The sequence below is a fragment of the Solanum verrucosum genome, unplaced genomic scaffold (genome assembly GCF_900185275.1).
Source record: "Solanum verrucosum unplaced genomic scaffold, falcon-dt-bn FXZP01000898.1, whole genome shotgun sequence".
In the NCBI taxonomy this organism is placed as follows: domain Eukaryota; kingdom Viridiplantae; phylum Streptophyta; class Magnoliopsida; order Solanales; family Solanaceae; genus Solanum; species Solanum verrucosum.
In genome coordinates this window covers 75,386-147,474 of record NW_026019852.1, presented here as the reverse complement: position 1 = coordinate 147,474, position 72,089 = coordinate 75,386, and the positions used below count along the sequence as shown (strand labels likewise).

The following is a 72,089-nucleotide window of genomic DNA, read 5'->3' as shown; positions in this document are numbered from 1 at the left end:
TTCATAATAGCTTTTATCATTTATGCCTTAGGAATTATCTTTATATTATGAGAATTTCCCTCGAGCAACATATCACATTGTAATCAAGTAAACCTAACTCTCAAGGTAAACTTAACTACTTGCTTCATTCTTACTCAATTATAGACATATAGCATCAAGTAAACTAAATCTCAATATCACTTCAACCATGATCCATCATATAAGAACTAATCGAATTAGTTCATGTCTATATCATTCATTCATAATCAATTCATGTCTAAGTGATCTAATATAAGGCAATTCACTAGGAAGTTCATCAATCTTAAAGGTTCACATCTAACCCTCAATTTGCCCTTCAAGGCTAAGAATCAAGATTCAACCCTAACTTCTAGAATTACCAAGTTAGATAGGGGAATTTCATTATTCAACAACTTAATAACATAAACACAATCAATTGACAATCTTACATGATCAATCAAGTCATACCCTAGTTCACAATTTAGGAAGAAGGGGAAATCATGGTTCCAAGGGGAGAATTTCATCAAACTCCATCAATACTCCATTAATAAAATCATAAATCTTCATAATCAATCAGAATAAACCTTAATTAAACAATTGAATTCGTTTTGGAAGAAGACCCATGACTAGATTTGAAAACCCTAGATTTGGGGAATTTGAAAACAGAGTGGAAGGAGCTTCTTGGTGATAACTAAACAAGAATGAAAAGCATCCATACCTTAGACTTAGAATCCCATCAAATTCATATGAAAAATCCCTCTTCTTGAAGCTCTAGCTTGATTCCTTCATTTGCATGGAGTCTAGACAGAAGATTTTGGGATGGAAAGTATTTGGGTTGTGATTTGGAGTCTTGGGTTATGATCTATTAAAATGTGTTTTAATGACTTAAAATAGTTTATATAGGTCTATTAAATCAGTATAAAACAACCCTAGACTAAAATAATTAAATTAGAAATTAATTGAAACCACTTACCTTTGGCTGAACCACTTTGACAGCATGGAGGTGTGACCTATGAAAACCCCACCTACAGACCGTAGGTGGGGTCACGCTCTGTGATGCTGAGTCGGGGTTGGAGTTTGGGGTATGGTTTTGAGGGCCATGACCTACGGAGGCCATCCACGGGGAGTGGATGGATCTACGGGTCGTGAACCCCATCCGTAGGTCACCCTCATTTTGGTAGCTTTTTGGTTTTCTTGGGGTCTTGGGGGTTAGGCTTTATAGTCCTCCTCAAAGACCCCTAGGGTGGTCCTAGGGGGGTCATACCTTGACGTTTAACCCCTAAACCCCTCAAACTAAGCTCGGGACAACATTCAACCACATGAAACCCCATAACAACTCAAAACGAAACTCGTTCGGCTCTAGTTTCACCTACTAGTTTCCATTAGGCCTTAGCTTGGTCTTACTAAATTTCCGGGTTGTTACATTATCCCCCTCCTTAGGAACATTCGTCCTCGAATGACACTTTAAACACATTAAGGGATAAAGACTCAAGACTAGCAGCCCATCATGCATGCAACATCATAAACAATGCACAAAACTAGGAGGAAACATCAACTCCATCTCAAACATACTCAATGCAACACAAGATGGTAGGAACTACATCTATCAACCCAATATGCATGAAACTCAACATATCTCATGTTCATAGGAGGAACTACCTTCTCCTAGTCATAACATGATCAACATACTCTCATGGAGCTCATAATCAATGACTTCTCAAAAAGCATTTCATTTAAGAAGGAATTCTCAACTCCTAACTAAAACATGCTCATATAACCTTCTCATGAAGTACCATAAGCAACTCTTACTCAAAGAACTACAACATGAGGGAGACAATTCACATAAACTCATTTTCTTTCAAACACAAGTTTACATGAACATGCATCATATAAAGAAGTCATGACAACACATAACACAATGTTAGCTAGGTACACCATCTCCTCCTTGGGAGTGAGCCTTCACAAACATCATTAATCACATAGTCATAGGAAGAATTACATTTTCCAACTATAAGCAAGCTCAACACAACATTATGGAGCCAATGTGACATTTCATCAAAAACTTAACAAACCATGTTCATCAGATCATCTCATGAAGTTAAATATGCCATCACCATACTAAGATGCACAACAACATGAGGAACATGTAATTCATGAAAAAATTCATTTTATACAAAATAAGAATCTTTCAAAAACATGCATATCATAAGGAGATCATGGAAATTTTCTAAAAATACTCATGACTCCTAGACATGGAGAAAGTCCAAAAAGGAACTCTTGGTTTCAAGCTAGAATAGGAATAGAAGAAATGGATGAGGATATCAAGACTCTCCATAAATTTTGCTATCTGAGCACATGATCCCCCTCATTGGGAGTAAGCCCCTTACTAAGACCTCAATTACTACTCCTTTCAAACAAACCTAAAGTTTTACCAAGACTCATTATGACCTTACTAGGTTCTAAAAACAATATAGGAATAATGATCATGCATCTAAACCCTACCAAGGTTAACAAGAGTAACTCTATAGGACAAGGGAATCATAGGACACACCTAACATCCAAGACTTCAAACTCATAAAATGAGTCAAGAAGGACTTATTATCTTGAGCTAGAGGAGGAATAAAAGGAAACATAAGGATATTGGGACATCTCTTTGGCCCTTGGCCTCCCAAATAAGCACCCTCAACTAAAACCCTTACAAAAATACCACCCTCAACATTCTCTAGGCATCACTTATACACCACTATTCATCAAATCTTCCAACTCATCACAAACTCATAATTACCAAGTTGGGTTCAAAATCAATAGAAGCCTATCAACAATGCATCCCAACCTTACTAACTTCACTCAAGATTTCATATGAGCCAACAAAACTAGGATTAAGCTTCCCACACTCAAAGCATTTCTCAAGGTGAGTATTCCAAGCCAATCTAAATCATGGACATCAAAGACACTCAATGACTTTACCCTCAAGAACATCATCTTCCTCAAGGAGTAAACTTATACGGACTTTTCTAAGCACCATTTCTTTCAACTCTAAGGTCGGGGCAAGCCATCTCTAAGTTTCCACATTCATCACACAAGGTTATTCTAGACCATGGTGAATTGCACTACCCTTTTTCACCAAACTTCACAACCTACCTAAACTCAAAATGGTCAAGTAAGGTTCTACCCTCAATATCATGAAACAACTATGAAGCCCATTCACACTAAGGACAACATCAAGGTCTAGCATATCAAGTCACAAAAGACAAGTTTCACCGGAATCTAATAAATCATACATGTACCTGAACCATTAGGAGGAACTTTCTTATCCTCTCTTCCTCTAGCCTTAAACATCGGGAAATCTCTCATTTTCCTGAGGGAAAAAGCTATCAAGAAACCCATATCATCACCTTTGGTGGAATCTACCAATCAATCAAACCTAGGTATTATCTAAACACCCTACTCAAAACGACCATACTTAAGATCAATCTTAAAAGATAACTAACTCTTTGAAGTTGGTCAACACTTACACTTCTTGTTCTTCACCTTAACTAGGTGGTACATGCAACCCTCAAGGTCAACTTTTAGACAAAACATAATCCAAACCTATGGCATAGATCTTTCCCCCTTCCACTCTCGGATAAACTCATTCGGGGACTAACAACTTGACTATACGGGTTCTAACATCACAGAGGAACATAACAATAAAACTACCATTCCATCATAAGGATGACATCTAAATCTAGCATATCAAGTACTATCTAGTCACATAGCCGTAATTGGCATTTCAACAACCATCTTCTCCCTTGCTCCTTGTAACAAGAGCCCTTCGAGTAGTCACATCTTTAAGACCACCAATTAGAGTTAAAGACTTTATAGAGTTAAACTCTATGGCACTACTAGAGAATGAAGAAGAGAAGTTTCCTAACGTCCTATAGCCTTTCGCTCATAAATGTGTCGTGACTCACACCGATGATCTCATACAAGCCCTTAGCATATCATGACATCAGAACATAGGGGAAAATGCATAAAATTTAAAACTTTTCTTTACAATTGAAGTCTTTACAAAATGAGAGAATCTATGAAACAGTACCTCAAACCATCTATAACATTAGAATTGAAACTCTTTAATATAATCTTAGGGACACGGCCCTTACATAGGTCTAAAACATAAAATATGACATAAAGGACATGTGGTCGAGCCCTTGAATACTATGAGGACTCACCAATCTTCTTCTCCTTGATCTACAAGAGTCCTAGCCACGAGGATAACATCCAATATCTCCAAAGCCTACACTTATAGAAAATGTAGAAATATGGGTTAGCACAAAATGTACTAAGTATGGAAGCCATGCAAGAAAATCCTTAAAACATGCATAAAAGGGACATTTTCCTTGAAACCATGCAATATACCATTTTTGAACATCATCTTTGAAATAGTTGGAGAATGCAACTCATAAAGCATCTCACATACAATTCATCATAGCACAAAGCATATCTTCATAATAGCAATCATAATCTCCAATATAAACATAATACATATCCCAATTTTCACAAGACATAGTTCATACACATAGGCAAATGCCAAGATCATCTCATCACAATAGAACTACCACATAAGCAACCCAAAGCCACACTAGTGCAATACAAAGGTAAGATCCCATAATCCTACCAAATGCTAAATACCACATTTAGGCCACCAACAACATACATATCTTACTTTACCATAGTCATAGACAACATACATAAGTAAGGAGTCATCCGTGTTCATAACTTGTAACAAGTGAAGTCAACTTTAACATTCATACATACCTTTCATACATAATCCATGTCAAGCATACATAATTCATATATCTTCATAGCATAAGGAACCCACCCCATAACCCCTTTATAAGTCTACTTGTGCAATGTATAAGTGAAGTCACATACCCCCACTCACACTAAGTAAAGCTCATTAAGAAGTCATAAGTATAGTTCATGTTCATAATTCATATAAAGCATACATTCAACTCATAATCATCATATCATAAAAGAGACATATCATGCCCACTCTCAAAGCCTACTTGTGCAATACACGAATGAAGTCACATGCCCCCATTCATGCTAAGTAGAACCTCTCTTGAAGAACCATAGAGCATGCCCATGTTCTTATCATAATTCATATTCTTATCATTTAGGGAGATTTAGCCTTAACCGACATAGACCATGTGAGTTAAATGGAATCCGGTATCTTACCCCCACACCGAAAAAGCTGTCCTACTTGCGTAAGGTAGAATATACAAAATAGTTTATAGGTGGATCCAGTAACTATATACCTATGTGGGCACAAAGTTATGGGGTAAGGAGATTACTAATAGAAGCCCAGACTTTCTAACGTAAAAGGTTTCCATCTCATGAGATAACATACAATGGGAAGTAGGACTTTCTAACGTAAAAGCTTCCATCTCACTTTCATACCCTCTCGGTGCTAAGAATAATTCCTTTTAAAAGTCATATTAAGTCTTTACTTTAAGTTCATGGTCATAAGAGAATGCACTAGGCACTCAAACCAACATATCATAATAGCTCATAGATTCATTAAGTGAGAATATCTTTCACTTTAGAATCATCAATATGTGAGTAAACCTTTCACATCGTATTCATAGTGTGTTCATGAAAATGGCCTTTCATACAACACAACAATACTATCATAGTCATAACATATCATACCTAATCATATCATATCGTACATAGTCATATCATATCATACATAGTCATGTATAAGGGTATAGGAAAGAAGGATCTTGCATCAATACCACAATATACACAATAATTAAACACCTACACCTTTCAAGTGGATCAACATTATCATGAGCATTACATGCATAAAAGTATGTAAAGGTGCATATGATAACTAACCTTTCAATCAACACCATAGATACATTATCATCATCGACACTTCGTTCTCAAGTGCTCATAAGAATGTACATAATACCACAAGCACACACAATACACATATATTGCATTCAAGGATCATATTGAGTCAACACATCTAGCATTCAACATATGTAACATGGATACAACTATGACTCAAATAATCCATTCACTTCATGCATAAACTCATGTGATCCAATTATAGATCATGTGGGTGAAGTCTTTGCACAATAATGCCATATACAACTTCAACCTCCATAATAGCATCCTCCTTTAAGCCTAAGCATCCTTAACTTATTCATATTAGCTTTTACCATATAAGCCTTAGGAATTATCTTCATATTATGAGCATTACCCTCAAGCAACACCTCACATTGTAATCAAGTAAACCTAACTCTCAAGGTAAACTTAACCACTTGTTTCATTCTTACTCAATTATAGACATATACCATCAAGTAAACTAAATCTCAATACTACTTCAACCATGATCCATCATATAAGAACTAATCGAATTAATTCATGTCTATATGATTCATTCATAAGAAATTCATGTCAAAGTGATTTAATCTAAGGCAATTCACTAGGAAGTTCATCAATCTTAAAGGTTCACATCTAACCCTCAATTTGCCCTTCAAGGCTAAGAATCAAGATTCAACCCTAACTTCTAGAATTACCAAGTTAGATAGGGGGATTTAATTATTCAAAAACATAATAACATAAAAATAATCAATTGACAAGCTTACATGATCAATCAAGTCATACCCTTGTTCACAATTTAGGAAGAATGGAAAATCATGGGTCCAAGGGGAGATTTTCATCAAATTCCATCAATAATCCATTAATCCAATCATAAATCATCATAATCAATCATAATAAACCTTAACTAAACAATAGAATTCGTTTTGGAAGAGGACCCATGACTAGATTTGAAAACCCTAGATTTGGGGAATTTGAAAACATAGTTGAAGGGCATCTTGGTGATAACTAACAAAGAATGAAAAGCATCCATACCTTAGACTTAGAATCCCATCAAATTCATATGAAAAACCCCTCTTCTTGAAGCTCTAGCTTGATTCCTTCATTTGTTCTTCAATGGAGTCTAGAGAGAAGATTTTGGGAGGGAAAGTATTTGGGTTTTGATTTGGGGTCTTGTGTTATGATCTATTAAAATGTGTTTTAATGACTTAAAATAGTTTATATAGGTCTATTAAATAAGTATAAAATGTCCCTAGAATAAAATAATTAAATTAGAAATTAAGTGAAACCACCTACCTTTGGCTAAACCACTTTGACAGCATGCAGGCGTGACCAACGAAACCCCCACCTACGGACCGTAGGTGGGGTCACGCTCTGTGCTGCTGAGTCGTGGTTGGAGGCTGGGTATGGTTTTGAGGTCCATGACCTATGAAGGCCATCCACAGGGCGTGGATGGGTCTACGGGTCGTCAACCCTATCCGTATGTCACCCTCATTTTGGCAGCTTTTTGGTTTTCTTAGGGTCTTGGGGGTTAGGCTTTAGGTTCCTCCTCAAATACCCCTAGGGTGTACGTTGGGGGGTCGTACCTTGACGTTTAAGCCCTTAACCTCTCAACCTAAGCTCGGGACAACATTCAACCATAACAACTCAAAATGAAACTCGTTCAGCTCTAGTTTCACCTACTAGTTTCCATTAGGCCTTAGTTTGGTCTTACTAAATTTTTGGGTTGTTACACTAGACAAGTTCATGATTGTGTTTATTGATTACATCTTGTTTTACTCAAGGTGTGAGGATGAACATGCCGATCATTTGAGGATTCTGTTGCAAGTCTTCAAGGACCAACAATTTTTTGCTAAGTTTAGTAAATGTGAGTTTTGGCTGAGATCTGTGGCTTCCTTGGTCACATTGTTTTCGGTAAGGGTATTGAGGTAAATCTTAAGAAGACGGATGTGGTTAAGAGTTGGCTTAGACCTCTATCCCCTTTGAATATTCGAAGTTTGGGGTTTTACCAGTTATTATTGGAGGTTCGTGGACGGGTCTTCCTCGATTGCCTCTCCATTGACAATATTGACCCAAAAGATAGCTAAGTTATTATGATCGGAAGAGTGTGAGAAGATTTTCCAAGAATTGAAAGATATACTTAGCTTCGCTCCGATGTTGACTTTACCGGAAGGGTCCGACGGGTTTGTGATTTATTTTGATGCTTCAAGAATTATATTAGGGTGTGTTCTTATGCTAAATGGAAATGCTTCATTGCAACTTAAGATTCATCAAAAGAACTCACTACACCAAAAGAGAATTTTAGCGGCAATTAATTTTCTTTTAGCGGTAATAAATATTGCCACAAAAACATTTATCGGCATTTAGTCTATTTCCATTGCATCCAATGTCGCTAAAGCCTTTAGCGGCATTTGTTTAGAGTGCCAATAAAGACCTTTATTATTGCCACTAAAAGTAAACACTTTTAGCAGCATTTATTTAATGACAATTATTATTGGCAGTAAAGTCACCTTAAAAATGTAATATCAAAAATATTTTGTGACATTTGTTATTGCCGGCAGAGATGCAATAAATGACATATTTAACCACGCTTTCATAGCATAAAAAATCATAAGAAAAATATATTCTATTTTTTGGTAACTATATTTTTTAATAATCACCCTAAAGAAAATATTAAAAAACCGTAGCTTGTAATAACTCTACCGGCTCGCCTGTGACAACAAAACTCAAATAAAACACAACTAACAGATTTCTAAACAAACATATAAAAGATTTAGTTTTGCACTATTCATCAAACACCTGGACATTCTGTCAAGTTGCATATACATACCACCACTTCTTTGGCCAACTTTTCTCACTTTTTAGGCTGCTTCTCAAGAATCCTTTGATTTCTCTCAAAAAATCAGCAAAGAATATTTTGAAAATCTGGGCAGTTTGTGGTCTATCCTTAGATGTGTTGATTATTCACAGGATGAATAGCCCCTATTCACTGCTGAACTTTGTCTCAAGAGCTGATTAGTTCAAAGACAGGAAATATTGTTTCAAAAGCCAACTTCATTGATCACCAAGACTTAGAGATCCCTCTTCCAACAAATTGTATCTATCAATAACAGAGAGCTCGCAATCACAAAAAGCATTTATTAAATGTAGACAATAGATATGTAACGACTCGGAAAAATGATAGGTTAAGCAAGAGCCTATGACTTTGTGTTGACTTTATAATGAGGTTCTATGAGGGGTTTTTATGTAATTTCGTTTTAATTGTTTATTATGTGGGGTTGATTTTAAATGGTTTTGGGTCTTAAAACATTCCTTTAACTCATTATTTTCCCAAATGAAATCCCAAGTTCTTTCTCTCTCTATCTCTCTCTAACTCAAGGAAGAAGAAGTTGGAGCTAGGGTTGAAGATTTCGAGTTCTTTCTTCTTCAATTTTCGTGGGTTTTTAACTTAGAGGTATGGTGACCTTTGATCCTTGATCAATTTTTCTTTCAAGGAGTCCAATCAAAAGAGTTTCAAAAAAAAAATGTTTCAAAGAACAAAAATCTCAAATTCTAATCTAAGCATGGGTTCATTGGCAAAACGTTTTCTAAGCCATTATATTGATGAATTAATGTTTGATTAATGTTTTTAAGATGATTTCATATGGAATTCCTTGAAGAACCCATGATTTCCCTAAACTCCTAAATTTGCTTATGAAGTGGGTCTATTTCTATAAATTCAAAGTTGATGGAATTATGTGTAAAGTGAATTGTATTGATATCTCTTGTGTTGTTTAATGTTTATTCATGATTAATTGTTGATAATGGGTGAATTAAGGGTGGTAAGCCTTATGGGTGAAGTATTGGTGATTGCTTGGATTTTTTGGTGATTTTGGCTATGGCTTTGAATTATGGTAAGAAAGCTTGAACTCTCTTTATTGAATTGATTGTTGTTGGTAGGTTGAATCCACCTTTGGTGGAAGTGTTATATATTGTTCTTGTGTGGTATTATTGTGAATTGTAGCCATGAAGGCATTGGGGAAGTTGTTGCATAATGTTGGAATATTGTATTATTGTGAATTGAGGCCATGAAGGGCATTATATGAGTGTTACTGTATTGTTATATTATTATATATTAATGAGGCTATATGTAAAGTCCTATATGAAGCTATATGTGTGAAGGTATGATGTGAATGAGTTTATGTGATCTTGTGATGATCCTATGTAAAGTGGATAGCATTGTGATATAAAGTATGATTTTTCTCATGATGTATATATGAAATGATGTTGGATTATGAAGCATCCTTAGATGATAATGTTGTGACTTGGTTGGTAGACTAAAGTGTCTCTCCTTGTTACTTAAAGTCTTGAAAGCATGAATGTGTGAAGTGGGCTAGAACTAAGAAATGGTGCCCTTTCTATAAATGCTAAAAGAGGAATTCTAGGCCAAGACTTGAATCGGCAAAACTAAGAAATGGTGCCCTTTCATAAGTCTAGCTTTCCTAAGTAAATGTATAACCTTGAAGGATGGGCCTTAGGGCGAAGTTCCCTTCTTGAGTGAGATGATAGACTTAGAGATGGATGGAGCCGGAACGGCATGATAATCCTTATCTAAGAAAGTCAAATGAGCTATCCTTATGAACCTTGATTGGCCATGACTAAGAAATGGGGCCTTTCTTGGGAAGAGGTACTATGAGTTGGTTGAACTAGAAAAGGAACCCTCTCTAAGTACATATGTGATTGAATACTCTATGGGAAACAAGGCTAGCACCGAGTGGATGTGGTTAGGAAGGTGGCCTAGTTGAGTATGAGATTAGGCACAATGAACTTCCTTGGACATCTCCTAAACCATGTGCCTACATGGGTTGCTTACTAGTTCTACCTTTGGCAAGTAGAACAACCTCCACGGAGTAGGATAGACTCTGGATTCCATACCTAGCTAGTATGGTCTATGTCGGTTATGCCAATTCCCATCATGTGGGATGTGCACTCTAGTTATTGGATGGGTTCTACAACGTGTAGGTAGTAGTATGGGATGCTATCTACACATGGCACGAGTAGGCTTTGAAGATACTAAAGTGAGTTCCCTAAGTCTAACGACTATTATATGAAAGTCCCCTTATGTGCTTGAATGTCTCCTAAATGGTTTCTTAAAGAATGTTGGCCTATTAATGTATATGTTGTAAAGGAAATGTCTTTATCTAAGGTAATCTTGAGGAACTCTAAGTGTGCTTGAAGAGGTTGTATGGGCGGTCACTTCTTGTCTTACTCAAGTGTGTCTTAAGGTTATATTAGGTAGAGGTCCTATGGTAATGAAATGGCATGTGTTTCTTTAAAGGTAAGCATGGGTTGTATATGGATATATGTTGAGTATGTGTATGGTTGGCTATGGTCTTATATGTGAATGTTGACTTGTTTTATGTCTCTTATACTTGTGAAGTGAAGGTTTTATCAAAATGATATGAAAGCATACATTTCTTGTAAGTGTCTGTTGTGCATATTTTCTTGCATGGTCTCCATACTTAGTACTTAATTGTGCTAACCCCCTTTCTTTCCCTTTTTGACTAAAGTGTAGGGATTTGGAGATGGTGACATGTCATGGCTACTTGATAGGTTTCTAAGTGTTGAAGATGAAGACTTGGTGAGTCCTCATAGATTCGAGGACAATACCCTACATGTCCTTTTTTTTTATGTCTTTCTAGTATTTGCTTAAGTTTTGTATGGGCTTAATCCCAATGTTGTATTCAAAGTATTAGATGGTTTGAAACATAAGTGTATAAAGTCTAGAAGTCTTCCGCTTACTATTTTTAATGAAATGTCTTCCTTGTAAAGAAAGTTTTTAATTCATTATGGTTTTTAGTTTTATGCGATGAATGAATACTAAGAGGCTTGTATTAGACCTCCGAGAGGTCGAGTACGCCGGTTACGACTAGGGGGTGCTCTCGGGTCGTGACAAGATAAAAGTAGAACTCCATTCCAACCTCCTGGTACATTGTAGGACAACACTTAAGCAATCATGAAAAGTTTTTATTAGATGCATAAGATGAGGACAAGGTCAGACATTGATTGTTGAGAAAATTCAATGACTTGGGCAAAAGTAAAAATAAATAAAATATCGGTAGTAATTAAGTTAGAAATTATTTCCACCACGGACTCTCATCATTCATCCCTTAATGAATTACTCAAGGATCTGGGATAATTTATACATCCTCTTCTTCTACTTGCTTTATGAGATAAAAAAGAAAAACAGAAGTGCATATGCAACTTAATCACCCACAAATTGCAATAGAAATAATTATATGCTCAGAGTAAGAATACAAAGAGAAAACTGATGTAGTATTGACACAGAGTCATACTATTGGTTAAACAAAAGAAATAACTAACTAAACAAAATTACCTTAAGTTGACCAGATCAAGTATACTCACTAAAAATATACAAATGGGGGGCTGATCAAAAACTCTACAAGAAAAGCAATTCAATTGTAGCAATAGTGCAAGTACATAGGAGAATCGAAAAACTAGAAAGCAACAACCAAAAGAAAGTGGAAAAGTATAACATACAAGATCAGCTTCAGTACTTGTGAGTCCAAAAAGAAGGCTACAACAGAATGAGATAATACCATCAAAATAGGTTGGTTCTGCATCTTACTTTAACATAATCAGTATGCCCTGGACAATCGACATGAGCATAGTGTCTTTTAGCCATCTCATACTTCACATGGTCCTATAATACATCAGTTCCAATGTCAAAATCAAAAAATAAATAAAAAGAGGGTGTCAACACAAATGGTGTAACATCCCTACCATAGAGATAGTAATTCCTCTCTTTTTCTCTATAGGAGCTATATCAATTTCATCTAAAGAAACAACCTTTGCCTTTAATTCTTTTGCTAGAATCTAGACATGGCACATGTTCTTCTCATGCCACAGATTTATTAGATAAGTGAACGAGGTCACAAATGGAGGATAGAAAAATAACAAATACCAAGACTAAAAAATATAAGAAAACTTAGGAAGGTCCCATCTCAAACATTTGATGTATCTTATAGAAGGTTTGTGAATGATATCACATGGAAGTAATGAGATGGTGCATGTGCAACAGCTTGGGGAGCTTGAATTGTTGAAAGATATGGTTAATCAAAAGAAAAAACTCGACGAAAAGGTGAAACAATATGAATCACCTAAATGGGAAAATTTGATTAAACAGAGTGATGACAATATTGGTGCAACTATATCTTAAAGAAAAAAGGTTGATCAGGAGAGCTATACACTTATGTTAAAGAAGGAAACAATTGGAGGGCAGCTGCAAATATTTACTTCTGCCTCTAAACCTGAAAAATCGACAACTAAGTCTAAATGCAGTTATTTTTGTGCCTAATGGGCAACAAAGCTTGTTCTTTGTATTAGGTTCTACAAATACAATCGTGAACAAATTTTGAAAACAACTAAAATTTGTTATGGTGAATCCTTAGATAGGCGGTTTTTATAAATGTTATATTTAAAATGATTCTAAAGAATGAAATATTAATCTTCGATTCAACTAAGAGTAGCCATGGATCTTCACCATGTGTTACAAAGTGTGAGCATCTAATTTGCATTTAGCTTTTCACTATGTGAGAATTGAATAGATCAACAAGTAAATTATTAAAATGAGTGCTCGCATACTCAAATCAATCAATCAACTACACCTCAATCGGAAGCTAGTCAACCAATCATCTATGTACATTATGTTCAAGCTTCATTTTTTTTCTAACACAACACTATTTTTCCTTTAAAAAGTTTTTTTTTATAAATGCATATCATTACAATCTCTAAACGACATAAAATCAATCTTATGTTCAAGTTAAAGTAGTTGTTGATCTCCACCATGTGTTAGGAAGTGTAAGAATTTAATTTGCATTTAGCTTTTTCATAAAGTGAGAATTGAATGGATCAACAAGAAAATTGCATATTATTAAAATAAATGCTTGCATATTCTAATCAATCAATCAAATACACCAATCAACTACACCTCAATCTGAAGCTAGCCAACAAATCTATATAAATTAACAACACAAATAAGTAGAGATGTAACACCCCGGAAATTAGTAGGCTTAACTAGAGCTTGTCGTAAGTCTTAGAGTCATAAAACTTGCTTCTTGAACATAGAATGAAGGGTGTGGGGGTTAAATGTCAAGGTACAACTCCCCAAGTACCAACCAAGGGTCCTTGAGAAGGACCCTAAAGTCCACTTAAACATTGCCCAAAACAGTGTACCCACGGAGGGACCTAACACCCCATAGGGTGGTCCACGCTCCGTGGTTGGAGCTTCGTGAGTCAAGGATGAGATGAGGGGCTGCAAACCCCAACCCACGTCCTACCAGTATGGGCCGTGGGTCAGTCCACGCCCCGTAGGTAGAGGTCGTGGATGGGGCTGGTAAGTTGGTCCTAGGTTGGCTTAATGTAGGGGTAGGGTAGGTAATTCCTATTCTATTTAGTATGATGTGAGTTTGTTTTATATTGTTCTAATAGACCTAAATAAGTCTTTTTAAGTCATTATCCAACTCATACACTTCATAAAATCCCAAACCCAAATCCATAACCAACTTTCCCCCAAAATCCTCTCTCTAGAATTCCAAGGAAGAAGAAGAAGAAGAAGAAAGGTGAACCTAGGGTTGAAGAATCAAGATTTTCTCCTCAAATTCATGGTTAATATTCAATAAGGTATGGTAGTTTTTCATCTATGGGTAGCCTTCACCCATAGAGCCCCTTCAAAACCCTCAATTTCAAATCTAGAAATTCCAAAAGTTGGGGTTTGACTTCAATCTCATGGATTCCTTTCAAATTCATTTAATGATTGAATTGTGTTTGTTTATGGATATATTGATGATTTTATATGATTTTAAGTTGAATTCTTCAAGAATCCATGAATTCCCCTAATTTCTCAAATTGGATCTTAAAGTGTGGGTATTGATTGATGTTAGTAGAATGTTATAGAATTATGAATGTTATGAATTGATTACTTGAATCATGTTATTATCCATGCCAAGTGTATTAATTCTAGGTGTGTTGATTGAATGTGATTTATGGTCCTTGAAGGGAAAATTATGAGATCTATGTATGATCATGATATTTATGCACATGCTTTCTGAATCCTTTGAGAATAAAGTGATTATGACTGATGTAATGGTGGTGTTGTTGAAAGTCTATTCTCACATACACACACACTTATGAATGAAATATGAATGAAGTTTCTATGAATATTATAAGGATGTTGTGTTGATTGAAAGGCTATTCTCAATTATACACTTATGAATGATAATGACATGTTGTGAAAGGTTTTCTCACAATATAGGGATTCTTAGGATGAAAGGCTATTCTCACCTATTGAATCTATGAGCTATCTTATGAATGATGTTGGGTTGAGATGGATATTGATTGAGATGGAAACTCATAGGTGAGTTGAGGTGGGGTTCCTAGTAACAATCTCTTGAGATGGATATTCATACGTGAGTTGAGACGGGGTATCTAGTAGAAATCTCCATATCCCATTTCTCCCATAATAATGAACTAAGGTAATGTAATGATAAGTACTCTGTGGGGAATAATGCCAAGCACCAAGTGGATATTGATAGAGATGGAAGCTCATACGTGAGTTGAGGCGGGGTTTCCAGTAGCAATCTCTTGAGATTGATGCCCATACGTGAGTTGAGGCAGGGTATCTAGTAGAAATCTACTTATCCCATAAACTATGTGCCCTCATAGGTTAATAGCTAGTGGATCCACCTAAGCTAAATGTTACCGGTCTAGCTTAGGCAAGTAGACCAATCCTTTTCGGTGTGGGTAACACCGGATTCCATGATTTGATCACATGGTCTATGTCGGTTAAGGCTTACCCCAATAATGAATGATAATGAACTATGGCTTCTCAAGAATGCGCTACTTAGTGTGGGTGGGGATATGGGACTTCATTCATGCATTGCACAAGTAGGCTTTAAGAGTAGTTATGGTGTGTTCCTTTATGCTATAATGATTTATGAAATAAATATGCTTATCATGATGCTACTAAGTATGTTTATAGGAAGGCTAATTCTAATGAAGTATGCTTAATGTGTATTGTTGCTATGAGTTTCTTTCCTTGATATGACTTAGTAAATGTGAAGGTTTCCTTCTCTATGAATATGAACAAAGGATGAAATCAAGAATGGTAAGTATGATTATGGTGGCCTAAAAGTGGTGCTTAGTATAGATGAGAGTATGGGATCTTTATTTATGCATTGCACAAGTATAACTTAGGGTTACTTATGAGATGGTTCTATTATGCTATGATAGTATGAACAAGAATGTGAATTATGAACTATAGTTACTCAAGAAGCTTTCCTTAGTATGGGTAGAATTATGGAATCTTATTCATGCATTGCACAAGGATTCTTTGAAGGTATATATGGTATGTTTCTATTATGCTATGCTTGTGACTTATGCTTTTAAACTAAGGTTCATGATGATTTCCAAACTTGGCATATAGCATGATTTTCAACCAAAATGTCAGTTTTAGCATGTTTCAAGGATTTTTATGCATGGCTATCATACTTAGTTCATTTTTGTACTAATCCATATTTTCTGCATTTTTCACAAAGTGTAGGGTTTGGTGATGTTGACTTCCATCCTCGTGGCTAGGTTCATAGTAGATCAAGAAGAGAAGTTATGGTGAGTCCTCAAAGCATTCGAGGGCTTGACCACCATGTCCTTTAAATCCTTCTTTTATGTTTTAGACTTTTGTATGGGTTGCGTCCCGAAGTTTTAGTTTCAATGGTTATAGATGGTTTGAGACAAAGTGTAGACTTCCACTTGTTTTTATAAAAGACTTCGATTGTAAAGAAAAGTTTTCAATTTCCGCACCATTTTCCTATTATCTTATGATATGATATGCTAAGAGGATTGTATGAGGCTTTCGGAGTCTTGTATGTTGTGTCACATCTAGAGGGTACTCCTAGGTCATGACAAGAGAACATAAATTTAAAACCCACATGCAAGAGGAAAGAAACTCCAAATTAAATTTAGAAGAAGAGAATCAAAGAATTACGAAGAAGAAGAGCTTATATCAGTAGATTTGTACACCAAAACTTGAATAAATCAATTTTTTTCCTTTATCACGCAATAGGTCTGCAAAAACTTGAACAAATAAAACTTTTGCCTTTATCATGCAATAGGTCTTCCAAAATATGAAGAAATCAAACTTTTCTACATCTTAGATCTACAACCAGGAACTTTTTATTTCTTAGATCACCATTAAAAATTGGAATTTGGGGAAATTTTAGAGTGGGAAAGGAGTGAGATACGAGAAAGCTAGATAATGAGATAGGGTGTCAAAGAAAATACGGTGGCTCTGATGGTGGTCAATATGGTGGCTCCATGAGCGGTGCAAATAATGACTCTGGAGGTGGCGTATACGGTGACTCTGATGGCGGTATTTACGGTGCTAGAGGTGGTGATTATAGATGATGAATATGGTAATGACGGTGGAAAAGGAAGGGGAAACAGATGATTGTGGTGGTTCTCATAACCGAGCAATATGTAATCGATTTTTCTTAAGGAATAAGTAAAATATCAAATATTCTTTCAATTATTGACCTTTAACGGCCATAGTCTCTTATTGCCACTGAAAAGAGCTATTTTTTGCGACTAATGTGTAATTGTCGCTCTATCCCATTCTATAGAATAAACTAGTGGCAATTATCTTAGTGCAGCTAAATAATTGCCAATAAAAGTATTTTTTGTTGTAGTGTCTATCCTACCCATGATTTGGAACTAGTGGCAGTTGTTTTTGCCTTAAAGATTTGGAGGCATTACTTATATGATGTGTATGTGTATGTATTTACCGATCACAAAAGTTTTCAATATGTGTTCAAGCAAAAGGATCTAAATCTTTGCCAAAGTAGATGGCTAGAACTCTTGAAGGATTACGAATGAGTGTTCTCTATCAACCCAGTAGGGCGAATGTGGTGGCGGATGCTCTTAGTAGACTATCAATAGGAAGTGTTGCTCATCTAGAGGAAGATGAAATAGACTTGGTTCGTGATGTTCATAGGTTGGCCCAATTGAGTGTTCGATTGGTTGATTCTATTGAAGGCAATTGTTATTGCTCATAATGGTTCAGATTCATCATTCATGTCGGAGGTGAAAGCCAAGCAAGGTCTTGGCCCAATTTTAGTGGAGTTAATGGAAGCGGTGCTTAAAGAGTCCATTGAGACTTTCTTCCAAGGGAGAGATGGTGTGCTTCGATATCAAGGTCGTTTTTGTGTTCCCAATGTTGATGATTTGAGAGATCAAATCTTATCAGAAGCCCATAGTTCTCAATATTCCATTCACCCTGAATCCACCAAGATGTACCATGACTTGCGGGAGGTTTACTGGTGGGATGGGATGAAGAAACATATTGTGGAATATGTGGCTAAGTGTCCTAATTGTCAACAAGTGAAGGCTCAACATCAGAAGTAGGGATATTTGTCCCAAGATATTAGTATTCCTGCTTGTAGTGAGAATATTTGAATATGAACTTTATTGTTGGTTTACCCCACACCCGGCAACAACATGACTTGATTTGGATTATTGTAGATCGTATGACGAAGTCGGCACATTTCATTCCCGTCAAGGTTTTCTATTTGGTGAAAGATTATGCTAAGTTGTACTTGAGGGAAACGGTTAGGTAGCATGGAGTGCCCCCATCCATTATCTCTGATCGCACTTCCCAATTCACTTCTCAATTTTCCAAAAGGGTCTTGGTACTCGTGTTAAGCTTAGTACGGCTTTTCATACTCAAAAAGATGGGCAAGTAGAGCATACTATCCAAGTTTTTGAAGATATGGTTAGGGCTTGTGTGATTGACTTCAAGGGTAATTGAGATGATCATTTCCCTTTGATTGAGTTTGCTTACAATAATAACTATCATTCAAGCATTGGTATGACTCCATTTGAGGCTCTTTATGATAGGAGGTGTAGATCTCCTATAGGTTGGTTTGAAGTTGGGGAGATTGCTTTGATAGGTCTCAAAATGGTATATGAGTCTATGGAGAAAGTTTGGCTGATTAGAAAAAGGTTAAAAATAGCTCAAAGTTGACAAAAGTCCTATGTCGATGTTAGGAGAAAAGATCTTGAATTTGATGTAGATAATTGGGTCTATTTGAAAATTTCACCCATGAAGGGTGTGATAAGATTTGGGAAGAAAGGGAAGCTTAGTTTTCGTTATCTGGGCCCATATCAGATTTTGAGGCGTATTGGTAAAGTTTCTTATGAACTTGATTTTCCTAATGACTTAGCATCGGTACATATGGTTTTCCATGTCTCTTTGTTGAAGAAATGTGTTAGTGATCCGACATCTATTATAACATTGGAGAGTCTTGGTATAAAGGAAAGTCTTTCGTATGAAGAGGTTCTGGTTGAGATTTTAGATTAACAAGTCAAGAAGTTGAGAAATAAAGAAGTTGTGTCTGTAAAAGTTTTATGGAGGGATCAAAGGGTTGAGGGTGCTACTTGGGAGGCCACAGCCAATATAATGTCCCGTTATCCCCATATCTTTCTCTCAAATCCTACTCTATCTTGAGGTATTTAGTTCCTCATAATTCATCCTTTGTGGTTTCATCTATCTTAGTTGTTCTCATGTTTCCTCATTGCATGCATGCTTATGAAAACTTGAATTCTAATAAAATGAGTTAACTTGATTGATTTCTCCATGATTAGGTGCAATTGAGTATGGTTTGCATGTATGCCTTACGAAATGATGTTTTGAACATATTAAAGCTTGGAGTTGATGTTCCTCTTTGCTATTGTGCATTGTGATGAAGTTGCATTCATGTTGGGTTGTTAGATCTTTTTCCCTACCCTCCTAATGATGTCTTGAGTTCCATTGAGTACGAATGTTACCAAGGAGTAGATATTGTAACACCTCAGACTTGGAAAAGAAGGAAAATAAAATTTTGGGTTGCAGGTTGTGTCTATAGGTCCCATCTACGGACCGTAGAAGCTTCTACGGGCCATAGATGGCAACCGTAGGAAGAGGAAAAATAATTTTCTAAATCAATTCCCATTATACCTTTTTTACGATTCACCAGGAAGATCTGTCATTCTATGTACAAGTCATAGATAGGTATCACAAGTGAGTCTCATACTTCATGAAATTTTGAGGATTAAAGTTGGGTTCTACGATTGGTTTCTACGGACCGTAGGGAGACCTACGAGCTTTAGAAACATCTCATCAAAAGATGGGTAAATCTACTGAAAGAAGGGTAATCTACTTGCCAAGGTAAATTTGATGTCAAACCCTCCGGAAACCTACGACATCCTAATAAACAAAACTAAAATGTAAACTCGATGTCAAACCCTCTGAAAAGTAAGGAGGCTCACCAAATCTAGCTGGAACACGACTGGATCAACGGAGCACCGGTTGCTGACCTTGATTACCTATATCTGCATCATGAAACAATCAGGTTAAATGGAATCGGTACATTGAATGTACAAGCATGTAAGGGGAACATTGAACATAACATGTAAGCTTAAACTAATAAAAGGAAACCATACTCACCTCAACTCAATTCAACTCGAGGATACTCAAGAGACTCAAAGATACTCAAGAACTCAGAAGTACTCAGCTCAGTTCAATATAAAACTAACAATAAAGATTCATTATCAAGAAAGCTTTTAAAATAGTAGATAATAACTCAATGTATTTAAAAATACAATATTAACTCTTTTACTCTTATTTGGGATATTCTCTAACTGACAACCATCACTATGAGTTATGTGATGACACAACGTCTCGCCTACGCTGCCAGAACAGTCCTATACATTGCCAGAGTATAAGACATTATCAACTAAGTGGATCCACTAAGCTATGCTAAATAGCAATAAGGAATCATCTAAAAAGTATGACCATTTACCCACGTTGGCATACATGGTTTATAAGGACTTTGAGTTGTCTGAGCTAGTCCTCATATCGGTGCTCAATACTACTCCCAATAATATAACTCATGCTTATATGTTTAAGAATATTTCCTCATCCTCAAACTTTGAGATTATTACTCAAAAGGTTCTCTTAAAAGAGATAGTTCTCAAAACTCCTCGTGAACTCATTTGGAAATCAAAGTTTCCTCTCATTGTAAATGTAAAGATATTTACTCTTGAGTTTACTTAGTTCCCATATATTCATTTTGAAAAATGAAACTCAACTGTCATCATCCTCATACTCAAGTACTCAAGTCTTAAAACAAATTTTAAAAGTTTATAAAAGACTTCTCAAAAAGACTCGAAAAGCTCTCTCAAACTTTTTATTGAATTTGAATGATTAGATGTAGTTTAGAACAATTATAATCAGGAAGAAAGTGAAGATACTTTTTAAAAGAACTCATACGAGACGAACGACGAAAAAGGATGGGGCAGGCGACCCTGGCGCACTGAGTGGCGTGGGGCGCCAGCCCCTAAACTACAACGCACCATTTCTGGCACACTACTGGAGCGGCGCGCCAGCCCCCTGGCTCATTGGTGGCGCGTGTCGCCAGGCCCTGCCCAAAAAACCCGACGAATTTTCCTCTTCTATTTTTGGCTCTAATTCACCTAGAATCGAATGGTTTCTTCCAAACTCTCTTAGATTCTAATACCCAACATAAGTACACGAAAATCTAGTAAACAAACAACCCTCAAACTCATAACATTCATCCCAAGAACTCATCAAAACCCATCATTAAAGATCTAAAAACGAAACTTCAAGAAACTCATCAAGAACTTCAATACATGGATTGTCATGGACGAATTTAACTCAAGAAACTCATGATTGGTGTGAGGGTGAACAAACCCATCACTATGAAAGATTATATACTTCGTTAGGATCGAATCCTTGGTGAAATCCCTCGACGATTGCAAGAAAATCTTGAATGCTTGAATCTTTTCTCCATTTTTCTCTTCTTGAACTTCTCTCTAAAACCCTAAGCGTATTTTAGAATTGTGAAAATTGACGTCAGTTTAGACCCCTAAAATATTACTAAAAATGAGTTAGGCTAGTGGGGTAAGGAAAAGACCAAAATACCCCCCTCCTTAATTTGGATGAATTTCCTTAATTGGACAGGCTGAACTCAAATGGGCATATCTCCCTCATCCAAATTCAAAATTTAGAAAACTCAGTGGTGTTGGAAAGAGGACTCAGATATCTTTCATTTCATACCTTATAGGCAACCTAACTCATCATGTGCTGAAAGTTATGGTCATTTGAAGTGACCCAAAACTCACAATTTAAAGCTAACTTGCAAAATTCTCAATTTAGCTCTTTCCAAATTAGTTCTTTCTAAGATTAGCTCTTTCTAAGACCAAAGTGTTACTGGTACAACTCGGATGTATCCATTACGTCCCAAATACTACCGGATCGGAATGGTATTGGTACAACTCGGTCTGGTGCCTAGCCTTAGATGTAGGGTCTGACGCTCCTACCTTACACAGTCGTGGCTAGAGATCTTTTGGGTGCTTCAAGTCATTGGTGAGTCCTCATGTTTCGAGAACCGAGACACTTTATAGCTTTATTCATTTCATTTCAAACTTTGTATGTGATGTATGAGTTACGTCTCAATCACCTTCTTATAATATATTAGATGGTTTTGAGACTAATGTTAGACTTCCGCTTTGGAAAACTCTTTTTCTATATTTTACAGATTTTGCTTCTATTATCTTGTATGATATGTGCTAAGTGGCTTGTTTAGGGCCTCTCGGGGTTCGATACGCCATGTTACGCCTAGGGTGTACTGTGGGTCGTGACACATAACCTTTAAATTCTGAATCCGCCTCTACTTTCCATCTTTGTTTTGGACCACAAATGTCCTTTAAATGTTATTCTTGTTACTAGACTTGATGTGGTAGTCCACCTATACAGTCCATCATGGAAAAACCTTATTCCCTGTCAATCATGTTATTCTTCCTTGTTGAGCTCAATCACAAAAAAAGTATCAAAAATTGTTCATCCATTGTTCTTGTTTGAGTTGTTATCCGAACCTTGAAACTCAAATTTCAAAGTATGCTGAAGTTTATTTGACGTTGTAGTTGTGTGTTGAAGGAGCGAGTTCATTGTTTGGGATTTTGGGTCATAGATTCACAAAATCTTTTTTAGGTTTTAAAGCTTCTAACAACTCTTTCATTTTTTTTTTAAAAAAAAATTTGGGGTTTTAACTCAAATCTTCAAATATCAATCCTCAAATTAAGAAATTAGTTGTTAAAGGTCAATTTCCAGTTTTAATCATAATTTTTAGTAACATTCAATTAAATCTCTTCAAATTTTTGCACTTCAAGAACCCAACAGAAACTAAAATTTTCTCACACATAAGCTCTCAAATAAGTAGTTATTTTTGAGTTTCAACACAAAAAGAGTGATATTAGGAGTTTTTCAACATCATTCAACCTTAGAATTAAATTTTTAGCCTCAGATTTGATGACCCCAAAACCCAAATGATGAACTCGATCCTTCAACACGCAACTACAACCTCAAACAAACTTTAACACACTTTGAAATTGGAGTTTCAAAGTCTGTACAGCAACTCAAACAAGAACAATGAAAGAACTATTTTTGGTATTTTCTAACTTTTTTTGGTGATAGGGCTCAACAAGGAAGAACAACATCATTGACAGGAGGGACTTTGTTATGTTGGATTGCATAGGTGGACTACCACGCAAGATCCAGCGGCAAGGATAACACTTAAAGGACATTTTTTGTCCAAAACATAGACGACAAGGTTAGTTTTGATTCCAAAAATAAATGAAGGATAAATGTTAGCTATTTCAAATAGTTCGAGAGTAATTTTAACTCTTTTCCATTTTTTAATAAATTCATTAACGTAGAAGGTGAAACTCAAACTTTTTTTTTTTTAATTTGATTGAAATTTCTAGCAAATTGATATAAGTATTTGAAGGTTGGAAGTATGTGAATATTTAAGGATTGTATTTGAAGTCCTGAAGTTTGAAGGTTTGAAGATATGAATATTTGAAAATTGTATTATAGTTGTACCAAAATTGTATTAAACATAATCAATAGTTGTAATTTTGCGTAGCTTAAATTTGACCGGAACGAGGAAACTAGAAGCCAAGCTCCCACATAATCAAAAACCCTTAATCCCTAAAGGCATCACCAACGTCCATGGACGTTTCGGCCACTAGTCAGCCTTGCGTGGCTGGCCGTGTCTTTTCTCTCACTTCTCCTATAACCTTTCCTTTCCTTTACCACTCCAATTTTTCAAAAAAAAAAATGATTTGCCTAACGTCACTAATACTTTGCCTAGCGGTACTGCATAAGATAATTCTAATATGGGTGGGAAAAAAGTCATGTAAAGTAAAGTTTGCAGAGTTGGTGAAGCCCAATATTTTTAGTAATCTTCAGCATAATAAAGGAGTATAGATTGATCCTACCGCTACAACAATAGAGTTCCGAGAATCACGTGGACAGTGGAAGAAGTTCACAAGATGAACATTATGGGGAATCTACAACTTGCCATAGTTGGAAAATTTTCCTATGCGTGGGACAGAGGAAGAAGTTCATAAGATGAGCTCATATTAGTAGTGCATTATTTTCACGTGTGATTGGATTCATGTGTGGGGATTGTAAGATCTCATAGGTAAGCTCTTGATACTCCCATGTCGCACGGATTAATTGTCCTATTAATTTGATATTTTGTAGATGTTGCACTGATTTAGGTCTTTTCCATCATTTGCAAAGTGGGAGATGTTAGATTTTGGATCATGGGTCACCCATGTGAATCGATCCGACCCGATATATTTTAAGAGAGGATGAAGATTAAAAGTAACTTCTGATGAGAAGTTATTGTAATTTCGAATTTAAGTGGGAACAGTTTTATTAGAATTTCAAAACAGCAAATCAAAAAACTTACTTACAAAAAGGGGTCCAACTTTCCTCAAGAAAACATACGTAAGAAATAGTGAAAAAGAGATATTCAAAAAGTTTATGATTTTCTCCCCAATAATATCTACAACCCACAAAGACATATAAGTTTGTGAAATTATCTTTATTTTCTAGTGAATCAAAGTGGACTTTAATTTGGAGCAAATATTCTGGCTTTTGTATTTTCACTCCGCTGCACAAAAGGTACACGAATCAAGTATTATGCCTTTATTAAAGATTTACATAAATAAATAAATAAATTGCAGATATGTTAAGACTTTAGTAGCCCAACATTCACTATCATATAATACTAGTAAAATTATCCGCGCTTCGCGCAGAAATTTAATATCACGGAATTTATAAAATAATATTTAAAACTATTAGTCATTAAAACTAAAACATTATATTATCTTCCATACAAGATTACGTAGTAACAAACATTAATAATGTAAAGGAAAATTAAAATTATTACATCTTATCATTTATCCTTAATAACATAAGCATAAATTAATGACTGTAAAAATACATATCAGGATCTGTAACATAAGCAATGGTGTTAGTGAGCCAATCAAACGGAGCAAAGTATACAAATATTTAATTGTGAAGAAGAAGAGGGTCAGAATTTTCGTTGTTTTAAAATGAGAGGAAATCCATCTATTTATAGACAACAAAGAGTAGTGTGAACAAATGTTTATTGTGTCTTATCGGAAAGGTTACAACTATTTGAAAAAGTTACAATCCATCGAAAAGGTCACAATCTTTCATAAAAGTCACAACTTTTCATAAAAGTCGCAACTCTTCATTAAAGTCTTAACTTTTCATAAAAGTCACAACTTTTTCATAAATGTCACAACTTTTCATGAAAGGGAAAGACTAGTTTTGGAAATAAATAAATTAAAAGGGAATTCTTGTTTGTGGTGGCGCCACGTAGGCGGGCCTAAGGTTCTCTTTTATATATATACTAGTATATGTGCCCGCGCGTTGCGCGGTTAATTGAAAATAATCATAAATTTTAATTTATTAACAATTTAAAATTTTAACTTATTATAAGATAATATTGTAAAATTTATTTGAGAATGTTTAGCATCTTGATGCATTATAATAGAATATTTATGTAAATAAATCAATATATAAGCTTAGTTCATTATCTAAATTTAACAATGATAGTCTTTTATCATTATTTAATTTATTTAAAATGTATATTATCCTCTTGTTAAAATAATAAAGATATAAGAAAATTTAATAGTTTGATTTAAATAAAACATATCTAAGAAAAGTCCTATCATAATGCTAAGCATACAAAAAGAGTTTTAATCACTTGAATATCAAAATGTAGGCATGTTATTCACAATTTTATATTTTGTCTTTTATTTTTTCTTAAAGTCATATATCAATTATGTGTTATTTAAAAAAAATATAATCTCTCTCTCTCTTTATATATATATATATATATATATATATATATATATTATATGCGATTGTTTACAATATAATTCTTACAATTGAATGATACTTTCATAATTAATATTTTAAAATTAATTTAGTTTTAGTTGATTTTATATTTTATTTTATTTTATTTTGTCTCTTTATTTTTTCTTTTTAAATATGTGTTTATTTTTCAAATCAAATATAAAAGTTATATTTTAATTTGAATAATCATACACCAAGCAGACTCTTAGTTAAACATACTCCTTCAATCACCGTGAATTATTTTATTTTTGAAATCATAATTCAATTTTACTTTTAGAATATATTAGATCTGAATAATTTTTTAAAAAAATATTTCATTTTTTTCAAAATAAAATAAATATATCATATATTCATCAAATACTTTTTGTATGCTTCTCTTTTTCTTAATGACATTTTATACTGCTTATTTTAATTTTTTTTTTTTTATATATATATATATAGTCAAATTTGGCTAACATTTTTTTAATTGTATATTGCAATAAACAATTAAGATTTTGGAGAATTTTTTTAGGAAGAGGATAATGTAGTTAACTATTATCAAAAATTGAATTTTTAAAAAATGGCAAAAAGTTAAAATAATATTTTAGTGTTTGCAATTTTTATTTTTATAATTTAAACTAATTTTATACTCTAAAAGTTTTGATATTGAATGAGAAAGTAGTATGTAGTGGAGTCATATTAATGTGTAGTTTTTGTTGATTTTTTTATGTGTATTTTTCATTTGCTTCTTAATTATTTTTAAAAATAATTAAATATATGTCAATCAATAAAGATAAGTATTCTAATAATTATTATTATTAGAATAATTATTTATCTTTTAAAAAATAAAAAAGAGTTATATTAATTGTGGTAATTATCTTTAAAAAGATTATGTTAATAAAACACGTACTTTTTACTTCTCCTATTATATATAAATTGAAATTATATATAGATTGAAGATTAGATCTGGATAATTTTGAAAAATATTTCATTTTTTCAAAATAGAATAAACATCAAATATTCAACAAATAATTTATGTATGTTTCTGTTTTTCTTGATTACATTTTCACTACTACTTATTATTATTATATAGTCAAATTTGGCTAACATTTTTTTAATGTATATTGCAATAAACAATCAAGATTTATATAAAATGTAGAATTTACCCTCCGTACAAAATTGATTCAAAGTGAAATTCTAACCACTTTGCTATTATAATGATCCGTTTTTAAGGGAATAATGTTGTTTTATTTATTACTAAATTTTGAAAATAAAATCATTTTTAGTTAATAATCAATTTATGTATGTATTAATATCTAAAATGGATTTAATTATTTTGATGTGATTTATGACCAATAAAGTATACAAAAGTTTTTGTTAGAGGTGTTATCTTTTAAAATGAGAAACAATAAATAAAATAATGTAACATCATATTAAAAAATATAAATATAAATAAAAAAATATTATTAAAAAATTTAAAATTTTATAAAAAATAAAATTTTAAAAATATTATGCCTTCTATTCTTCAAATTCAATTCATCTTTTGTGTTTAGTCTAAGTTGGTATGAGTAAAATTAGAATCTAAATTTAATTTATTTTCATTCTACATTATGTGATCATATGTCAATTATTTCAGTATTTTTTCTTTTTGTTCCTTACTTATCATATGTCATTTGATTCGATCCCTCTTACCTATTATGATATTTCTATAGATAAATATTTTTATTATTATTGAATACACTTTAATTAAATGATAATTCTATCATACGTGCCCGCACGTTGCATGGCTATTTTTAAAAATAATAACATATAAATTGAAAATAACTAATAAAATTTATTATGCAATTAGTAATATTTGTAAAATGATAATATGAATCATTAAATTATTTAATTGAACACATTAAATTAATATTTTATGATTTTTTTTAACTGAAACAAATAAATTAGTTTTGAGTCTAAATTTTGTTTTTATTTTTTCAAACATAGATTATCAAACTAATTAATCTATCTCAATTTAAAGTTGTAAAATCAAATTCAAAATTCAAAATTATAAAGTTTAAAAATTTCTCTCAATAATAACATAATATAATAATAATAATTAAATAAAAAATATAACAAAAATTATGAATTTAAAAGATAGACTTAAACCTTTTTATTTGTTCTTGAAACATCTTCTCAATCACTTTATCTGTTAGATTTATGAAAAAGAGTAACACAATAAGTACAATTCATATCACAACAATCATATACAAAAATGAAGCTACTATAATGATTTTTACAACGAAAATGTTAAAAAATATGATTAAATTAAAGTTACATATACAAATATAAAGATAAAGCAACATAATAAGTACGATAGTTTATACTATAATCATCTTTAGATTAAAATAAAACCACAACCAATTATTGTTCTTCAAAAGTCAAACACCCTAAACATTAAGTGATATTTTGATTTTGCACAAACAAATATCTAAGAAATGACAATATCTTCATTTTAAGATCATCTTAAGTCTTTCATTATCCTAATCATTATACTTACACATTGTTATTATTATTTCTGAAAATAAAAAACTCATTGAAGTCATCAAAGAAAATGAAACCAATATTGAATAATTCATGCCAAAAAAATTTAAATAGTATTTTATACAAAAAGTTTAATCCTAAACAATTATCATCATTATCATAGTAGTAATTCATGTACTTAAGATATTAAAAGATGACGTACATGATCCACTGACATAAAATTCTTCAAAATTCATCCATTTTTCTATCATCGGTTTTTTTGTTTTTCTTCATCGCATTGGAGAGGTGATGATCCCTTCAATCATAAAAATAATTACAAAATAAACAATTCAAATAGAGGGCATATATAAACATACAATACATTAATATAATTATTCTTTCTTTTATGATCTTAGTGAGTGCAATCATATTTTTGTTTGAATCCTATTTTTGTTTGGATGTCATTTTTTCTTAACATGTGTTTGGAATAATATTTTGAAGAGTTGATTTTAAGAAGATATGAATGATGAATTTAAGAGTAGTATTGTTTCAAAGACGTGCCTTATAAGCTTTAGATGATTTTTAAGGATAAGGTTAGTTATTTTTTGAAATTTAAATTTTAAATTTTAAATTTTAAATTTTAAATTAATTATTTAGGTAGCTGATCATGGCTAATTTTGTGCTTTTTTTGAGGACGTGGGTTTTCTCTTTTTTTTTTTTTTTTGGATTGACAGTTTTTTCTTTCTTTCTATTTTTAAATAATAGTGGAGTTATATTAATGTGTAATTAAGCTGATTTGTAATTTAATTTTAATTTTTTTTAAATCTGTTTTTTTAAAATTAAATAATTGAGAAATTTTTGAATTGATTGTAATAATTACTTAAAATCATTTCTAAAATAAAATATGTTAAGAGCTTGTGCTGTAAAATAAAAGTTACCATTAGTTTCTTAAAAACAAAATAAATAAATAATTATAAATTTGTAATTCCTAAAATTTAGGAGCATTATCTGAAGCATTTATCCGTAAACTAAAATTTTCAACCTTTTAAAAAACTATTTAGAACTCCAATACTTTTTACGTTTTTTTAAATTTTAATAATAAATGCAGATTTACACTTATTTTCTATTATCTAGAACTGTTTTAAAACTATTTTTTAAAATAATTTTAATTATTGAAAACTAATAACTACCCACTAAAATCACTCCTTAAAATTCTTTTAATTAACGTGATGCATGATCCTTTTTTGAATTTTAAAACTAATAACTATCCTCACTTCACAATTAAAAATTTCATATTTAATATTTATTTTCAAATTTGAAATTATTATGGGGCACTAAAACCACCCCTTAAAATTCTCCACTAACTTTGATAGACACCCTTTTATCATATAACAATCCGATAGCACTTCTCTTAGCTTTTTTGTATTCTTCAAAAGCTTCTCCATCCTCTGCTTTACAATTTCTGTAACACTCATTTTTAGCTTTAATGACTTGTGTATAGTCATTCCACTATTAAAAGATAGGAATTCAAGTAATCAAAATAATTTCATCTTATTGAACAAAAATGGTAGCAATGAGCCTTCATTGATCAATGTGTTCCATCAAAAGTGTAAACATGCATCCAAAAGCTACAAAGCATTCAATTGAATGAATTCATACTACCAAAAAGGACATGCTTGTAAAGTGCCAAGAATAATGTTCTATTCTATAAATACATTTGAATAATATTGAATTAAACCATACAAGAAACAGAAAATTGATTCACAGTTGACGTGGAGATGCCTAAATATAGGGTTCAGCTAGTTATATATTACAAGGCATAAAAAAAAGAAAAAACAATTAAGCCCAAGACTCATTCTGTGGCAATTTCTATTTTCTTCTGCCTTTAGGACAATTCGTTACCTCATAAAACTTCCAAGCAGTGATACAACAAAACCTATAAAGATCAGATTCATTGTTTTCATCAACGACGGTGCACTAGAGAAATTTACTCTCCGAGCTTGGTCCCTGTGGAAGTGTGAGATACTGTAAGAGTACTTAATAACTGCAATTGCCAAAAAAAAGGGTATACATTTCCCTGCAGACACTAACATTCTCTACATTTTGAAATATTCAGTAGAAACTTACTAGTTTCCACGAAAGATAAGAACTAAGGAGAAAACTCACTCCGGTATATGATTAAGACGTAATAGCAATTAGAGATCTAAGACAGACATCTTACTTCTGTAAAGGTGACAGTGCACCACAAAAGATGGTGTTTGCTGGAACTGGAAGCTCTGAGTTCTCCGGATTCACCACACTAACATAAGTTTCTTGACCAAGGTACCACGAGTCAAGGTTTTGAGCACGTAAATTCCAAATGCCAGGATTGTCTAGGAAAACTAAAATGGCAGTCCAAGCACCTGGAAACACCTGCAGGAGAGAAAACTTTCCTTTTGTTTATAAATGAATAATTTTCACAAATACTAGCATTAATTTTCAACAAGTTATGACAAAGAAGACAATGAGGTGAGACCAATATTTTGTTTTGAAATAAAGAAGACAAAAGAAATTTTATCTTTGCATGCTTCGGAGCAATTAGCATCTTGGTAGAAATTACAATAAATATTATGGTGACATATAAATTGGAAAGAATGAACCTTTTTGCGCAATATCTGTTCAAGAGAAGTAGACAGATAACTTTAACCTGGGTAGTGCATCGAGCAACTCCATCCCATTTGTTGTAGGTGCTTCTACTATTCTCCGTCCATAGCCCGTAGTCCATGCTATTGACATTTTTGAGAAAGAAAAATTGAGATTTCTGATTCCAAGTGATTCAGGCAACTGTATGAAAATACACTACTCACCCGACAACAAAAAACGCGTAGCCGTCAAGGTGATAGCTCTGAACAGTTGTATCATTGTTTTGGAATATGATTTCCACGAATGCTTTGTAAGTACCATTAATTACTGATGTATCAACTTTTGCCTGCCTGTTCATCATTTTATTGGGGAAGTCAAGCTTGAAAACGCCTGGGATGTTAAATTGCTCAGCAAGTTTTAGAGGTGTTGATGGCGCTAAGTATGAAATACCACTGAGAGTAGTGCGCCATTTCCCCTCTATTAGCTCTGCAGGCCTATTATGAAGGACAAAGACATCAGTCACAGTGATTTCACCATATTTGAAGGATCCTTGGGGGTTTGGCCGTGCCGCACCAGCAGAAACATTCCATCTGCAAAATATTGCAATAACAATTTAGCTAACAGATACTTGAAAATCGAGAACCTCACATTTTTCTTTTTGATTTTATATTATTTTGGGGAGGGGGTTGGGTTAGAGGAGAGTAAACATCCTGTATCTCTACTTTCGGAAACACAAGTCGACAAATTGTTCAGTAAGAAGATGAACAACTTTCCATAACTAATGATGCACACAACTAACTTGGGGAGATAAAATAATGTAGCGAAGAATAATTACAATTTCTACAACCTTATGGATCTTGCTTGACTCATTGAGAAATATGTGTCAGATTCCATAGGAGGGTCTGGAAGAGGACCTGAAGCGGGTCCTTGCGAATTTGAGTAATGCAAGACAGAGACTCCTACCAACTTTGACAAATCAGAAGAATTAACAAAGCGTGGACTAGCAACAATGTAATAATCACTGCTGGCATTTTGATCCATTGTAACCAGGAATGAATATGATTGACCGACGTGGATATCCAAGCTTGTGTAGTTCTGTTGTACTGTGTATGAACCTTCAGTCTCCACAAGAAGAAGGTTATGACTTTGGATTCTGAAATTCAAGCTAGTAGAAACACCAACATTATGTACTCGAAGGCGGTATGTTTTTCCTGTTATAATAAACATGACAAAAGACATCTGTGATAAAAAGAATTGAAGTATATGTAACTGAATGAAAATTTTCAGGTGCTAATATGTCACTTCCCAATGAACTACTAAGTGACATGTTAGGGATGCGTTGGAAGTCATTAATTTAAGTATTTAATTATATTTTTAGCTGCTTTATTTATTATTCTAGAATAGGGTTTAGTTTTAGAGTTTCATAAGGATTAGGTTAAGTTATAGTTATTAGTTTGGAATAAGATTTAGGTCTCGTACTTTCATAAGAATTAGACTTCCTACTGATGTAATAAGACTCTTAGGTTAAGTTATAGTTATTAGTTTGGAATAAGATTTAGGTCTCCTACTTTCATAAGAATTAGACTTCCTACTGATGTAATAAGACTCTTATTTAAAGGGGTTTTTGATGAATAAATCAGTAACTCATAATTAAGCAAAAATTGAACTCTAAGGTTTCTGTCTCCCTTTAAAGAGCTGAAGAGATCGGAGTTCTCTCTTTTAATGAACTCTAAGGTTTCAGCCTCCCTTTAACGAGCTGATTTATATATTGCCCTGTGAATCGATCCTTCCCTAAAGATTCATAACAATTTGGTATCAGAGACTAACACAATGGGCGATGAGTTCCAGATTTAGAGAAGAACGTGCCATTACAGAAACCCTAATAGACTCTAAAATTGCAGCAATGGAACAACGCCTCAGCAAAAAAATTATCCAAGTCATCCAAAAACAATTGTCTAGATTGGGAGTTGGCTCCACAAAACCAGCAACCCATAGACTTGAGTCATATAGCGCCCAGACAACTGGTAGATCAACAATTCTTGCTACTAAAGGTAATATACCGCATAATCAACTAGCCGATAAGAATCATCCAACAAGTGGTAATTCACCTTTGATAAGTTATGCAAAGATGAATTTTCCTACTTCTAACAACATCAACAATCCATTAATTTGGGCACATCATTATGAGCAATATTTTGAGCGATTTGAACCTCATGAAAGTAGCAACCTGATGGGCAAATTAGTCATGCTTCAGCAAACTAATAGAGTCGAAATTTATCAATGTCAACTTCAAGCTAGGGCTGGAATTGGATAAGTTGATACTGATCCAGATTTTCTGGATGATTACCCCGAAACTTGAGCTTGAGGACAAGCTCTTTCAACGTGAGGGGAGTAATGTTAGGGATGCGTTGGAAGTCATTAATTTAAGTATTTAATTATACTTTTAGTTACTTTATTTATTATTCTAGAATAGGGTTTAGTTTTAGAGTTTCATAAGGATTAGGTTAAGTTATAGTTATTAGTTTGGAATAAGATTTAGGTCTCGTACTTTCATAAGAATTAGACTTCATATTGATGTAATAAGACTCTTATTTAAAGGGGTTTTTGATGAATAAATCAGTAACTCATAATTAAGCAAAAAGAAAGTTATTGAAGTTCTCTCTTCCATTGAACTCTAAGGTTTCTGTCTCCCTTTAAAGAGCTGAAGAGATCGGAGTTCTCTCTTTTAATGAACTCTAAGGTTTCCGCCTTCCTTTAACGAGCTGATTTATATATCGCCCTGTGAATCGATCCTTCCCTAAAGATTCATAACATGACAACATTCAGTACATATCATCATTAGAAGAACAGAGGAATTTTTCGAACCCTTACTTGAGTCAAGTACAGGATCTCTCACACAAAAACAATTATAGTCAATAGACACTCTTAATCATTTAGTGTTCACAAGATCTTAATCATTCAGATATGTATTCAGATTCAAACGTATTAATCTTAATGAAAACAAATGAGGCCTTAGTTTCTGGTTAAGGATTTCCTCAATCTGTGATCCTCTAATGTAAAACAGGCCTTGTGCCCCATATGTTCAAACTTGAGTAAAGATACAGGTCAAGATTGATGATTAAGCAGAAGGTCAAATTTACCCCTCTACTTTATAATATTAGTAAGATACTAAGATTCATCCTCCGTTGTAGTATGTGGCCAAATTAAACCCCACTGTTAGCAAAGTTTTCAATATACCCTTAATCTAACAGATTCCGCAAATTTCCCTTTTAATTACCCATATATCCAGCCTTGCTAAATCCAAAGCAATAGAATTTTGTGTAGTAATCTAAGAGTTAAGCCTTTAAAATGCACCTCAAATAATCCTCTATCAATAATAATTACAATTAAACTTCAACAAAAAGTGCCATGCAATGGAATGTAAAAATGTAAAGGTATTAAAATCCGACTATGTACTGAAACAATACAGATAAAGCCCCAACGAGAAATAAGAATGTAATAACCTGGTTCTACATTAACTGTCTGGTAGGCTATACCGCCTGATACAACGGCATTGTCATAATGGTAAGGACCTAGTCCATTGATTAGGATACCATCAGGAGCTCCAAGGCCAACTCCAGTTTCAATTTCTTTTCTGAGTTCCTAATGCCCAAAGCTTTTATAAGTGAGCCACAAAATTGTTAAGGATCTACTTTTTACAAAAATAGGCTGACCTGCTAAAATTTGCAACTAACCTTATGACTCTTTATAAACCAGTCACTAATAAAGAGTGTGATGTCCCCATCTGGTGTCGAAAATGGCAGTGGAATGACATTTCTGTTGTTTATAGTGATCCCTCCATATCCACCAGCAGCTCTCTGTAAGCTTAAGGAAGGGAAATAAAAGAAACTGCCTATCTGATCTTTAACTTGAAATTCATATGTCCAATTCCAGCCAGCAGGAATAGGACAATTTGTGCCAGATACACCATCTTGCCATGTATCCTTTCTCTGCTGGATGCCATTCCTGCACTTAATTATCATATTTATGTTCATTACGGCATTTAAGCGCTTGTAGATATATCATAGTGGGTTTTATGCTTTACCATGTAAGAAGCATCGGCTCATCAAGATCATTTTTAACATTGACAACCACATTCCAGTTGGTAGTGACATTCAGAATGGGTCCTGGAAATTGACCGTTTATTCCAATCACCTGAAAACATGTAAATCTTCATATATTACCAACAAACATGGGAAAGCTAGAAAGGGTTGCAGCTAATTCTCCTAAAGAAAAGATCTATTACATGTTGGCTGCTATAATCCCACGTTTAGTCTTCAAATTGTAGATTGTTGGAATGAAGCGCAAATATTTGAAAACTAGATACTGACCAAAAAAAAACAAACGAAGCACTTGCTGATCACCCAAACAACTCTTTACAATGTGTCAACACTGGTGAAAGTCAAACGGTAAGATAAACTAACTTGCACATAGTATAGTAGCAACACAAGTAAACTGGAAAAAGCTATTGACTAGATAAAAACATAAGTCTGTACGAGAACAGGACAGAGTAACTGGTCACTGATCACCTAAAGAACTCCTAGGATGTATTTCAAAGTTCACCAGCAGAAAATTTTGACTTCCAACCTCTAACCATCGATAAGGCATACTTAATAGAGAAAATCTAGTTCAAATTAGCAACAACTTTAAGCACTTCAAAGTATGAAATGGTGTGATTCAATTATTGATATAATATGACACGTGGACCTAACTCAACCTCAAAAGCTGCCCAGTCTATATAAGGAGACCATCAGTCCATTCACCAACCAAATGTGAGGGGACTTTTACCCACTATAACGCCCCCTTTAGGCCCAGGCTTAACTGGAGCGTGGACCGAGAGCCCAAACAGGGATGGGCTTGGCTCAAATACCACGTAAAAATATGATACATGTGACTAACTCAACCTCAAAAACTAGCTCATAGCTCATGAGGGGAGAATTGCCCAAGTCCATATAAGGAGACTACTAGTCCATTCACCAACCAATGTGAGACTTTTATCCACTCTACCAGAAGGTACCCTTCAAATCCACTATAACAATATAATTTTCTTGCAATCAAATCCAACAAAAAAAAAAAAAAAAACCTATCTCAATTCAGCATCTGAAAATGGGCAGGAACCCAAAGTTAGCTATTTTACACAGTACTAGTATGTAGCCCTTAAATGCCTAAGAACATCCTTATAAACATATTCAGACACCTCTACACAATGCATTTTAGTCACAAATCTTGCAAAATACTGTATTGATTCCAGTTCCCATTGCAACCAAGGGAATTATTCAACACATGTTAAAGTTGGGAAGTGCAATTTAATTAAAGTAATAAAAAGGAAGTTGATCCAATATATGCATAGAAAGAGAGATGAGAGAAAGAAAAGAACCTGCTGCTTAACTCCTAGAGGAGAAGCTGTAATGAAGGAAACAGTCCAGTCAAAATATACATAAGGATCTTCTGCTAAACAAAGTGTTGTGAAGCAGAGAAGCAAAAGAAGATAGCAATAATATGACAACATTTGATTACAAAACTATTATTTATGCAGCTTTCTTGTTATGATGGGTATCCGTAGCTTCGGGATCTTCAGTTTTTTACTTTAGCTTTGCTGCTTCTTGTTTCAGTATGTACAATAACATGTGATGTTAGCTTGAGGGTTTGAGGAAGACAGCTTGTATCTCTGAAAGGGTAATGTCAAGGACCCACATCTTTTACTTGTTGGAATCTACAAAATCAAATCCAAAATTTGAAAATTATTTGTCTTTCTTTTGCTTTTCAAAATTCAATGGCTCACAACATTTCTGGATCTGCAATACTCAAGCACCATTACGGAATTTTGATAAATTGAAAAAAATTACTAAGATATAAGGGGTCGTTTGGTGTGAAGGATTGGGACAAATAATCCCGGGATAAATATTTAGTGGCACTTTATTTAGTGTTTGGTTGGGTTGTTTGGGATAACTTATCCTGGGATTAATAAATAGTACCAGGATAAGTTATCCCTCCAAAAAGGTGGTATAGTAATCCCATCACAATTTGTGATGGGATAAATTTATTAAATGACAAAACTACCCTTCAAACCCTTTATGATAAGTTTCACAAACACCGCTTATGGTGTTAGCTTCCAATTTTCTTCTCTTCTTCATTGTAGTAAGAAGAATCACTCTTTGATTTGGGTACACTCAACTTTTCATTTTCCATTGAAGCCATAGATGGGTGATTGAAGAACTTCTTTACCAATAACCTTCAACTTTCAAGTTTCTAACAAGGTAAATTTTTTTTATTTTTCAGAATTTGTTTCTCTTTTCTTTCTTTGTCATCATTAATAATTCTCTGATCTATTGCATAATAATTTGGATACACTCATCTTTTCTACTTAATGGAAGAAATCAAAAAAAATAAAAATTCTAGAATGTTATGTTTTAGGGCTTTTGTAAATTTTAAATCAAAAAAATAAATAAATCTAGAATGTTATGTTTTAGGGCTTTTGTAAATTTTGAAAAAAGTTTGTTCTTTATATGTGCTTGAAATATTTGTAAACAATTTCAAGTTGTCCTCATTTTAAAGTTGCCCTGTTGATTCTTTTTAATTGTTTTTTTGTGTGTGTGTATTAACTCTTTTCATTTTTTAATGAACAAATAGGTTTTCTTATGGATCATCAACTACAGTCCGATATGAATGTTTTATCATACTTGAGGAGATATTGTGCCAACAATTTCTTGTTATGTTTATTTTTCTTTTCATGGTTATTCATGGTATTTCTATAAAAAGAAATAGGCATGTGATTAGGTACCTTATGAGTAGTCGAGTTCCTAAAATTATATCTCATTTAAATTGTATTATACAAGACAGTGACACATCATGTATTGATAAGTTAAGGATGGATCGAAATTCTTTTCACACTTTAGTTCTCTTAACTAAGGAAGTTGGAGGTTTGACTGATAGCAAATATATGTCAAGTAGTGAAAAGTTAGCAATGTTTTTAAATATTTTGGCTCATCATGAGAAGAATAGATCCATTAAGGTTGATTATATTAGATCGGGCTGGAGCGTAAGTCAAGCTTTCAATGAATGCTTGAAAGTTATTCTAAAACTAGCTCCACTGTTACTTGTTAACCCCAAACCGGTGCTTGAAGATGAGCTTGACGATCGATGGAGATGGTTTAAGGTATATGCACTTTCAATTAGGTATCTATTAATTTATGTAAAAGTAAAATAAATATAATTTTACGAAGAAATTTTTGTTGTTTGAGATAGTGTTATAATTTTTTTATAGGGATGTCTAGGTGCATTGGATGGTACTTACATTCAGATTAGAGTTCCATCTAAGGACAAACCAAGATACAGGACAAGAAAAGGAGAAATAGCAACTAATGTACTAGGAGTTTGTGATAAAAATCTTAATTTTACTTATGTATTACCTGGTTGGGAAGGATCAGCGGCTGATAGTCGTGTATTACGAAATGCTATAACTCGAACGAATGGTTTGAAAATTCCCGAGGGTAATTCTATACATATGCTCACATTAAAATTATATCACAAAAATAATGTTGTATAAAAGCAACTAATTTCTTATTTATATTATAGGTAATTATTATTTGTGCGACGGAGGATATACAAATGGAAATGGTTTTCTTTCACCTTACCGAGGTTATAGATATTGGTTAAGGGATTGGCAAGGTGAAAATCCACCACCTCAATGTCGAGAAGAGCTTTTCAATATGAAGCATGCTAGAGCTCGTAATGCTATTGAAAGGACATTTGGTCTCTTGAAAGGACGTTGGGGAATTCTTAGAAGCCCTTCTTGGTACTCGGTTAAGATACATAACAGGATTATTAGCGCTTGTTGTTTGATACACAACTTTATTCGTAGAGAGATGGAAGTGGATCCCTTAGAGATCGATGTGGAAGAACAAGTAGAATATCAACAAGATAACATTGATGTTGTTGAATCATCTCAAGAGTGGACCACATGGAGGGATGAGTTGGCTCAATCAATGTGGAATGCTCACTTAAACAATTGATCTTTCCATTATGTTGTGCTTGTTATATGTTTTATGCTACATTTGAATTATTCTTCCCTTTAGTTTTTGATATTCTTGTAAGATGCATCGACTTTTAGCTTTTTATGATATAAGAAACAATTACTTACATTAATTTATAATGTGTTTAATTTATTTCTTTTTTGTGTTGTATTTGTATGTTTTTAATTTATTGTTTTTGTACATTGAAGTGTATGAATTTTTTTTATGATGCTAACTAATGATTTGGAGATACTTTCGCTTTTTATGATGGTAACTAATACTAACAATGATTGTTTCACAAAATTATTCAGACAAATGGAAATTCAGAAATCTTCAATGCAACCACCAAAAAGATCAAGACGAAGACGATCAACACCGTCAACTCGAAGGACATGGACTCCTACGGAAAAAAGTACTCTTATAAATGGTTTGAAAGAGTTATGTGTTAATGGTTGGAGAGCTGATAATGGAACTTTTAGGCCAGGATATCTGATGGAGTTGGAACACTATTTGCGTGAACATCATCCTGAAAGTGGCTTGAAAGGCGAACCACATGTCAATTCTAAATTAAAATTTTGGAAGAGAAGTTATGCAAGCTTAAGTTTACTAAAAGGTAGGAGTGGTTTGGGATTTCAATATAGTGATGGAACTATAATTATTGATGATCCAAAAGAATGGGATAAATTTTTAAAGGTAATTAATATTTTGCTATTAGAATATTATTACTTCATATAGATATTTCTTCAGTCTTCATAATTTATAATTAATACATATAAAATTGTCATCTTTATTTTATTGTTTGTCTAGGATGAACCTGGTGCAAGCAACATGAATTCTAAAAAATGGCCACTGTTTGCGGATTGGGAGGAAATTTTTGGAAAAGATAGGGCAACTGGGGAACATGCAGAAGGGCCACTGGATGCTGTTGAGGATATCTTAAAGAGTCGAACATCAGGACTTTCTACTGATATGAGTTTAGGATTTCTTATCAATGTTGATGACGATGAATATGAAGATGAATCTAGTCATGGACCTAATGCACCTACTGAAGAAGCTGAAAATACTGATACAGGACATAATTTTACTCAAACAACTGAAAATGAATATGCTGGAGGATCTCCTCGTGAACATACTGGACCATCTGAAAAGCAAGGTAAATATGCTAAAACATCTTCTTCTAGTGTCAATGAAAAAGAAAAAGGCAAGAAAAGAAAGAGGGTTGTGGAAGATGTTAATGAAACATTTCTCAAGAGTATGACGGAAGTTATGAAAAGCTTTACTGAAAGCCAAGATAAAAGAATTGGTTCGTTGATAGACAAGATTGGAAATCGTGACCACTCTGATATGCGTGGTCAAATTTATTCCATCATTGAATCTCCTACATTTGATTTGTACACCATAGAGCAACGTATCAAAGCTAAAAAGGTTATCTGTGAAGATGTCAAAAATATGGAAATCTTTTTACGTATGGGTGAGCTTGAGCGCCAAACAATGATGTTCATGGTCGTCAATGATAAACTTTGAAGTATGATAAGCTTGTGTATATAAATGGTGGCACTAGTGTGATAGTTTTTGCTCAACTAAAAGTTTCAAATCAAAACTTTGATTGGAGTGCCATTTTTTGATCCTCTAGTTATGTTCACACTCTTTTGTGTATGACTAATGTAGGTCATGAGGATGCTAGAATCTTTTGTATATGTAAAATCTATTAAATAGATTAACTCTCATGTAAAAGCTAAGTTTGTTGTAAGTTTGTTACTAGTTATCAATTTTTGTGCAGTTGCTTATGTTGCTTCCCTATAGTTTTTGTCTCATTTTTTCTACTATGGTAGACCAATTTTTGGTCTTGTTTTTTCTGTTGCTTTGATGCAGAGCTTTTGTTTCAGTTTTGACAGGTGTTTTGGTGAATATTTACTGAAATTTTACTCTTGTTTTAGCTGTTGTTTTAGTTGTAGTGTTGGTTGGTTTGTTGTATCCTGCTGGTGCCTCTGTTTAATACTGGAAAATGTTTACTGCTGGTGCCTCTGTTTACTGCTGGTGCCTCTGTTTAACAACATACAGCAGCATACACGCATCATAACTTATCCCAGCATAACTTATCCCATTATAACTTGTATTCAAACCAAACGACCCGGTGTTTTGGATGCTATCAATAAGTGGAAGAATCCAAGAACCTAATCCAAGTTTAACTTGGTTTTCATTTGCGCGTCAGCCTCCTTTGTGTTTCTCCTATTTCCAAAGTTCTTTCCAAGTGTGCAATTGTTGTAATATTTTCATTTTGATTTCTTGTTCCTTGATCTATGTGATTAGCTGTAATTCCATTTCCTCAAGGAATCCTTCATGCACTTGGAATTTGCTTTGTTCCTGATCAACAGTTTCAGTAGTATCCTGTGAAGGACCTAATTCCTTTGCTTCTTGCAGTGTACTTCTGTAGTCAGATCTTGCAATAGACAGTAAGGAATTGGTTCTTCAGTAGTTCTTTGCCATAAACACAATAGACATGTTAAGGAATTGGTTCTTCAGTAGTTCTTTGTCATAAACAATATCTGCCATTATTGAGACATGTTTAACATCCAGTTCTTGCATCATGTTTGTTATATTTGTTAATCATCAAAACTCCATATGTGGCATAGCTAAGGACTCATAGCTCATAGCTCAACATGACTGACCTTCAATTATCACCATAAAGTTTCTGAATTAGTCTACCTCCTATCCTATGGCCCTCTCCATGAATTGAAGCTTCAGTACTATCGTAATAGTAAATTATTTGAACTGAATATTATGGCCCTCTGGTACATGAGATAATAACTTTGGTGCATACATGATTTCTTCTCAACTTGTATTTGTAAAATGATAATGCATCGCTTTCCACTTTTAGTTCCGTTTTTTCTTTTGAAGTGTAACCTTGATATTGCAGGCAAATTTGACTTGGGAACATATTATATTGTTCTACAAGAGAGTGTTAATTGTTGTGAATGTAGTTACATCAGTTATTGCAGCTATATAGTTACATCAGTTACCACAGCTAACATTAATTCCATTGAAGTGAAAGATTTTTGGACTTCTCATAATAAAAGTGGAATACCTACAATCGTGTTCAGTTAGGAATCACTAAACCCATACATGCGCCTTTTGATGCATATGGTTCAAAAAAATTGTGAATCAATGTATAGATTCTAGTGCTCGTTCTTTTTTTCTAGAAAGGTTCTTTCTTACTTTTAACGAAAGGGTTTTTCTTCGATTTTTCAATAAAGACGAGTTTTTACTCCTTCTATATATTTTTGATTTTCCATTATAAAATTAGGCTATTCAATGAACTCAAATAAAACGAGGTATTTTCATTGTGTAATCATCAGTGAAGAAGTTATTTTAAAAAAAAGTTAGTGAAGTATCAATTATCTTGGGAATATCTGTGTTGGATTTATTTGTCCAGAATTTGATTTTCAGGCAAATAGTGAGCATCCTATTGCAAAAGCAGTTGTGGACCATGCCAAAAAGTTACGCCTGAAGCACGGTGCTGAAAATGAATTTCACTCTGAGATAAAGAACTTTGAAGTGCACACTGGAGCTGGCGTAAGCAGAAAAGTTGGAGAACGGAAAATCCTAGTCGAAAATAGGAGGCTTATGCATGCTTTCAACGTCCCAGTAAGCAGTGAAGTTGATAACTACATTTCAGAGCATGAACATTTTTCTCGGACTTGTGTTTTGGTTGCTGTGGATGAGAAAATAGCTGGGGCTTTTGCTGTGACTGATCCTGTAAAGCCAGACGCTGCACGCGTTGTTTCTTTTCTCCACTCAATGGACATCACAAGTGTCATGGTGACTGGTGATAACTGGGCGGCAGCAAGAGCAATAGCAAGTGAAGTGGGAATTCAAACAGTGTTTGCTGAAACAGATCCGCTGGGAAAAGCTGATAAGATTTTCTATGTTGGATGGATTGAGTAGTTAAATTTGGTTTTAACTAAAACTCTACCAAAGAAATATACAAAAAGTTAAATAAGAGGGTATTTTTGTAATCAAACCACTTACTTTTAGAAAGTATTATTTTTAGTACAACAAACCAAACAATCAATAAGAAATAATACCAGGATAATTAATCCCAGTATAACTAATCCCAACATAACTTATCCCAGCATAACTTATCCCATCATAACTTGTATTCAAACCAAACGACCCGTTAAGTGTATGAGTGTCATTGTGCTGGTGGTACAAGCTAGAGAAGATACCTGAGACCTGGGTTTCGAATCTAGCTACTGTTTTTTTTAGTTTAATTTAGAGCTCATTTTTTAGCTAAGATAATATTAATATACCCAAAATCTAAAATCCTAATTCGCTTCTGGGCGAATGGTCTTCCAGCTAATATTAGGGGAGGTTTTTCACTTATCATTGATGATGCTGTTAATCCACTTGCATTGGGATGTCTTTTTTTAATAGCAATTTCAAGCTAATCAATTTGCACGGATATTTTTTCATCACAACATTTTTGCAACTCCTGTAATCATAGTTATGGATGATTGTTATCTATGGTATTTCTTGTATAGTTAAGTTTAAAATGATTATTTTGATTATTATTTTAAATTTCATTATATTATATCGTAAAATTTATGTTATGTTAAAAAGTCTTATTTAATATAACAAGATCATGTTGTTATCATATTTTTTTTCCTTTTCATTTTCTCTTTGCTTATTATCTACTAGTTTATGAAAACGTGTGTTGTACATAATATAAATTTTATATCGTAAATGATATATTTTAAATAATACATATTATTGAACTTTCTTTGCTATGAAATTTTCTATTCATTGTTTCGTAGGAAATTATAAATCTGTAACTTTAACTTTTAAAATGCATACTCTTTTCTCAGTTTATCATATTCATTTTTTAAATAATAAAAAATTACTTTCACTTTTTATAAAATATGTTTGTATATAGTATTTTCATGTATGATATAAAATAGGGAAAAGGGTCTGAAAAATACTTTAACTTTGGTCGAAATTGTTGTTATGATACCAAATTTTGGAAAGGACCTTTACCCCCTTGTACTATTTAATAGTGTATTTTAAAGGTATATATGTATCTACGTGGACATCATAAATATTGCATCATTTTAAATAGTAATGTGTCCACGTGGGCACATATATACCTTTAAAATACACTATTAAATAGTGCAGGGGGCTAAAAGGTCCTCCATAAAGTTTGTATCGTAACAACAATTTCGGCCAAAGTTGGAGTATTTTTCAGACCTTTTTCCCTATAAACTATATAGTAATACTTTTTTCTTATACAATTTGATTTTGTATAAATCTATTTCCTTTTGCTTTTGTAAAATTTTCTATTTTGTTAAAAATAAGCAAAGTAAAAAAAAAAGACTAAGGGTCTGTTTGGAAAGTCACCTGGTAATTGAAATTGATCTAATTATTAGGGTAGTAATTATCAGTCTAATAATTACACAACTTAGTAATTACACTGATCTGTTTGTTTGCCATAGTGTTATTACACATGTACTGTTTGGATGCACAAATGCAATCATAAGATTATATCAAATTTTATAAATGAAAGTTAATTATTTAAAATTTATATTAGTCAAATGAGAAACTTTATAAATGTTTAAATTAAATATTTAAAATATATTGTCATTTGAAAATATATTAATTAATAAACATATGTTCTTAACTAATATTATGAAAAAATAATTAATTTATATTTTTCAAATTAATATATTTCAATTGAATTAATTTTAAAAACTAAAAGCACAAGATTTCTATGAAATCGCTCAAATCCACACGGTGCTAAGTAAACTCCCAATAGAAATCATAAAGTCATAATATCATATGCATACTTCCTTAGTCTTGTAACACCAATTCAATCATAGGCAGTGGCGGAGCCAGAAATTTTGCCAAGGGTGTTCAACCTTTAAAGAGTTGATAAAAAAAAATTAGCGGAGTGACTACACAAAATATTTTTTTTCTACCGATGAGTAGGTGCCCAAAAATTAAAATTTATGTGTTTTTTTTGTTTAAAAAGAGATTTGTATTAAAAAATACAGCTAGTGGGGATCGAACCCCAGATGTCCATGAGGTAAATGAGTGTGCCTACTACTAGACTATCTGCCTTTGTTGTGTGAAAAGTGTTCAATTTATAGTATATCCAAATATTAGACTATATTTTGCCTATATACCCGATATAATTTTCCGACGAAGGGTGTTCATCTTACTACCCTTACTAGGTTGTAGCTCTGCCCCTGATCATAGGGCCCAAAATCATAAGAATAGCTCCTTTAAAAATACCATAATTTCATAATATAATAGATGTTTTAGAGACACTTAATCAAAGCATCTAAATCATGTTAATATTTTCATAGTAAAATCACACTTCAATCGAAAGTGGCTAAATCACTGAAATCTTTCATAATGAAAATACTTCAATCAGAAGTAAACCTAATACCATAAAACATGAGATATTTTATTCAGAAGTAACCTAGAATCATAGCCATTACAATTCCTTTGTACATGAAAACCTTCCAAGCCTAATTCATCATTAAAATAGGCATATGGTATGTGTTCATATGAAAAATATTGAAAGCATGTAATTTGAATCAAATCATGTCTAATGAGATAAAGCATAATCAATTGAACCATAATTAATTGAACTCATGAAGATTCCTATTGTAACCCTAGAAAATTTAGGTAAAATTCATAAGAGAAATTGAGAAATCTTGGGACTCAATGGATGGAAAGGGATCCATTGATGAAGTTCCCACATAGCTTGGGTAATCAAAGTCCTAGCAATTGAGGAAAAGACCTTGGAGCTTGAAGAACCCTAGAAATCTCTTGAGAACCTTGAAGAGAATTTGAAAAAGATGATTTAAGGGATTTGAGTGAATGAGAGGGAATGGTAGATTTGAAGGGTAAAATCAATTATAGGTTTATTTATAGGATTAAAACAACATAATTTAAGAATTAAAACGATAGGACAAGATCCATATAACAGTGAACTTAAAACTACTGAACAGACCCTACGCATTGACCTACGATTCATAAGAACTTCTACGGACTGTATTTGTCATCTGTAGAACCTATTACTAGGACCAATATTTTGGTCAATTTCCATGAAACACTTCGTAGGGTCATCAAAACTTCTATGCCTCATAGGCCTCAGTCGTATAACCCAAAATCATCAAATTTTTCTTCAAGTCACATCACTTTCCACGTTCAGTATTTTTGACTTGTCAAATCTTCTACGGACCATCTTTATGGTCCTTAAGAACTTATCAGAGAATTGATATTTTACAAAAATTTCAACACAACTTCTACGACTACCTTCCTACGGACCGTAGGACCTTGTGGGTTGGCTCGTAAGAACCTGTACCAGTACAATTTCCTGCAACATTCTTCCCACACTCAACTTACCAATTTCTGAGGTGTTACACCTTAGTTGGTGTATCGTGCACTATAAAACACATTCGAGAACCAGGTCCCATGTTCACAGAGTGTCAGTCAACCTGACCTTGGTGTTTGTGAACCTGGTCCTGCATTTTCACCAGGTCATGCATTTATGAAGGGTCAGTCATGTAGACCTCCTAGTTCGTAGACCATATCCCGCATTTGAAAAAAGTCAGACAAGTTTATCTCCACATTTGTGGTCCAAGTCTCGTTTTTGCGGAGACCAAAATGTCTAGTACTTATAAATATATCAGCCCATTTTCAGCATGCGCTTTTCATAAAGGCAAACTCCTTAGGTGATTTTGGAAGATCAATTCTTGACGGTTTTCAGTGGGAATTGCGGAGAACTATCAGAGGATTTTGTGTGCGTATTTTTTGGGTCGATTACTCTCTGTTAAATTTGTAAGTTCTTCCACTTTCCTCTCTTAAATTTCAATTTTGATCACTCTTGAGCCTAAAATTAGTGGGGTAGTTTTTAGGCTTGATTGGTGATCAAATTGTGTCCATTTTTGAGGCAAAAGTTCATTGTGAATTTTTACACGATCTTCAATTACAAAATATTTTATTGCATTGTAGCAATTATTTTGCTTGTTTAGATGTTCTTGTCACTAATTTGATAGTGTGGCATCATTCGGAGATCCTTCGAAGAGAAAAGCTTCTGAATAGAGGTTTGAGTGTTGTTTCACCTTTTAGGTAGGTTATGATTTCTTCTCTTTAGACTTGACTTAGTTAGATTATATAAATAATGACTTGTATTGATCGTTAGGAATGATTTAGAATAAGACTTTAGATTTGCATGATCCTTAGGTTATATTATGGACATTTTCAAGTATTTAGCTTAGCATTTAGTAGGTAAGCCTTAGTTTAGGTTGATCATTAGTTTTGGTCATTGTTATAGAATCCTTAGAATACTTTAGGAGACGTGAAAACTTAGATTTATGCACGTCCATTTGATTTTGTGGCTTGTATCCCTTTTTCATTATTTTCAAGTTACATTGCATTTCTTTGGGCCTGAGGCCACGGACTTAGACTAGCTGAGTCCCAAGTTAGTACAATTGTATAGTGACAGTCGTTTACCCGGTTATTTGTGTGATGTGATTGCTTTAAGAATTGTATGATTGTGTTTTTTGTGAAATCATGCTCACGACATTACTATTTCAACTTGAGGGAAAGGTGTATTTGAAACATGAAAATGGTTTAGAAATGGTCTTCAACTTGTTTTTAGCTCTGATGGAGCGGGATTACTATTTCACTGATGGATTTCAAGTTTTTGAAAAGAAATATACTAGTTTAGAGGTTTTATGCATTACTGAGATTATAACTTTAAACTTGTCAGTTTTTATTGACAAATGATCAACTATTTTGAGAAAAAATTTCTTTTATGAGAAAAATGGGTAAATGAGAAGAGGATTTCTTTAAATATGCAGGTTATTCCACTTTGTAATGAAAAGGTTTTATTTCACTTGATATTGTGAAGTCATGGAATAGTTGTAACATCCGACAATTTGAAATAACTATGAAGAGGCTTAGAATTGGAAATTTTCATTTTTGGAAAGAATTTAAAAATCTGGAAAATTTGGCCGAAGTATGGAAAATAATGAATTTTTGGCCAACTTTGAACAGTTATAACTCCTAGCTCAAGATGATCTAGGTGTGGTTCCAGTTATGGTTGCAAAGTTCGTGGACTGGTCTTTCCAACGCCATCGAGTTTGCTCATTTCTGAGTTCGTATGAGCGAGTTATGCCCTTCGAAAGTTGGGCAGTTGGCAGGGAATCCGTCCGGAAATTGTAAGGGTATTTTGGTCTTTTCCCTAGCCTTGTCTTTGGATATATATTAAGGTGTAAGACTTATTTTTGATCAGTTTTTGCCTTTTTAAAAAGAGTAAGAGTTAGGGTTCTTGAGAGAAAAGGAGAGAAAGGAGAAGAAGAAGCAAACTTCGTAAAGATCGTTGTGGTTTTCTTCGGGGGTGATCCCTATTAAGGTATGTGAGTTCATAGTTTTGGGTTGGTTCTTTCCCCCACATGCCAAGCTCGTTTAATTTCGAGAAAAGATTGAATATGTTTGTTGAAGTTGTTGGTTGTAATTGTTGAAGTTGTAGTTGTGTTGTGGGGAAGTTCTTGTTGGTTTGGTGTATGTTTCGGGTGGTGTTTCTGAGTTGAATCTATTGCATGTTGAGAGGTTTATGATTTTAAGTGTTTGGGGTTGGAAACTTTGATGTGTAGAAGGCTTAGAGTTGGAGAAAAGTCAGTTTTCGGGGAAAAAGGGTGGGGCGTCGCGCCTGTCAGCGCGCCCCAAGAGGAGCTCTGAACTTTTCCCCTTGGGGCGGCGCGCCCATCAGAGCGCCAGCAGGCTTCCTCTGAAGTTTTTGGTTTGGCGCTCCGCGCCTCACAGAGCGCCAAGAGCGCCAAGTTTTCCCATTCTTTCCCCACTTTCTCATGCATGTTCGTAGGTATTGTACATATGTTCCCTAGTTGTTTCCAACTCCCCAAAGTATGTTTAAACGTCAAGAATTCATCTATATCATGTGATCAAACACCTTGAATCCATAAATCCAATTCAAGAAGAGTTAGTTTCCAAGTCAAGTGAAGTTAAGAGTTAAGCTTGGAAGTTAAGAAGCAAGTCAAGCAAGTTTTTAAAGTTATTCAAGAGTCTTTATTGAATGTTTTAACTTCATTTTAAGGCTCAAGTTTCAAGTCAAGTTAAGTCAAGAGTTTCAAGTTAAGTTAAGAGTTTCAAGTTAAGTCAAGAGTTTAAAGTTGAGTTCATTTCTCAAAAGTTATTAGGGAACTATGTATTCCCAAAGAAGTTTCTAAATGTTTTTACATTTGAGTAAGAAAGGAACTATGATTCCAAGTGAGCCTTTGGGCTAGTTTTCAAGAAAAAGGAACATTGTTTCCAAGTGAGCCTTCGGGCAAAGTTTTGAGTAATTATCTCAAATAAAGAAAGATGTGTTTAAAACACTTATGAGCTAAGTATTTTTCGGAGTAGTCTTGAGCACCGAACTGGGGACACGAGTTCATATTAACTCAACTCTCCATAAGAACCATGCGCCAACATGGGAGTTAACGGGTCATACTTTTTAGATGAATCCGTAAGATTAAGCTAGTGGATCCACTTAGTAAAGTTAGCTTCCTATATCATGGCAAGGTATAGGATGGTCCTTGGGCAACGTGAGGTAAAACGTTGTATCACCACTAGGGCTCATAGTGGTGATTGTCGGTTGAAAGAGTCTTCCACTAAAGTTATATTACTTTTATATAAGTAAAGTTGAGTTTGTTATTGTTTTATCTTTAACAAGCTAAGTTGTTTACACTATTTTACAAGCTTTATATATTGCATGTATCTTATTACTTTATATATTGAGTTCAGTTATTCATGAGTTGAACAGAGCCAAGGTAAGAGTTCCTTTGTACTCCTTCCAAGCTTAAGTTGTGGTTTAGCTTTCCAGCTCGCATACTCGTACATTCAATGTACTGATGCCAGTTGGCCTGCATCTTATTATGATGCAGACACAGGTACCCAAGGCCAGCAGCCGGTTCGCCGTTGATCCAGTTGAGTACTTCCGAGTCAGTGGTGAGCCTCTTTACATTCCGGAGGACTCGATTATTTTGTTCTCTCAAGTTTATTAGGATGTCGTGGGGTCTGTCCCAACATCCATCTCAGTATTTTAGAGGCTTCATAGACAGTCAGTCAGTTGGTTTGGAGTCTCTCATCTATGTATATATGTAAATATTCTATTTTGGGACTCGAGTTGCCTTTTTGGCCAGATTTTTATCAGTTAGGTTGTTTTATAACCTTGCATTACATTGAGTTGCTGTTGAGTTAAGTTTCCGCTGAGTTAAGAAAGCCAGGCCAAGGGTTCTCTTGGGGGCCATCAATGGTCTTCGAGTGCCGGCCACGTCCAGGGTGTAGGCTCTGGGCGTGACAATAGTTCCTTGTTGCACTACATGCATACTACATATGATGATATGCTCAAGCGGCCCACAAAATGAATTTCATCACAACCCAGACCGTCGTGAGTGGCACCCACACTAAACCACCTGATGGAAGAACCAACAACTAACACAAACTAACCTAAATTACCAATTAATTTAACCAAGTTCATCATAATAAAAGTAAGAAAAAAATTCAAATAATTAAGGATTGAATCCCTATAAACTCAATGAATAGTCAAAACAGTTCATAATTAAAGAATTAAGCCCCTCTAAGCTCAACCTAATAAACAAAACAATTATGTAGAAATAAACCCCTAAAAATTGAAAGTCGTGGTACAAAAACTCTAATGTCTAAATAAAAGGTATGCAACCCCGAAGTTTACACAATAACCAAATCTAAGAATTTCTTAGTCAAGAAAGATGGACAAGAAGAAACGAAGAATCCATGGCAACCTCAAAGAACAACTCACCTTTTGATTCGAAGTCAGACGTCCTTTAAATGAGGTCTTGGTTCAGCCGCTAAAAGATGTCGTGTACTCATTAAAGAAAAGAACAGGTGCAATATCAGTTCACAAACCTTAGTGTACTGGTAGGATCATATGGTCAGTCCAAGATATGAATTTAAACAGCTTACGACAATACAGTTACAAAAAAAACACATAAAATTTATCAATGCATATGGACTCCCTATCACATATCATGAAACAAAAAATACCTGGATTCATGTCCAACATGATCACAACTGCAATGTCGGTCCTCTCATGGAATCATAAACACAAACCTGTCCTCTCATGGACCAAAAGTCAAACTCTTAGTGTACCAATGTGATACCCGAGCCATCCATAGCTAGTGTACTGGCGTGTTATCCGAGTCAACAATTTATGGATATCCCCATACTAGGTGTGGTACCCAAGCCAATTGTTAGTATATACGAGGTATGGTATCTGAGCCAATCATGACGATATTCTATACGAGGCATGGTACCCGAGCCAACAAGAAAATAGGGAAAATCATGCACAATCACAAATAACATGAACAATAATACTTGAAACCATAAGTCAGAACCAGTTCATGCATAAGATTATCAACATGATTACATTTTGTATGTTTCCCTAACGAGCATTTTACAGTGATACTATAAAGTTGTAGACATACATACATACATAAACCGAAAACATACGATCATCACCTATCTTGAATCAAGCCTCTTTAAAACTCTAAAAAAAATGGAGTTTTCCCTTTTTGAAGTACCTTGGCTACTTCTTGGTCTAAAACAAATAATAAAAGAAACAACGAATCAACAATGGCCAAATTATACTAGGATTTTACTTTATTCCTAACTCAAGCCAATTAATTATCTACTTCCCCCACTTAGGGATTTTCCCACCATGAAATCATGTCAAACCCCTCCCCTAAAGAGTAATATCTTAGATTCTACGGGACAAGAGTCAATGTACGAGGTTGGGGAATAATAATCTTACCTTTACTAATGAATTCCATGGAAATTGAGGTGCAAAAAACCCTAGATTTTCCCTCCCAATTCCAAGAACAGAAGTGTAGAAAATTTAAGGGTTTGGGCTTGTTTCTTCTTAAAATCCCATATTTCCCCACTATAGGGCCCAACCCGCTATAGTGACCCCTCTTTATCAGTCTGCACACTCATCTATAGCGGCTTGAGCCTAGAAATAGTGGAGTATGCTAACTTCATAGGCTCAAAAATCACTGAATGTCCTATTTTTCACAGCGTACCTCCTTCCCTTGATGTCATGAACTATCCCTTTCATGCCGAATTCAATTGCGTGAGTTCTACTCACTCGAATTTGATTCTTTGGAGCCCTATATGTTCCTTAATGTCTTGGAAACCAGAATATCTCAAACAAGCCGAAATATTACACCTCACCCATTCCAAGATAGCCCTTGACCACACCAAGCCCAAATTCCACCTGACACTAGCCTAGCCTAAAAAAATTTAGTCACTACCTAGAAAGTTCTTTGGGCCAAAATTATATTACTATTTGCCTACTCATAATGACTGAGATGGGTCATTACAACAGATAAAAATTACCCATCACACGTCTTGACCCCAAGAATGAATTGGATTGAAACGACTTTCCTATTGAAGTCCTTTGTTTTAATTTCTGGATGCACGGAATCTCCATAGCCAATTTTCCATTTTTGATAGAAGGTGCAGAGTGATCAAACAAGGAAAATGGGCTAGAATAGAAAATAGGGTAGTACCTAAATCCTTGAACAAGAGAAAATACTTGTCTCACATGTCTCATTTTGTTTTCCAAGTATTGTCCTCAATCGAATGATGTTTCCACTGAACATTTACTGATTTGTTCTTCTTTGTCCTCAACTTCTGAACATCCCGATCAAGAATTGCAACCGGTTCCTCTTCATACTACATGTACTTGTCTAACATAATTGAGTTCCATTTAGGGTGTGTTTGGTATGAAGGAAAATGTTTTCCATGGAAAATGTTTTCCTAGAAAATGTTTTCCTGGAAAACAAGTTGATTTTTGACTTATTTTCTCATGTTTGGTTGGTGAGTAGAAAATATTTTCCGGAAAAGATTTTTAGTGTTTGACTTATGAATGAAAAATATTTTTGAGAAATATCTTTTATTTTAACTAGAGTAGAAAATAATTTTTGAAATTGAAAATATTTTTTAAAAACAAACTTAAATTTTTTTTGGGGAGTGGGGGGTGGGGGCTGGTAGGGGGTGGGTAGGGTGGGTGGGGTGGGGGGGTCGTGGGTTGGGGTGAAAAAATAAAATTTTGAAGTTGAAAGTTTTTTAAAAATGAACTTAAATTTTTTTTGGGGGGTGGGGGCTGGTAGGGGGTGGGTGGGGTGGGTGGGGGGGGTTGTGGGTTGGGGTGAAAAATAAAATTTTGAAGTTGAAAGTTTTTTAAAAATGAACTTAAATTTTTTTTTGGAGGGTGCGGGGGTGCTGGTAGGGGGTGGGTGGGGTGCCGGGGAGTGGGTAGGGGTGAAAAAAATTAAATTTTGAAATTGAAAATATTTTGAAAAACAAACTTAAAAATTATTTTTTGGGGTGGGGGGGCTGGTAGGGGGTGGGTGGGGTGCCGGGGGTTGGGTAGGGGTGAAAAAAATTAAATTTTGAAATTGAAAATATTTTTGAAAAACAAACTTAAAAATTATTTTTTGGGGTGGGGGGGCTGGTAGGGGGTGGGTGGGTGGGGGTCGAGGGTAGGGATGAAAAAATGAAATTTTGAATTGAAAGTATTTTTTAAAAACAAACTTAAAATTATTTTTTTTTGGGGGGGGGGGGTGGGGGGCTGGTAGGGGGTGGGTGCGTGGGGGGATCGAGGATAGGGGTGAAAAAAATAAATTTTGAAGTTGGAAGAGAGGTTTGGAAAATGTTTTCCTTAAGTTTTGTAGGGAAGTCATTTTCCTTAAATTTGAGGAAAATGAGTTGATTTGGAAAACATTTTCCAAAACATTTAACCCTACCAAACATGAGAAAATTGGAAAACATTTTCCGGAAAATGTTTTCCTTCATACCAAACACAACCTTAATGATATAATCTCCATAAAAACTAGGTTAACTCAAGAAAAATTGGGTGACAGTGCTAACTTATTAGCCATTGTCCCCATACCATCAAGAATCTCAAACGTACCAATGTAGCGAGGACTAAGCTTACCCTTCTTAAAAAACCTCATTACTCCCTTCATATGAGACACCTTTAATAGAACATTATCACCCACTTGAAATAACATGACCATTACCTTGTGATATGCATACTTCTTCTGCCTACTCTGAGTTGCCATCAACTTATCCTGAATTCTCCTCACCCTTTCCAGAGCTTCCCTACCAAATTAATACCTAAGGGGTTGTTTGGTTTGAATACAAGTTATGATGGGATTAGTTATGCTGGGATAAGTTATACTGGAATAAGTTATGATGAGATTAATTATGTTGTGATTAGTTTTTATTGCTTGTTTGGTTTGTCATATTCAAATTTATATTCATTGCATAATTTCTAAGAATAAGTTGTTTGTGTACAAAAATACCCTCCACCTTATTTAGTTTTTTTACATTTTCTTTGCAAGTTTTAGTTATTCATTCTTAAAATAAATTTTTCCATCTTATTTAGCTTAAATATTTTTGGGTGTGCATTTCCATGATTGTGCCGTGTGTTTTTAAAATTAAACTTTCATCTTATTTAACTTAAAAATAAATCTTTCATCTTTTTTAGCTTAAAAATCAACTTTCCATCTTGTTTAGCTTATTTCCATCTTATTTAGCTTAAAAATAAAACTTTCATCTTATTTAGTTTAAAATAAAATTCCATCTTACTTAGCTTAAAAATAAAACTTTCATTTTAAGTTTATTAAAAGTAGAAGAAATTTTACTATTAAAGTTATCTACATTTTAAAGTTATCTAAATTTTAATTGATATATAGAATGAAAATTTTAAGTGAGTAATAAACTAATTAATTAAAAATATGTAATTTATTGGTGGAGTGAACATTTTGAGAGAAATCAAAATATAAATAAACATAAGAATTAGACAAATAAATTCAACTTATAATATATTCATAAACAAAATTTTTATTTATAAATTGTAATTTTTTAATAGAAAAATATATTATCATAAGAATAACAAATAATTAAGGTTGTGAATGTTATTATAAATGTTGTTAAAAATTATGTTAATATACGTGAATGTAAAGTGGTGTATAAAAGTGGGGTTTAAGGGGAGTATTTTTGTTATTTTACCTACTTTATCCTGCGATTATTATTCCACCCCAGGAGGGATAACTTATCATAGGACTAATTGTTAATCCTGAGATAAGTTATCCCACCCTTTGCAACCAAACAACAGATTAAAAGTCACTTAAAAATTATCACTGGATTAAATCCTCTTATCCATCACACCAAACGACCCCTAAAAGTTTCACATCACTAGTCTCAAACCACCCTATAGGAGATCTACATCCCCTCTCATAAAATCCCTCAAACGGTGCCATATCACTACAGGAGTGATATCTATCATTGTAGAAGAACTCACATAAGGGTGAGAATTGATCTCACTGACCCCTAAAATCAATCACAAACGCTCTTACCGTATCTTACAATACCTTAATAGTCCTATATGACTACCCATAAGTCTTTGGATGGAAGTTTGTACTGAATATGAGTTAGGTGTGCAATGTTTCATACAACTTTCTCCAAAACTTTGAAGTAAACTGAGTGTCACTGTCTGAAATGATAAAACTGGGACACCTTATGCAACCTTACTAATGTCGTCCAACTATTGAGATTTGCAATCCACTATGACTGAAATGAAATTGGTTGATTTATTAAACCTATCAACAATGACCCAAATCGAATCATACCTTCCCGAGGTCTTAGGTAGTCCCACAATGAAATCCATAGCTATCATTTCCCACTTCCATTCAGGAATAGACAATCTCTAAAGCAAACTTGTAAGCCTTTGATGTTCATACTTTACCTATTGAAAATTCTGACATTTAGAAATATACTCAACAATGCCTTTCTTCATCCCAGACCACCAATAAAGTAGCCTTAAATACCAATAAATCTTGGTTACACTCGGATGAATAAAGTACCAGAAACCATGAGACTCTACCAACACACTTTGGATCAAGTCACAAACTCGAGGAACACAAATCCTTCCTCTAAAACTTAGCACACCATCTGCATCAAGAGTGGCATATAGGGTTTCCCCAGACACCACCTTACTTTTGAGCTTAATCAATTCCACATCCTCAAATTTCTTAGCCTTGATTTCCTCTATGAAGGTGGGATTAACCTCAATACTGGCTAACACTCCACCTTTTCAGAGATACCCAATTGTATGAACTTAGACTCCAAAGTCTAAATTTCCCTAGCCAAGGGTCGCTTAGGCACTCCTAAACAAGCCAAACTGCCTGATCTTGGATATATTTATATGCTCATTTACTATGTTTTACCCGCATGTGCCTTGTGTTTTAAGAATGTTCTTTATGTTATTTTCTATGTTGTTGAGTAATATTGTGATGATTTTACACAAAGAAATGTGATTGGCTAATTCAGGAGTTTTGAAGGGAAATTGAGAACATGGGAGCAGAACAAAAAAGGAAAGCATGGATGAAACTCAAAGGATCACGCGACAGAATGCATGAAGGATGACTAAGTTGCGGCGCACTGGTGGCGCGTCATCCCAGGATCTGAACTACTTGAGCCTTCATCTTGGTGCACTACAAGAGTGCCAATCCAGGGGCAAAACAACAGAAGCCCCAACGCTAGCGCACTACAAGCATGCTGCGTTATAGTGAAAACTCCTGGGGGACTCTACCTCAAGGAAAATTCCAAGATTTTTGGATTCCAAAACCAACATGGAGAAGAGAATAATTACCCAAATCTTATAAATAGAACCTTAATCCTCTTTTTTTAGGGTTACTTCTTCTTTTTCAAGTGCAAGAACAAGGGACAAGAATTCATCTTAAGTTCCTTTTCTTCTACTTTATTTTAGTCCTGAATTTCATGAATACAATTAACTTTATGTTTTTTATTACCATGAATATCTAAGAACACTTGTTCTGGGGATGCGATTATGAATGATTGTTGAACATTGATTTTATGAATTAAAGTGATTATCGTATAAACTATTCTTGTATTTTTGAATTAGTATTTTAATGCTTGATCACCATAAGAATAAATATATTATCTACTTTTGAACTCGAGAGAGGAATAGAGAGATAAAACGTAGAATACAAGAAGCATGATCTTTTCTTGTCTATCACTAGAATTGATTTGTGTTTAGGATAGAGATATACCTAAGTGTTGTGCTTGGTTATGAAATTAGATAATATCTTTAATACTCATTAGTTGATTCAATCTATCCCCTCTCAATGGCTAGTTGGACTGTTAACTAGGGTAGGTGATTAGAGGTCGAGAGATCATAACCATAAAATTAACCTTGTAAATCACTAATTTATAACCATATGAAATCCATGAAAGATATGTGGAGAATGAATTCCTAAGTCGTTGTAGCCGTGGAATAGTCTAAGAATATTCAAGGCAGGTTGATGAAGTAAAGTGCAAACGGCAATTCACCGAAGTAGTTGGGTGAAGTCAAAATTCCATCGCCTAAGGTAACAGAAAGTTGGATCAAAGTGAAGGCTAAAATGGGCGAACAAAGGTGGTCATCGATGACTCTCTAAACGTGAAAGACATACTCAATTGAGTTTGTCGGGTGATGTTTAAACTCCTGAAGTCTGAATCCAAGAAAGGACGAGCTGAAGAATAAGACACTGATCCACTGATCAAGTAGGCGAGTCCAACTAATGTCACCGATCAGGTCATGCATGGGATCTTAGACTAATTTTTAGTGAAATTATAAATAGCCCAAAGGAGAGAGAAAATGAAGGGATAATCTTTTGATTTTATTTTTCAACTCTAGAAAATAGACTTTTGAATATCTAAGTTAATTAAGACTTTACCTTTCTCATATCTCCTTAGTTTTGGGGTTTTGAATAATTTTGTTTTTTGACAATTGAGGTTTCAATTCAAAGTGGGTATTGCAAATTATTGTTGATTTATCAACACTTTGATGGTTGAAAGTATAATTGGTATAATTTCTTTCACTTTTATGATGCTTGGCTAAAACCCCAATTTTAAGGGTGTGATTATGGAGTTGGGTGTTAACTAATTTAGTGGGTTTAGTGTCTTGCTCTACTTTTCTGCTAGTTATTCATGGATGTGAATGATTCAACATGTGCTCAATTTATGGGTCAAGGTTGCAAACTTAGTCTTAGCTTAGATCTTTGATTGATGCTCGAAAGAGATTAATTTGAGTGGGTCATTGGCTTAATACTTGCAAATTGGATTTGACTGTTGTAGTTTGTTCGAAAGAGAAATTGTAGTTTCATTTCTAATTTTCAAATCTAATTGAAAGAGAGATTTTATAAGGTATTGGATTAATTTGTATCTTCACGTGGATGAGACCGAAAAGAGAGTATGTGATATGACACATTGAGATCAAAAGAACATTTGTGTCATTTATGATTACCCAGCCTATCCATGATTGTCTAGCATTGTTGAGCAAGCATTTGTATCCCGTATTTGAGGTTGACACCAACTCCCACACCCCTAGATCGTCTTCTACTTGCTTAAACCATGTTTTATTTGAATCGTGATAATTGATTTCAAACTCTTATTTGAAATTTGGTGGAATCATCCACTCATTTGTCCTAATTGCTACAATAGATTAGTTTGCATCTTAATTTTCTTATTGAATTCTTTGATTTAGATCACACCCAGTGGGATTCGACCCCGACTCAATTGCTGGGTATTTATATTGCTAGCGATTGCTTACTCATTTGATTGTTTTATGAGTAGTTTGAGCGTTATCAATTTACTACCTAATGTCCAATCGGGACATAACCTACGGGATCACAACCTAGGTAATCGCCACTATTCTGACTCGGTGCTAAGTAAACTCCAACATAAAACATGCATAATCATATTCATAATCTTTGAAACGATAGGTACCTTGTAATATTGAACCATTCATACATAATCTCATAATCATAAGAATAACTCCATTATTTCATGATTTTAACATACTCATAACAAGCACTTTAATTAAAAGTATCTAAATCATGATATTTATTTATAATGGAGGGTATTTCAATCAAAAGCCTCATCTTTTCATATAAAATTGATGACACTTCAATCGAAATCCTTGAATCATAAAATCATTCATAACATAATGCATGATATCAACATAGCTTGAATCATAATCATAAAATACTTACATAGAATTAGTTCATGAAAATATTACATTTTTATCAAATCAGGCATAATAAGATCAATCATGATTAATAAACTTAAAATCATTTGAACCCAAGAGAAAATCATGAAAATCCTAGAATTTGGGCATGGATCACAAAGTGAAAGTGAAATTTTTGGTATATTTGTGACTCAATGGATGAAGAAGGACTCATTGATGAAGTTCTCACATACCTTGATGAATCCCTAATTCGAAATCTTCAATGGAGACTTGCAATTCTTGGAACCCTAGCTTTTCTAGAGAAGAAGACTTGAGAGAGTATTTGGAGTTTGAGAGAGAATGAGAGGGAATGGGGAGGGGGTTAGGGTCTTATAATCAGTTATAGTCCTTTAAACTAGGCCTAAAACGATATAGTATAGGAATTAAAAAAGTAGGAAAAAATATGAATAACTCTGAAGTAAAATTGTCGGACTACCTTCAAGAACAACTCCTACGGTCCGTACTTCGCTCTATGGACCGTACTAGCCACTCATGGATCTCAAGTACTGAAAGTCTTATTTCCCTAATGAAAACCATGAAGAACTACCATGACTCGTTGTCCACTATATGACCCGTACATGCCATCCGTAGAACCTCAAGTACTGAAATCCCAACTTTCTGAAGTTCAAGTCCACGAGTCCCAACTACAACCCGTCTTCCTTTTTACGGCCCGTACTAGCCATTCGTGTATAAGTTATTGAAACTCAAATTTTTTAAGTGTTACCCATGATTCACTCCCACGAACTGTGGAACCAACTACTGCCCGTACATGGGTCTCATGAAACACTACACCAACAATTTTTCTGCAACCTTCTAACTTCAAACTGACTTTACACTTTCGAGGTGTTACACTCCCCCTCTCCAGTGGTAAAATATACGAGGGTTACTTCAAAATTCTCCTAGACTGCTCCAAGCTTGGGACAATGCAGAGGGGATTCCAACGCAAATAAGGTACAAATTCATGAATTCCGAGAATACTTCCATCAGGATTCGACCCCTTGAAGTCAGAAGTTCGTGTTCAAAGTTTCACAATAGTTGCTTAGTGTCCAAGTAAACTAGACTTATATGAGTAGTTAGATCCATTTTGGAATGCATAATACTTGTATATTGATAAGAGAGTTCATGTTTAGGTCTTTGGACACGGAGTTCACATAATTAAATACATTGAATTTTGTTGTTTTGGTAAGGCACTTGGTTAGTAATGTTGGCCTTATGACTGTTGTTGGATGTTGTTCTGAGGGGTGTTAACATATGGGTAATTGGACCATGAGCAAGAAATTGTATAGGAAGGGTCACTTCAAATAGGTGATGGTTGAATTGAGTTCCAATCTACATTATGTGTGGACGTTAACTATTTCTGTAGTATAGCTTGTACAATATGTGATTACAAAGAAAAAATGGATGAATATGAAATAATATCTTTTTTGAATCTCATACAATGACTTGTCTTAATTTCTTATGGCCTTAAAAGTTAATTTGTGATTGTGTGTTGTTGTGATTATCAATTGGCTTGGGTACCACGCCTGATATAGATTATCGATTGGCTTGAGTACCACGCTTGATACAAATTATGATACAGTGGAATGAGGTAGGGAAGTTTGGTGATAGGTTGCATGAGTTCAAAGGTAGTATTATTTGGTAGTAAATGTTGTGGTTGAAGGATTAGAGTAGTATAGCTTCAAGTTGTATGTTCTTTTGAATACTTGCATGATATTATGTGGCAGATTGGGGTCAACCGATGATACCTACTAGTACGCGTTGTTTGTATTGATACTACTCTCATTATGTCACTTGACAAAGTCTAGTAGCAAGATCAGTGATGTTTTCTAAGGTGAAGCGATGATAATCTCCGACAACTTCTACTTGACTAGTCCTCTTTCCATATGGTGGGAGCTATTGGGAGCTATATCCTATTTTGACTTTTGGTGTTCTTTTAGAAGCTCTTATACCTATTTAAACTAGTTCCTAGGGAAAGTTTCGCATGTTTTAAGAGTCATTCTTAATTTTCCAAGACTGAGAGTAATTATGTACTTAAATAAGGTGATAAATTGATGTTTGTTTACTTCCACGTTAATAGTTTTAAATCAGATGGTAAGGATTCTCCTATAGTCTAGATTTTAAGAAAAAATATTTTGTCCCGCCCTGCCCTGCCCTGTCCTCATTGCCATCCCTATTCCCTTTCATGCTTCTCTCTTATAACTGTTGAATCCATTCCCGACTTCTTTTCTTGCCCAACCTCATAGCTAGCAAGTATACGTCTTGAAAGTGTATATTTATGTTTTTTCTTTATGCTTCGTTTTGTAGCCTGAAATGAACTGATCCCTAGTCTCCTTAAAAAGAGGAACATATTCGTATTTTATTTTTTAATTGTAATTGTATTTTCAACTATCCGTTTAGGCAAGCTACACTTAAATACTATACATTATAATTGTATAAGAAGAACTGTACAAGCAGCCATCAGCTTCAAGCCCTTCATTTTACAAGTTACAATACTATCTCATCTACCTCTTTATCAGCTTTCATACATACTTTCGAAGGTCATTGTAGTATATATATTATATGCCCCCATCTCATTTAACCATTCTACTGCATTTAAGTTAATTTGCCTAATCCTGAAAGGACATCTACCTTTCTACTAAGTATCCTACTCTCTATATACCAATCTCTAGCTTATGGTGAAGGCTTGATAGTCGAAGCAGTTGGTGGAAACAGAATGGATGGAATGTCCCTGATCCGGTATCCACTGCCCCAGAATGAGGCAAGACAAAGGCCCATTATAGCCATTGCAACAACAGAACATGCAGGTGGTACAGCTTGACTGCTTCCAAGGAATTGAGTTGCAAGTAGCCCCGCCAGTGTAGAACTCTGCATTCCTGTGCATAAAGAAATCGTCCTGCACACTTCTTCTTCAAACCTGCCATTGTACATGCAATGAGAGCAGAGTAGATGAAAACGAACACCATCAGTTCTCTTCAAGCCCACAGACGGCAACAAATTGAAGCAATTAAAGATGGTATTTCAGAAGCAAGAGTTGAACATTATTAACTTTCCGAGTAAAAAATATAATTTTCTTATGAGTGAAGAATCAACATATGATATTTAACCACCCATTAAACGACATATATTCAACCCAAAATTGGACAGGTCAATTAATGTGAATGCCCATAGTAGCAATTTGACAAGGCTCTTGCACCACTATGATGGAACGGAGTTTGGATAGTTCATTTTAAGTGAAATCAGAAATACTTTCTTCTGATGCAGTAGATGGTACATTGATGAGTATAACATAATCTAACAACAGGAAAGCAATCATCAACATGACGGAAAATGTGTCACAAGTACGGTGCTTGAATAACAAATGCATTTCATCACATAAATCAGGTGCATCTACAAGAGACTAGCCAATTACCTCAGAGTTGGAAGTTTCGAGAGCCAATAACCCACTGCAAATGCCATTGCATGAAACGTCAGTACTGGAGCGATCAATTTTGCACCCTCAGCAGAAAGAATCTGAGCGCGATTGATTGCAAGAGGGCTGCCAATACACAGTGAAGTACAAATCATGGCAACAAATGGCATCACAGGTTGAATAACAGATACCACTGGTTTTGCATAGGTGTTCAGCACTAAGCCAAGAGCGACGGGGAGAAGAACGACCTGCAAAGACAGTAAATGCATATGGACTGTACTGTTTGACATACTACAATTCTGATAATTATCAAGAAGCAATAGTGTTGGGGCATCTGATACCTGCAAGATTGACTTTGCCATTGCAACTGCATCAACTGGAACGACTGAACCAATAAGAAGGCCAGTTAAAAGTGGAGTAACAAGAACTGAAGCAATGGTACTTGAACTGGTCAAGAGAATACTGAATGCCACATCACTTTTGCTCAAGAAGCTGGCATAACTTGATAATTGTGCCCCTGCAACACAAGACATAAGGACAAAACCAGCGTAGAACATTGGAGGCATCCCAAATGCCTGTGCTACCAGCAAGCCAAGAGCTGGCTTCAGGACATATTGAGCAACGAATCCAACTGATAAGGGCAAAGGTCTGCAATCAACAAAGGTCAAAAGCTTTACAACCAAAAAATCCAACTACTTTACCAGTGATCAGGTCCATAAAACTAGTAAATTGGGCTTACCTTTTAATCGCAAGAGCAAAATCATCAATAGAAAGTCTAATACCAATTGATAACATGATTCCTCCAAGTGCAGGAGCATACAATTCTTTAGACACCCTGCATATTCCTCTATCACTTATACAAGACAACAATATACAAATGTTGTAGTAACTAAATTCACAAAAACAAAAGACTATACCCATAAGCTATAGTTAAAGTGAAGGGAATTTGCTTACCTACATGATATCAGTACTCCTGAACCCGAAAAACATATGTAGAACTAAATTCGATTTAAATAGCAATTGTGTTCAAATTAAACCGGAAATTTGTGATTTCTTAACAAAGATAAATTATTGAAGGTAACGAATTTAGAATAGCAAGAGTTTAGAGTTGAAGTTGGGCAACAGAAGATATGGTTACCATGTGAAAGTTGAAGGGTGAGAAAGAGCAGCAACAGCAGTAAGGGCCACAACAAAAGGAAGCAATGCAGAAAGTGCTTGTGAATAATCCACCTTTTCTTCATCTTCTGCTACATAAAAGCTCTTCGGATTAGCACCAAACGACAGTAACGACAAGTTGCCTTCCCGTCTGTGCAAACCCACTCTCCCAGTTAACGGAGACGAAGTCGAACATGCAACAGCGCCACCATTAAACCCTTTTAGAACTGGATACCTTATAAAAAAAGTAGTCTTACTCTGTAAAATTGAATTGGGGATAGAAATAAAAGGTTTTGGGTACTTAACGGATAAAAATGGAGTTGTTGACATTCTGAGAATGAAAGAATTATCTCTCCAGTGAGTATAATTAATCCCGATCGCCGGAAAAAATTGACTGCTTTTCCGGCGAGGAGGGGAAAAAAAGGAGAGGAGGAGCAAAGCGCTGAAGAGATGACAAGAGAGTTTTATACAGGAAAACTTTTTTATGGTGTTTACGCTCATGTAAACTTCTCTTTCTTTTTGTCTTTTTTCTCTTTTTCGAGATGTTTTGTACGGTTGTAGATACTACTCGTTTTATTTCGTATTAATTAAATTTTTGAACTTTTTTTTTATTATTCAAAATAATTTATTTATTTAAAGTTCAAGATGGACGTTTGATACTTTTTTTTATATTTGTCCTTTTATTTATTAAAATTTTATATTTTCTAACTAAAGGTAATAGTAAAAAATATGATATAAATTATGTCCTTAAATATTTTTTTAATATATGTGCATTATCTCACGAATTCAGTTAATATGAAAAAAATGACCAAAAGGGTCTATAATGTAAGAGTATTGCTTTATTTTGATTCTTAATATATTTCACTTGATTAAATGATCCTTAAAGTATAATAAAAGTAGTAATTATTTTGGTGATTAATACATCTCAGTTGATTGAAATGGTCCTTAGTATATGACAAAATGTGTTCATTTTTGTCCTTTACCTAAGTCTAACATATTTATTAAAAGAGTGTTAAATACTATAGACCCTACGTGGTTAATAAAATTCACCATTGATGTCTTCTTTGTTTGCTCCAAAGAAAAATCTCATGAAATCTAACACCATTTTCATTACTTTCTCTAACAAAATTTATTATTTTCTCTTGCTTAAAATAGAAATCACGTCAATAGAATAATTTTTAAAAAGAAGAGTGTATAGTAAATGTTGTTGGAAAAACTAGAGAAAATGATGTAAGATTTTATGTAGTTCTTTCTTTGAAGCTAATAAAAAGAAAATAATGATAAATTTTGTTAGCCACGTAGGGTCGATAGTAATATTTAACACTTTTTTTAAATAAGTATATTTGATTTAGGGTAAACACCAAATGAACACCTTTTATCATATAATACGAATCATTTCAATCAAGTGAGATATATTAAAAATCAAAATGAACACATTTATTATATATTAAGAACTATTTCAATCAAAAATATATTAAAAATAAAAATAAAGCATTATGCATATATTAAGAACCATTCTGGTCATTTTTCGAGTCAATTCCCTAAATGGTCACCCAAGTTTAGGAAATTGTCTTGAAATATCATTTATGTTTCATTTAGGACCAAAATATCACTCAATTATCACTATTTTCCTCCAAATATACTTGACACTTCAAAAGTCTCACTCTTTCCTAGTTGCATAACATGTCATTAAAGTATTTTTTTTAATAATAGACTAATTTGTTTCATTAATCCATTTAACTAAAATAATGATCGCATTTTATATATATATATATATATATATATTAGTTTATTAAGAATAAATCTCATACTTAAGAATCTTTTATTATAATTAAACTTTTTTCATTTTTTTATGTTATGAAGAATAGGTTTTAAAACGTATTATAATATCATTAATTTTGAATACTTATAAACATATACATTAAAAAAAAATATTGATAAACAAATCACTGATGAATGCTAACTTACATCAATTAATCATAAATTTTATACTGAATCAATAATATTAAATGTCAATTAACTATTATAATAAATTAATTGTGTATTTTGAAATTCATGCTTACAATACTTTTTTTCTTGAAAAAAAAATCGAAAGTGAATAATATTTTTACTATTTTTTTATCCAAAATAAATAAATACTAAATATCTCAAAAGTCTCCTTCTATTCTAGTTGATATGTCATGTTATTAAATCATCATTTTTTAAAATAATAGACCTATATAATTCATCAAACTTATGTCTCTACAAAATAAATATATAAATTACATGAGAATTTATGAAGATTATAAAAAAAAATTCAAAAAACTAATTCCTTTATATTTTTTTACCAAACAAAATTCAATGAAAAAAACTTTGTGTGCAATTATTACTTGGTAATTTCAAAATCCCTAAGTAAATTATTTGAAAATTTTAAGCAATTTTTTTTCATAAAAGTATTCAAATAAATTTGTAAGGTTGACAAAAAAGTTGTTAAGAAAGAGAAAATTATTATTTAACTTTTTTAATTTTTAATTTTTATTTTTTCTCTTATTGCTATATTATGTTATATTTTAACTTATCATACAATTAAACACTAATATATATTTTTATCTCATCCCAAATTCATGAAATACAAGTAATAATTAATTGAATTGCCTATTTTAACTCAATAATATACATATTATATGAGATTAATATACTGATAAAAAAGATTAAAATTTTATATTTCTAATATAAATATTATTCACTTTCTATTTTCTTTTCAAACAAAGATATTGTAAGTATGGATTTCAAAGTACCCAATTAATTATTTTTTAATAGTTAATTGACCTTTAATATTATTGATCCATTATATAATATATGATTGATTGATGTAAGTTGACATTCATGGGTGATTTATATATCAATATTTTTTTGAATATATGTGTTTATAAGTATTCAAAATTGATGATTTTATTGTTGAAGGAAGCATGATGGAACATGTCAAAGGAACAGGTCCATTGAAGCTGGCTGACGTGTTAGAGTTAGAGTCATACTAGGACTAAATTACTAAATCCTAAGTTATGTACGACTAACTTAGGAGTTGTTGAGGAGCTGTCGGCTGACCTGTCCAAAGAGGAAAGAAGACAGGAAAAGAAAGCCCGCAGGGAATCTAAGAAGGAAGACAGAGAAAAAGAAGCACTTGCGCAATAACAACGAGATGCAATGTTAGCTGGTGCTTCTGATAGCGGAGCACCTGTTCTAGTGAGTGGTAGCCAGCCTGATCCTGCGCTGGTTTTTGAGAATGCACCCGTTGATAAGGGTGTCGACGTTGGTCCGGCTACCGGCGCCTAGAGCACCGTAGGTATGACCCCTCCTCACAACCCTGTTTTGTTTTTCTTTATTGACTTTGAGGAAAAAGTCTTTTTGTTTGGGGAGGGGGTGGTTAGCAACAACTATTAGGGTGGTTTTATTCATTGTTGTTAGCTCAAAGTGGGAAGTTAGACAACTAGATGTCAAAAATGTCTTTCTCCATGGCTTCCTACCAGTGGAGGTGTACATGAGTCAACCTTCTAGTTTTATTGATACCCAGTATCCTCAACATATGTGTCTACTTAAAAAGGCAATATATGATCTTAAACAAGCACCAAGAGCCTGGTTTGATATGTTTAGCATGCATCTCTTACACCTTGGTTTCATTTGTAGTAAGGCTGATCCTTTCTTATTTATTTTGCAAAATCACAAAGGTAAAATATTTCTCTTGTTATATGTGGATGATATTATTGTCACAGGAAGTAATCCATCACATGTCTCAAAGTTGGTTCTACAACTTAGGAAGGAGTTTGCTATGAAAGATCTTGTCCCTTTACACTTCTTTCTAGGAGTTGAGGTGAAGTATTTCAAAGGAGGAATTCACTTAAGTCAAAGTAAGCAGGGACAAAACATAGATGACTTTGGCAAAGGCTATAGCCACTCCTTTGGCTCAAAACCATGGTTTACATGAAGGCGTGGGAAGTCTTGTAGATGCCTCCTTGTACATAATGATAGTAGGGAGCCTTCAATATTTGACCCTCACATGACCTGATATCACTCATGCTATGAATTTGGGAAGCAAGTTTATGCAAAGCCCAAACATTGAACATCTTCAAGGGGTAAAAAGGATTCTGAGGTACATCAAAGGTACTCTAAACTTTGGCCTTAGAATTGTTTAACAATCACCATGTAGGTTGTATGGATACTCAGAAGGCTTTGGACCTCCAAGAAACAGACCACAATAGCCCGATCGAGTACTGAAGGTGAGTATAAAGCACTAGCCTCTACTGCCGCAAAGATGACTTGGATCATGTATCTTCTTCATGACCTTGGAGTGTTCCTTTGATCTGTTTTTACGTTGTATTGTGATAACATGAGTGCCTTGTACATGACTATTAATCCAGTTATGCATGCTAGAACCAAACATGTTGAAATGGACTATCATTTTATTCGTGAGAAAGTGGCTAGGGGACAACTTCTTACTTAGTTTGTGAAGTCTAAGGATCAGCTAGTTGATATTCATACCAAAGCCTTAACAAAACGAGTTTTTTTTTGGGTTTCGCAGCAAGCCAGGAGTTATAGTTCCTCCACTCACTAGCTTGAGGAGAAGTGTTGAAGAAAGCCTGCAACCTGATGGAACATGTCAAAGGAACATATCCATTGAAACTGGCTGACGAGTTAGAGTTAGAGTCATACTACGACTAGACTACTAAATTCTAAGTTATGTATGACTAAGCTATTGTATAGTGTAGGAGTCGTCTAGGATAAGGTATTTGAGTATATATTTGTGTTGCAGTAGGATTCCTAGTATAGCTATAATAAGACTCTTCTCCTATATAAGGAGCTTGTAACTCAACATTATTTTTATCAATACAATCCTTGATTTCTCTAATCCTAGACGTGAGATTTCTACAATTATAATATGTTTTAAGAACCTATTCTTCATAACATAAAAAAATAAAAAGTTTAATTATAATAAAAGATTCTTAAGTATGAAGATTTATTCTTAATAAATAATATATATATATAATATGATCATTATTTTAGCTAAATGAGTTTAATGAACCAAATTAGTGTATTATTAAAAAAAAGACTTTAATGACATGTAATGCCAACTAGGAGAGAGTGAGGCTTTTGAAGTGTCAAGTATATTTGGAGGAATATAGTGATAGTTGAGTGATATTTTGATCATAAATGAAATATAAATGATATTTTAAGACAATTCTCTAAACTTGGGTGACTAATGTGAGAATTGAGTCGTCATTTTTCCCAAGGGGTAGTATAGTGTACTTGACTGCATTATTGAAGCTGCCCCCTCGGAGTAGGAGATATTTATTCAAAAAGTATCCACATAATTGCAATGTCATCCTCATCTTACTTCTATTTCTTTTTAAAAATAAAAATTGTTGTTGTTTTTAAATTTGTTAACATGTGAAAATATTATTTTCTCCGTCTCATTTTATGTGAAGTAGTTTGATTCGGTATAGAGTTTGAAAAAAAAGGAAGACTTTTAAAATTTATGGTCCAAAATGAATGAGAGAAATTTGTGTGGCCGTAAAGTATTATATTAAGGATAAAATAGATATTTTATAGTTAACTTATTACTTAATATAGAAATGTGTCATTCTTTTTGAAATGAACTAAAAAAAAAATAAGTCATATAAATTGGGACAGAGGGAGTACTATTCTTTAAAGTATCTAACGTGGATAATTATTCTTCATAAATTTAAGAACCTACTTTAATAACCTTTGAAGTATCTTATAACTTCAAACAAATCTACTCTTTTAAAAATAAATTCAACTTTGTTTACATTTTTAAATATTTAATTTCTTATGAAAACTAATTATAGTATATCTCAAAATTTTCATCGGTGTCAAATCAAGTTGAATCTAGACACTTAAGTGTATTTATTGAAATGTAAGAATTGGAAACATCAACATTATATGATACTTACTGTTGGAAAAATCGTTTGTTGATTAAAGGCCAAACACATGTACAGCCCCTTAAACTTGTCCTGAAATTCCATTTTAACACTCCAACTCAACCTTGTTCCATTTTAACCCTTCAATTCCAATTTTTTTGTTCCATTTTAACACATTTGTTTTACCTTACATATTTGTTGAGCGCGTGTTACACAAGTAAAAAACAACCAATTACATACCGCCATGTGTTTTATTTTCTCCATATCATCCGGGTTAACCCATGTCTATTACGGATCCTTTATTTATTTCCCTCCAAAAATGAAGAGACTTCTGTAACCTAATCTTTGGAAAAACCTTTTAAAACAACAATCCTTCCCCAAATCCCCACCCTTAGAAGATGAAACCTTCTGCAATTATCAATGATTTCTTTCCATTTAAAGACTAAAAATCACATTTGAAGACTAAGATCTTCTAAAAGTTAATATTGCTTTGGTTGTTGCTGGTAAGCAAATCTTTTAACCATGCTTTGCAGTTTCTTTTTGGATGCTATGTAGTTTTTCTTCTTTTTTTTAGTGTTTCTCATCAGGCATTTTTGATACAAGACTTAGATTTTTAGTTTCGAAATTCGCTGTAGATCTTCTGATTTTCTGATGATACTCTTCTTTTCCCTTTTCTTTTCATGTCAGTGTAAATCTAACTCATGGCAGAAGAATACATTCTTGTTCGATTCCATCATGGTGGTTCTTTTATCAAAGCTCCAAATCTGAAAAATGTTGAGGAGGGAGAAATAAAGGTCACTCCTATCGATAAAGACCATTTTTCTTTGGTTGAATTGAGTTGTTATGCAAAGGATATAGGGTATGCATCTGTTGGGGGTTTCTATGTATTTAACTCTAATTCCAATGAATTTGTTTTGTTGGAAAATGACAGACAAATTTTAAATATTGTATCTCACCTTAAACATGGTGCTTTTTTAGACTTGTTTATTAGCCATGCCGTTAATCGACCTATTTTGGTGGAAGAGATGGTCCCATTTGAATTTTCAAGTGAGCTTGGGGTGGTTCAAAACAGTGAAAATTCAATAAATATGGGGTCTAGGGTTGCATTAGGTGAACACCCTCAACTTATTGCTCAACAAACTTCTGTACACCCTCAACTTATTGCTAGAGATGCAGCAACCAGTACATATGTTACCGAGTAGGAGGAAACAACTTATATAAGAGATGAAAATGTTAATGCGAAGGAAGATGATAGTGATTTGCCTTCAAATCTGGACAGTAGTGAATCTGAATTAGATGTTATACCTGAGGAAGATGATTGTGAGTTAGATGAGTAGTTAAGAGCATTCAGAACAGAAAGAAGAAAGAAAATCCATCTGAAAAAGAAGAGGAAGGTGCCTGTTCCAACACTAGAGGTTGAGCTAGGAGAGGCTAGAGCAGATAAAGGTTTTGATGACATTATCAAGCTAAACAAAAGAGACAAGTATGCTGGAAGATTGGGGGGGAGATGAGGAGTGTTATAGTAGCTCAGATATTGGTAGTGATAACAGTAGAGATGAGTTGGATGTTCTAGCTCAAAGAGGCATTGACTTACCGGCTAGAAGAAAGAGTAGAAAACTAAGGTTTGATTCGGATTATCAGATAACTATTTTTGAACTTGGCATGGTCTTTGAGAGTGTTGTGCAGTTTAGAAAAGCTGTGCAATCTTATGCCGTAGAGAACAAAGTGCAACTCGAACTTAAGCCTAATGAAAAGCACAGAATTAGAGTCAAATGTAAAAGTAAAATACTATGCAAATGGGAGATATATGCAAGCATTGACAAGAATTCTGGTGACTTTATTGTGAAGAAGTACCACCCATTTCATCGATGTCCTACTAAAAACAAGAACAAGTTATGAACTTCTGTGTACATTGCACATAAATTTCAAGATAGGATTGTATCTTAACCTAACATAAAACTTTGGGAGATTCAGGAGTTGGTAAGGGATGAGTTGGGTTTGTATGTAGGGAGGACTGTTTGTTACAGAGCTAAGTGCAGGGTAATGAGTCAGT

The 72,089-nt window shown here is 33.9% G+C and overlaps 3 protein-coding genes across 4 annotated transcripts; 1 reads left to right on the top strand and 2 right to left on the bottom strand.

Moving 5' to 3' along the window:
• Window positions 1-30,387: 30,387 nt before the first annotated feature.
• Window positions 30,388-37,191, bottom strand: LOC125818144 (monocopper oxidase-like protein SKU5). 2 transcript variants are annotated; one of them, XM_049497680.1, is made up of 9 exons: window positions 36,741-37,191; window positions 35,409-35,518; window positions 35,059-35,329; window positions 34,828-34,966; window positions 32,172-32,535; window positions 31,549-31,914; window positions 31,389-31,467; window positions 30,924-31,114; window positions 30,388-30,709 (listed from the first exon to the last, which is right to left on the bottom strand). In XM_049497680.1, exons 1-9 carry the CDS (start codon window positions 36,870-36,872, stop codon window positions 30,601-30,603), a joined length of 1,761 nt encoding a protein of 586 aa, XP_049353637.1. In that variant the 5' UTR covers window positions 36,873-37,191; the 3' UTR covers window positions 30,388-30,600. The 2 variants fall into 2 exon arrangements, with proteins under 2 accessions (XP_049353637.1, XP_049353645.1); XM_049497688.1 differs by lacking the exon at window positions 36,741-37,191 and having other exon boundaries at window positions 35,059-35,334.
• A 2,037-nt stretch (window positions 37,192-39,228) lies between these two features.
• On the top strand, window positions 39,229-43,320 carry LOC125818040 (uncharacterized). Its single transcript, XM_049497550.1, has 5 exons — window positions 39,229-39,350; window positions 39,834-40,068; window positions 40,183-40,878; window positions 41,248-41,335; window positions 42,809-43,320. Exons 1-5 carry the CDS (start codon window positions 39,229-39,231, stop codon window positions 43,318-43,320), a joined length of 1,653 nt encoding a protein of 550 aa, XP_049353507.1.
• An 18,708-nt stretch (window positions 43,321-62,028) lies between these two features.
• LOC125818179 (probable sodium/metabolite cotransporter BASS3, chloroplastic) lies at window positions 62,029-64,589 on the bottom strand. The gene is made up of 5 exons (XM_049497723.1): window positions 64,108-64,589; window positions 63,709-63,804; window positions 63,311-63,617; window positions 62,970-63,217; window positions 62,029-62,474 (listed from the first exon to the last, which is right to left on the bottom strand). The coding sequence occupies exons 1-5, from the start codon at window positions 64,452-64,454 to the stop codon at window positions 62,231-62,233; spliced, it is 1,242 nt and encodes a 413-aa protein (XP_049353680.1). The 5' UTR covers window positions 64,455-64,589; the 3' UTR covers window positions 62,029-62,230.
• Between the last annotated feature and the right edge of the window lie 7,500 nt (window positions 64,590-72,089).

What these genes read in the sequence shown, in the direction of transcription:
- LOC125818040 (XM_049497550.1), top strand. Translation starts at nt 39,229, where the DNA reads ATGGAAGTGGATCCCTTAGAGATCGATGTGGAAGAACAAGTAGAATAT. An exon ending in GATGAGTTGGCTCAATCAAT is followed by an intron (nt 39,351 to 39,833) that starts GTGGAATGCTCA and finishes TAATGGTTGGAG; the next exon opens with AGCTGATAATGGAACTTTTA. An exon ending in GCCAAACAATGATGTTCATG is followed by an intron (nt 40,879 to 41,247) that starts GTCGTCAATGAT and finishes GCTTTGATGCAG; the next exon opens with AGCTTTTGTTTCAGTTTTGA.
- LOC125818144 (XM_049497680.1), bottom strand. Translation starts at nt 36,872, where the DNA reads ATGTTGTCATATTATTGCTATCTTCTTTTGCTTCTCTGCTTCACAACA. An exon ending in GAGCCGATGCTTCTTACATG is followed by an intron (nt 35,330 to 35,408) that starts GTAAAGCATAAA and finishes AATTAAGTGCAG; the next exon opens with GAATGGCATCCAGCAGAGAA. An exon ending in GCACTGTCACCTTTACAGAA is followed by an intron (nt 30,710 to 30,923) that starts GTAAGATGTCTG and finishes ACACTTCCACAG; the next exon opens with GGACCAAGCTCGGAGAGTAA.
- LOC125818179 (XM_049497723.1), bottom strand. Translation starts at nt 64,454, where the DNA reads ATGTCAACAACTCCATTTTTATCCGTTAAGTACCCAAAACCTTTTATT. An exon ending in CACCCTTCAACTTTCACATG is followed by an intron (nt 63,805 to 64,107) that starts GTAACCATATCT and finishes AGGAATATGCAG; the next exon opens with GGTGTCTAAAGAATTGTATG. An exon ending in TGGCAAAGTCAATCTTGCAG is followed by an intron (nt 63,218 to 63,310) that starts GTATCAGATGCC and finishes CTGTCTTTGCAG; the next exon opens with GTCGTTCTTCTCCCCGTCGC.